The sequence below is a fragment of the Uloborus diversus genome, chromosome 8, assembly GCF_026930045.1.
Source record: "Uloborus diversus isolate 005 chromosome 8, Udiv.v.3.1, whole genome shotgun sequence".
NCBI classification, from domain to species: Eukaryota; Metazoa; Arthropoda; class Arachnida; order Araneae; family Uloboridae; genus Uloborus; species Uloborus diversus.
In genome coordinates, this window is record NC_072738.1 from 453 (window position 1) to 72,541 (window position 72,089).

Sequence of the window (72,089 nt, forward strand, 5' to 3'; positions counted from 1 at the left end):
TTTGAAACTTGAAGGTATATGCTATATGTCTAAAATAGCATATACCTGTATAGACTCAAATAGCACTGCCGTATATTTGAGAATATACGGCATACATGGAATATACCCTATGGGAACACCACTGTTCTCAGTGCAAAAGTTTTTCTTTCTGTTAGCCGCTCGGAAAACAACAGTTGATAATTTTTGCTGTGTTATTGCTATTACATTTTCAGAATTTGATGAGGAGCATTTTTTCATTTAGTGATACAGTGAAACCTGTGTATGTTGACCCCTTTATTTTCTTAAAACATCATTAAAAAATGTTGAATTATATAATTCATAGTACAGCTCGAGTTCAATAATGAAAACTCTTAAGTATGGCCACCCCTTCTGTGTCCACGTTTTCACTGAACGAAGGGGTGGCTTCTGGGAGAGGTTTCACTGTATAATAAAATGCTTGTAGTGATGTATCAAAATGTATATTTTTTTAGAACTGCTTTGCATGTCATTGTGGAATAATACTAACTGGTGTTGAAATATTTTTTTCGGGGGGGGGGGGGGAGGCTACATTTAACCCATGTGCAAATCTACATGTATGCAGGCCCGCACCAAGCCTGATCGGCGCCATCATGCAAATGTCTTTTGAGCGCCTTTATGCATTAACGTTCGAGAAAATTCTAGTTAACTCCTAGGGTGAGGTTTTATAGACAAATGCAGTATTGAAAAAATGCGTTTGGCATTTATTTGATGTATCAAAAGGAAAGCAATGTATATATATTTCATTTTGGAACACGGTGTACGTTTTTACCTTTGAGCAGGAGTTATCTCTTCATCTCGAAGTTGTTTCGAGTAAGGGTGATGTAAGGGAGGGGTGATCGGAATTGACTTTTGAATTATGGCTTTTTCTCTTGGAAACCTTGCATTGAGCTGTTGATAAAAAAAAGATGGCCATTTTCAGTTAATCAAAGCATTTCCCCCCAACAATTAAAAAAGAAAAAACATCTTGGAATTTGTTTGAAATAATTATTGCTTACTTTAGTCTGATAAGTACTTTTCTGAAAAATGGGAAATGGCTAATATGCAGCCGTTACAAGAATACGGAACCGTTACAAGAGGCAATGAATTTAATATCTAAAACAAATAACAAATATGTAGTCCTTCCAAAGTTTTTTTTTTTAATACACAACTAGCAAAAGAAATAAAGGGAGGGGGAGGGGAATTGAATAATTATGGTCAAGTCATTACTTTTCGGAACTAAAAAGTTAACCTAAATTATTTTCCGAAGTACATACTGTCCAACCATGGATTGCATGGAATTTTTATACTTCCAGATAAGACGAATCTATGTGAATAAGGGGGAAAAGTAAAAATTTGATGCCCGTATTCCACTCATTTGAATGAGAATCTGCTTCTGCAAAAGCTGGCATCGATAAAAAAATAATAGATTCGTCCATTTCTGGCTGTAAAAAAGATGTTTGTCTTTCACAGTAAATGTTACGCACATCTAAATAATATACAAATGAGCAAACTATTTTTTATGTATGATAACATGAAGCAGAGGAATTACCACAAATTAAAAATCGCAAAAAGACGCCAAATTTTGCAAAGATCTGTTGTAAATTATGGAGCTGTATAAGGAAAACTCCTTATGGGGCTTTCTCCCCATAGGTAGACGAATACCCTCCTATGTGTATTCCTAAGCATTGCACGAGCTATGCACAGTGGCGTAACTAAGGTGGGGCGGAGGGGTTGGTCCGCCCCGGGCAGCATTTTGTTGGGGGGGGGGTGTCAATTTCATGCTCTTGATGTGAAAAAAGTTCAACATTTGCCAATTAGGGAAATCATGCTTCTGATCAATTGCTGGAGGTTAAAAAAAAAAAAAAAATTCGTTATAATATGAAACTAGTACTTGATTTTAAGAAAGTTACTCGAAAACTACCTTATTAAAAAAAAAAAAAACTATTTTTTGAGGAAAGTTACAACAAGAGTAAGAAAAGAGAGGTCTGAAATGGTGGGCAATTAATTGCACATGTTTGGGGTAGCATTATCTGTTTCAGAAATTGCTTTAATTGGTCACTTATTACAAAACTTTTATTCAGACCAGAATTAGTTTTATGTTTATCTTATAAAAGTACTTACTCACAACTCAAATAATAACTGCGACTAATCTTACTGCTTTATATCAGTAAAATTCCTATAAACAGCGAATTTCAAACTGAGACATTCATTAAAGCAGAAGGTTTTTAATTAGTGAATTGATTTCTAAGTAAACCTTTCACATTCAAATGGAAAGTAATGATTTTCGATGCACAACTTTTCCTTCTCATGAATCAGTATGGTTAATCGAACTTATAGGGCTCATTAATCTTATCACCCTGTATCAGTGAAAAAGAAAACCACTCAAATTCTGTAATATAGCAGTATTGGATTTAAGAAAGCGGCAATTTCCGAGTTTTTCAACATTAAGGCAGCACCCCAGCACGGATCCAAAAGGATGTCATTATCCCCTTTGACAAGACCAAAGAAACCATAAAATTGCATACCTAGATCTTTAAATTAGGAAAAATTCCTGTGCAGAGCGTCGGCCTCTAAGCTCCTGCCTGGTGTCACCAAAAGGTTAAAATGCATTCTTAGGGCTAATTTAGAAAATTTTTCTGAATAGAGCATATTTTTATTTTTCTTTGTAATTAAGTTCTTATTTTTCCTTTAAATACTTTTGACTGTTTCTCAACCAAAGGGCGGCAAATTGAGGAATTGCCCCGGGCGGCAGAAAATGTAGCTACGCCACTGCCTCTGCACAAGATTTGATAAACTGTATTTGTGTAAGGAACCCCCCTCCCATAGTTGTCCACCGTGGGGTGAAACCCCTCATGTAAATTCTCAGGACCTTTGTGACAAATTTGGCAAAAATCTGGAACTAATTGTGGATTTGTATAAGGACATAGTACACACAATCACTAACATACATCATATTTTGTTTAGATATATAGATTTTACTTTTATTGTTTATTTAACTTTTTCCATGATTTAATTGAAAAATAATCAGTTTGAATTTTGAAAGAAACCAAAATTTAAAAGTTACCTGAAAAAATCCAGGTGCTCCTTTAAAAATCCAGTTGGGGGTTTTTACAAATGCTAGTTTTACCGACCGCCTTGTCTGGTGGTCAAAGAAGCGACTATGGATAGGAAGTTACTGGGGGGTCATGACGCAGTCTGCACCATAGAAATGTTCAGAAGTGTATCTTTACGGTTTTTTTGAGCAATCATGATTGCTTATAGCTTTCATTTGACTGTTTTGATGTCCTATGATTTTATTTTCCCACCAGCACCCTCTGCAGCATCACCGTCGACCGGCTCTTCACGATGCTGCTCCCCTAGCGAAAACCGTCTCCCAGGTTGCATCCATGTCATACATACACAACTACACGCACACATAAATACCCACACACTCATGCCTGCACACAGACACCACGCACACACAGACAGACTATACACACACCCATACACTCATGCCTGTACACAGACATATACACACTTGCACACATTCACACACATACATACACTCATGCCTAGACACAAACACACACCCCTACATACACACTCGTGATTGCGCAAAACATAATTTGAATTCAAAATGTCAAAATTCAAATCATTATTATTATTTTTTTTCGACTCTCGCTACTTGCAAGACCAAAGGAATTGAATATAGAAACAACAAACACGAAGATAAATATTTTACCCTCAGCTAAAGTTGATTAGCAAAACCAGAGGTTTAATTGTGAAGGATGTGAGAGGAAAGTATTTTAAACATTGAAATTTTAGTCAGATGAAAGATGTTTATGCTTAGTTTTTATTCAATGATGGCAAGGGAAAAAAACCCTTGAAGATACCCCCTCCCGTATATAAACAGAAAAATATCAGATAAATATAGCTTAAAATGAACAAGCGTAACATGCATTGAGATTGTTTTCCTTTCTTCCACCCACCTTTCACTCTAGTTTGGCACTCGCAAGTAATGCCTATCCTTTTCCAATGTTGATGTAACTTTGGAAAGAAAGATATCGAACAAAATTTTTGCATTTAATATTCTTATTATGTAGCCAACTAATGAATAATAACTTTCTTTTCAACTCCTGTTGAATGCTCATGAAAAACATTTATCAGGAAATTAAATAAAAAAGTTGTAATTAACTTTTACACATTGTATTTAGTTTTATCATTATCATTAAATGTAAAATTTATACCTGTCTTTTTTTTCCGTAAACTCTGATTTTTAATAGAAGACCGCATAAACCGAAAACTATGGATGCACTGAATACCGAACATTCAGTTAAAATTCTATTCTCATCTTCAGCTGAATACTGAATATTTTGCCAAAATTTGTTGTTGTTTCAACATTAAGTACAATTGAGCAATGATTAAAAATAGGAGTGGAACAGAGCTTCAGCCCAGCCAAATCATGAACTGTTTCAGTCAGCACATAACAATTTGTTGTGAATATTTTTTTTTACAATAACTAGCACATAATATTATGTCCCATAATAAGTTACGCACAATTATGCCCAAGAATAAAACACAGTAAATATATAAGAATCCGTTGAACTATAAGCAGTCTCATAATTGAGAATACGTACTATACTTGGAAGTTGCTAAGAAACAAACTTCACAACATTTTTTGTTCATTATTATTTAAAGATTTCATTTGTTATGAAATGAAGTTATTAAAATATTGCATAAAACATTGTTTAAACACTTTTAGCTACTAATGAAAACAATAATGTCTTAATTTTTATTACATACTAGGTGTAAGTAATATCACAAAGTATTTGTATGATAAACAATCACAATGATACTTACTTGAAAAGGTTTTAGGTGTAACATTGAAAATCCAGTAAATCTTCTCATTGCCTCCATAAGCAAGAATAAAATTATAATATCTTCTTTTTGCCAGCAAGATAATTTTTATGACAGAATATACAGAAATGATCCTGCCGATAAGAATTACCCAGCTAATTCGTATAGATGCTCTCTGCAGTTCCTAGCATGTGTAAAATCGCTTTTTTTTTTCCAGTGCATGATGGTCCTTCATAAAAAAAGAGGCTCATTTGTTTCTAGCGATTATCAACGATTTACGTAGTTGTTCAATTTCGAAGTTGCACTTTGAAATTTACTTCATCGAAATCAGTGCCGTAGACAAGACACAAAGATGGCTACCTTTCCCCTGATTTTGGAAGGTTTATTGTTACCATAGAAACGAAAGCATGTGACATCAATAGCCAATCACTGCACGTCGGACTTCGCTTTTCTGACTTGGAGTTGTGGACGATCCACAACCCATTCCCGACGAAGTCAGGCAGGTTTTGGAGGCGCGAAAACTGGTTTTCGAGCTCAAAATGACGTCACATGTCCGAAAGCGGGAACCGTGTAAATCGGCACCTAAGGTCTTCCTATGTCTGCTGTGATGAAATAGTGATTTCTTAGTAACTCCTTGTTAATAAATATTCCTAGATTCTTCGAGATAACAAAAATTTAAATGTACATTAACTTTTTTAAAACTTTTACTTGATAAGGAAACTAATTTTTATATCAAAGCATTTTAATGTGCAAAGATGTTTTACAAAAATTCTCGATCCTTTTGCGAAATATTTTTTTAGTCTCGTTCCCGAAAGCATGGAAATAGGATATTTGTGTTGAAAGAATAGATATTATGATTGTATGAGTTATCAGAATAGCACAAATAATTTATCATCCATTGATTAATCGCAGCAGATATACCTTAATAACCAAAAAGTAGATTTTTTTTTATCGCACAAACACAAAATTAAGCTTTATGTTACAAGGGTTTAAACTACTGATTCTTTGAATTTTAAAGTAACATAACCAATACATAAATATGATACTTGCAGTTCCAGTTTGTATAGAATATTAGTTTTTATTATTAAACTGAAATGAAATTTCCAATTGAAAACAATGTAGTATTTAAAAATAAAGCGGCGTTCTTTTCATCCATAAAACTCATGGATTAAAACAAACTTTCGCTATTTATTTCAAGGATTGAATTCTTCTTTGAAAACTTATAATTATATTTAACCATTTATTTAAAATATAATCATTCGTCTTCAGCATTAAAGTTTCACTACACAAAGTAGATTTAAATAGAACTTCGAATGAGTAACGCAATGAAATGCAAAGTAAGATTTTCTGCCTTTTAATAAAATCAAATAAATGTTGTCAAAGTAGCATGTTCATTAAAAATAACACAGCAAAATACGGTGCGTGTTTCAAGTTTTATATTGCAAAATTGTTAAAATGTAAGATATTGGATTAGTATAAATGTTTTTATACAACATCAACTCTCTCAACAACATAATGTCCGTGAATAATTGATTGTTTTCTTTTTTAAATGTCAATAAATAAAAGGAGACATTTGTCATATTAACTCACAAAATCATAGAATAAAAGTAAATTAGCTTAAGATTTTTTAAACAAAAGTTTTAAAATACATATGATGAATTCATTACTTGTGTTATTTGATTTAGTACTGCGCATTAATGCATGCTTACAATTCCGTTAAACATAAAAGTAATAGTTGCTTGTTTCAAAATGTTGCTTTCGTTTCACTGGCATTTTTCCCGAATTCACTAAACAAGCATTCCGATTACAGATCTGAGGTAAATAGAAGCATTGACGATAAAGTTTTAAATATTAACTGCGCTGAAATAATTTGAATTTTAAATTTTGGCCAAATATATCGATATTGTTGAAGAAAAGTAAATAAATAAATAAGGAACTGGCCATTTAATAAATGCCTGTTTACACGGAAAGGTTACAGTAAATACTTTATGAAACACCAAAAATAGCAAAAAAATATCCTGTTAAAATAATCCTAAAAGAAGAAATGAACAAGAACTCACAGTAAAAAAGAAAAACTCAAGGAATGCAATATTTTAAACTACGATACGTTTGGGAACGTGAGTTTGAATACAAACAAATATTAAAAATATATACAAAAAACATTGAGTTATATAGGGATGCACACTGGGGGGGGGGGAGCTAAAAGAAGTTAAGTCATCTCTGCCGATTCAATGCACCCAGATTTTTTTTACGTTTTTCTTTATTTCGTTTCCCTTTAGGTAAACGATATAATTTGGTGCCCGATTCTGCCCTATTCACGCACTTAACGGCACAGTAAGTAGATGCTAAAATGAACGAAGAAATAAATATACAAATAAATAAATATGAGCAAGAATAGAGAGCACGCAATGTTAAAAGACCGGTAAGCACTCGGATTTTGGCCCCAAGATGTCAAATGATTACCCACGTGATCGGCAGTGGCGCCGACTCCATGGGGCCTGAGGGGGTCCAAGCCCCCTCAAAAATATTTTTGAGGCGGCAGAGCCCCCCCCCCCCTCCCAATAAATCAAGAAAATTATTAGTTATATTATGCTTTCTAAACTCATAAATTTAACTTTTATTTTCTTTCTTTGAAGATAGCTTTTCTTGTAAAATACATTCAGTAACAAGTTAAAACAAATAATTATTGCGGTAGTAAGCAGGTTAACTGAAAACGAGTGGTGTGAATAATGATAGTGTTACGGTGCTGCAAGCACACTTAGAATTTGTCCCAGTGCGCGAACTTACGGGTCAAGTCAGTTGCTGGTGGGCAGCGATGCGACGCGCTCATCTAAGTGTTGTTGATCTGGAAAAAATATACGAGGGTTTGATTTGTATAATTAAATGAGAGGCGTGATAGTTTTGAATACTTTTGGGTATTGTGTTTAAAAGAAAAACCTTCACAAAATGAACAAATTCAACATCCTTCGTTTCCTCAGAATCGACGTATACCAAAGAAGTATGAAAACAACGAAGCCAGCTCACCGCACACTTTCAAAATCCCAAAGGGGCCGTGGTAGCCCGATCGGTAAAGTGTCGGATTCGGGGCCGGAGGTTCCTGAGTTCGAACCTCGATGGTCGAAGATCCACCGTCGTCATTAAAGGGGACTGGGCGACGTTAAATATGCTCGTGGTCTCAATGTCCTCCAAGTGAAACGATACCTCTGGGGGGTGCTAGCACCAGGTAGCTATTAGCTCCTGGACTAGTTCCAAATTCTCATTAACTGTTCGATCCGGTGATGGTGCTGCCATCTATCGGTATATAAAATAATGGAGGCAAGGCACTTAGTATGCAGTCCTCGACATAAATACAGTTGTAGTCAGTTGTGACTCTGAATAGGAATAGGAATAGGAAATCCCAAAGCACTACAAGGCAATACATTGATGAGGTTTGCGAAATGGCGCAATCTTGCATTATTGGGCGGTTTACATCAACTGAACTCCCACAGGTTATTGCAGTTGAACAAGAGTGCTTGCTTTTGTTAAACAGAGGTGAAACAAATTTTGAAAAATCAACTGCTTTTCAAAAATGACCTAGACATTGAGAGATTTGCGTTATATATGAGTATGTTAGCCGATATCACTAATGAAAAAAAAAAAAAACTGGTCTTAAAAAACATGTGTAAATTAAATTACCTTTTTACAAAAAATACTGTGCATGTTTGTATTTATTTTTTCCTTTTTTCAAAGCCAAAAAATGTTTCAGGCTTGTCGAGTTTTCGGGGTTCTAATGTTCATTATATAACTTTGAAATGCTTTAAAACTCACTATTTTTCATCTTAATTTTAGAATATTTCCCGCTGCAAGACCCTCCGGTATGCCCCCCCCCCCCACACACACACACAATATATTTTTTTTAGTCCGCGTCTCTGGGAGTGCCCTTTTATGCAAGTCAAGTGCCCTACCTTTTTCAATGCCTAGCTACGGCACTGCACGACTCCCCGTAAAAATGAACAAAAAAATGTCTCTTATTAAAACAAGTGACATGATCTAGTTGAAACAGAAAATTTGTATACCAATTTTTAGATTGTTTTACTTTGAAAACGCCATATCACATTTGTTTGTTTAAATTATACACACCAGAAAATATGTAAATCGGCATTTTCAAGGAACAAAAATCTGACCTTTATTTGGGGGGGGGGGAAACTCCGTGGAAGTACATAACCCCCTAAGCCCCCGGTGATGTCTAGCCCCCTCAATAATTTTTGCAAGTCGGCGCCCCTGGTGATCGGTCACATCCAATAAGAATCGGAAGCGGCACCAGACAATAGGGGGAAAACGATGTCGCTACTTCTTCTCCGTTCGAGGGCTTTAGTTGGCCGTTCCCAAGCGGTAATTCTGTAAGCCACGAATTCCGTGACGTAGGTCATGACGTGCTAATTCTTTCGTGAACATTAGATGGCACCACTATTTTATTGTTTATTTCATGAAACAAAACTTATATTTTTGTTGAGAAATTCAGTTTAGCTTTGTTTTTAGTGTGTGAGAAGAAGATATTAAAAGTAATCAGTCAGTGCACCTATTGACGTGTAATTAACCAATTAATTAAGAAATAAAATAGCTTAAAACTTCATAGCTAAGAAATTACTATCTTTTTTATAAATTAAAAATAAAAATCTTAATGTTGAAATTCAAGAGAAAATGATCCATGATACCTTATCATGTGTCGATAGGTTTTATGACTTGTATAACATATATTTAATACTCAAAAGTTTACTTTCCACGTTAAAAATTAAATTGCCTCTCCCCCCCCCCTCAGTTCTTATATTATCAAAATTAAAAACCAAATTATGGTTCAATGTTTCTGATTATGAGCTCAAAAATAATTTCAAGAAAAGATCATCATTATCCTTATCAACTCAATATAATTAAATAAAAAGGCAAATTGAGAACCAGAAACTGGTATTGGATTGTAAACTACTAACCAGGCTGGTCTTATTTATGCAATTTGCATGCATATCTGCCAGACAGCCTGGTTATCCCACCCAGAGGTTGCTGTTTTGTCCTTGTTATGAACTCAGCAGTTTGGAACAGTCAATAACCATGCTGGAGGCAAATAGTCTATTATTGATGCTCAGAGTACCAAAGACGGGCAGTTAAATTAAATTTAGAAAACCAGCGAGAAACCCCAGCAATGGTGTTCTTGGGTATTAAGTTACTGCCTTAAGCCAGAGCTAAGGCAGAACTACAGTTAAACCTCTTGTTAAACCGTTCCTCAAAAACAACCACAGTCGTTATTTGCCAAGAAAGATTATTTAACAAAAGTTGTGTATAGAAATGTAATACAAATTCTCTCATCAAATTGCCACCCCGCTGTCCAGTACTGGACAACACCGCAGTCTCTGGATGAGATAACTGGGCTGTTGATATATTGCATGTAGCACTCTTTCGAGATTTTTTTTAATGAAAGCTGCTGAAGGATTTCATAAACATATATTAATAAGCATATTATATATACATTTAATTGAAAGTAACTTGCCTTTGTATTGTAATTGTCAATTTAGCAGTGCATCCTGAATGCTTTGAAGGACCATCCCCAGAAACCCTTCTGTCTATCTTATGCACACAGCGATAGATGATTTTGTATTTATTAAATCTCCCTGATTTCGAATGTGTTGTTGCAACACGCCAAGTACTTTTTGTATCTAGTCAATTAGCCAGCCCCCAATGAAGATCAACAGCTATGTATTTGTAATTTGAAACTTATAAAAATAAACAATTACAAAAGATTAAAGCAGTAATAGTGAGCTCAGAACCAGAACGGAGTTCCGTATATCTGAGTGGTCTCATTCTACGCTAGATGTCACTCCAGATAGTTATCTCACTCCGTAAGAGAGAGTTTTCCGCTGAACTGATAAACCTAGTCGAAACAGAGCCAGCAATAACCATTTAATTTTAAACTTCACTAGAATAAAAAATATGTATAAAAATTTTATAGTGCAAAACAAACGAAAACATTCATTATGAAAAAAAATTTTTTTGTAATTTTTCGTTGCCCCCCCCCTTTCCCCCCAAGGTCCTAAAGCCCTTGCTTCACGAGCGTACTCTTAAATCGGACCCTATTTATTGGTCGACAGGGCTTATATTAGAGATCCTGAAAACGAAAAAAAGACAATTCCAAAACTGGACATAATCCGTTTTGAAACTAAACTCCTCAATTGGAGTTGATGGATATTGCTTCGTGTAGTAAGACTTTAAGTTTGAGATATAAGAGAAATGAAATTATTAAGTTTTAGAAAACATTTAATCAATTTCACACAACAAATTTCACTTTTATTTTTGTGCAGAAAAAATAAGCAATCACTTTTTTCAAAAAAGTGTATTTTTTTTTTAAAATTAATAATCAGAGTTTTGACTCTCCTTATGAAGAAAAGTTAAACAGTTTCTCTGCAATCCTCAATTCTTACTGGGTAGATAATTCAGATGATGGAAATCTGATGCATATGAAGGGTACAGGGTAAAAACCCCGTCAGTCAGCTTTTACAAAAAAAAAAAAAAAGAAAGAAAGAATGATGCAGTGTAGTGGTTACTAAAGTATCCTTTTCGAACACTCTATCATCTTTTGACTGAACTCCATAAGTCAGCTGAAATATTTGTTCAAAAATATATGGTACTGGGGGGGAGCCCATTCGTCGAGCATTTAAATGCGTTTTTCTCAAAATTAGCTTTTCTTGACTGACGAGGTATTTTCCCTGTACCCTTCATATTGTTAATCACTTCACGAAAAAGATAACCCAAAATAGAATAGATACCTTACACCCATCACGGAATAGGTACTTTATACACCCATATAAGTAATCTGGGTTTTCACCAGAATGTATTTCTAAGAGCATTTGTAGGGCGATAAAATTTCATAGAATAAACTTCACAGAACTAGAAGTTTTTGTTAGCATGGATCTTCGAGTGTATTTCCAGGTTTTTAAAAAGGGCAAATTTCTTGGCACAATTTTTGACAAGGATATGGTCCTTTCTCGGCATGCGTCCCCTTATGAATTTGCAGGTCATGTAAACAATGAAAAGGTTGAGCAGGACAACAAACTGAGCAAGAATATGTTTCGACCCCAAAATGGGTTTTCAAGTGTCTTTGTAAGTTTCCTGGCTCAGAAAATATTTCAGAACAAACTTAACAAGAATATGGCTTTTGGCCAGGATGGCTTCTTTTATGTGCTTTGAAACTTGATCGGTCAGCAAATGATTTTGAACAAACTGAGCAGGAATATGTTTCTACCCCAGAATGGGTTTTCAAGTGTCTTTGTAGGTTTCCTGGCTCTGACAATGCTTCCGAACAAACTTCACGAGAATATGACTTTTGGCCAGGATGGATTTTCAAGTATTCATTTAGAGTTGTTAGATGAGAAAATATCTTTGAACAAAATTCGCAAGGGTATGGTTTTCCCTCAGTATGAATTCGGATGTGATCCTTCAGGTTTGCTACGTTAAAAAATGCCTTTGGACAAACTTTAGGTGAACATGGATTTTTTCCTGTACTGATTCCTGAATGCTCTAAAAGGTTTCTAAAAGGTTTTCTGCACCAGAAGATTCCTTAGAGTCGGAATCACATGAGTATGATTGTTCTCTACCATGGGTTCCCAAATGCTCTTTTAGATGTCCTTGTTGACAAAATTTGTCATGGCAAACTTCACAGATATAGGGTTTTCTTTCAGCATGGCTTCTCCAGTGCTTCCACAGTTTGCCTCTACGAGAAAATTGCTTGGGACAAAATTTACAGAAATATGTTTTCTCATCAGAATGGATTCTCAAATGCTTTTTAAGCTTTCGTACTCGGGAGAATTTCTTAGAACAAACACTGCAAGAAAATAGTTTTTCTCCATTATGGACTCTTAAATGTTTTATAAGTTTTGCTACATTTGAAAATTTCTTGGGGCAAACTACACAGGCAAATGAAAATTTTCCAGAATGAATTTTTGAATGCTCAATGAGGTTCTCTGCCCGAGAAGATTCCTTAGAACCAAGTTCACAGGAAGGTGGATTTTTTCCCGAATCGATTCTTGAATGCTCAATGAGGTTTTCTGCCCGAGAAGATTCCTTAGAGCAAAGTGCATAGAAAGATGGATTTTTCCCCGAATCAGTTCTTGAACCCTCAATGAGGTTTTGTGCTTGAGAAGATTTCTTAGAGCCAAGTTCACAGAAAGATGGATTTTTTCCCGCATCCATTCTTGAATGCTCAGTGAGGTTCTCTACCCGAGAAGATTCCTTAGAGCCAAGTTCACAGGAAGGTGGGTTTTTTCCCGAATCGATTCTTGAATGCTCAATGAGGTTCTGTGCCCGAGAAGATTCCTTAGAGCCAAGTTCAGAGGACGGTGGATTTTTTCCTGAATCAATTCTTGAATGCTCTAACAGGTTTTCTGCATAAGAAGATTCCTTAAATCCAAGTTCATAGAAATATGGATCTTCTCCAGAATGGATTCTTGAGTGCTCTACTAAGTTTTCTGCACGAGAAGATTCCATAGAACCAAGGTCACAGGAAAATCGATTTAATCCAGGGTGGGAGCAAACTTCACAAGCATATGACTTTTCTACAGAATGTGTTTTCAGGGTAATAAGTTTGTTAAACTAATTAAATTTCTTTGAGCAAACTTCACAGGCAAAAGGTTTTTCTCCAGTACGGATTCTGAAATGCTGTTTCAGCTCTTCTGGTCGAGAAAACGCTTTGGAACAAACTTCACAGGCAAAAGGTTTTTCTCCAGTATGGATTCTTAAATGCTGATTCAGCTCTTCTGGTCGGGAAAACTTTTTGGAACAAACTTCACAGGCAAAAGGTTTTTCTCCAGTACGGATTCTTAAATGCTGATTCAGCTCTTCTGGTCGGGAAAACTTTTTGGAACAAACTTCACAGGCAAAAGGTTTTTCTCCAGTACGGATTCTGAAATGCTGTTTCAGCTCTTCTGGTCGAGAAAACTTTTTGGAACAAACTTCACAAGCATATGACTTTTCTACAGAATGTGTTTTCAGGATAGTAAGGTTGATAAACTAATTAAATTTCTTTGAACAAACTTCACAGGCAAAAGGTTTTTCTCCAGTACAAATTCTGAAATGCTGTTTCAGTTCTTCTGGTCAAGAAAACTTTTTGGAACAAACTTCACAGGCAAAAGGTTTTTCTCCAGTATGAATTCTTAAATGCTGATTCAGCTCTTCTGTTCGAGAAAACTTTTTGGAACAAACTTCACAAGCATATGACTTTTCTACAGAACGTGTTTTCAGGATAGTAAGGTTATTAAACTAATTAAATTTCTTTGAACAAATTTCACAGGCAAAAGGTTTTTTTCCAGTACGAATTCTGAAATGCTGTTTCAGCTCTTCTGGTCGAGAAAACTTTTTGGAACAAACTTCACAGGCAAATGGTTTTTCTCCAGTATGGATTCTTAAATGCTGATTCAGCTCCTCTGGTCGAGAAAACTTTTTGGAACAAACTTCACAAGCATATGACTTTTCGACAGAATGTGTTTTCAAGTGTCTATTTAGGCTCGTTAAATAAGAAAATTTCATGGGACAAACTTCACAGGAATATGATTTTTTCTCCAGTGTGGATTCTCAAATGATCTTTTAAATTTTTTGGTAGAGAATACTTTTTCGAACAAATTTTACAAGAATAAGTTTTTTTCTCCAGAATGGATTTTTAAGTGTCTAGTAAGGTTGCTAAACTTATTAAATTTCTTTGAGCAAACTTCACAGGCAAAAGGTTTTTCTCCAGTGTATGGATTCTTAAATGCTGTTTCAGCTCTTCTGGTCGAGAAAACTTTTCGAACAAACTTCACAGGAATTGGACTTGTCGCCAGAATGGATTCTTAGGTGTCTACTTAGGTTCGATGAATAAGAAAATTTCTGAGAACAAACTTCACAGGAATATGGTTTTTCTCCAGTGTGGACTCTCAAATGAGATTTCAAGTTTACTAGCAGCGAAAACCTTTTCAAACAAATTTCACAACAATGCGTCTTTTCTCCAGAATGGATTTTTAAGTGTCTAGTAAAGTTGCTAAACTGGTTACATTTCTCTGAGCAAACTTCACAGGCAAAAGGTTTGTCTCCAGTATGGATTCTCAAATGTTGTTTTAGCTTCTCCGATTCAGAAAACTTCTTGGAACAAAGTTCTCAAGCATATGGCTTTTCGCCAGAATGGGTTCTTAAGTGTCTTTTTAGGCTTGTTGAATAAGAAAATTTCATGGGACAAACTCCACAGGAATATGGTTTTTCTCCAGTGTGAATTCTCAAATGTTGTTTTAGCTTCTCCGATTCAGAAAACTTCTTGGAACAAACTTCACAAGCATATGGCTTTTCGCCAGAATGGGTTCTTAAGTGTTTTTAGGCTTGTTAAGTAAGAAAATTTCATGGGACAAACTTCACAGGAGAAAGGTTTTTCTCCAGTGTATGGATTCGTAAATGCTGTTTCAGCTCTTCTGGTCGAGAAAACTTTTTGGAACAAACTTCACAAGAATTGGACTTGTCGCCAGAATGGATTCTTAGGTGTCTACTGAGGTTCGATGAATAAGAAAATTTCTGGGAACAAACTTCACAGGAATATGGTTTTTCTCCTGTGTGGACTCTCAAATGAGATTTTAAGTTAACTTGCAGCGAAAACCTTTTCAAACAAATTTCACAACAATGTGTCTTTTCTCCAGAATGGATTTTTAAGTGTCTTGTAAAGTTGCTAAACTGGTTAAATTTCCTTGAGCAAACTTCACAGGAGAAAGGTTTTTCACCAGTATGGATTCTCAGATGTTGTTTTAGCTTCTCCGATTCAGAAAACTTCTTGGAACAAACTTCACAAGCATATGGCTTTTCGCCAGAATGGGTTCTTAAGTGTCTAGTTAGGCTTGTTAAATAAGAAAATTTCATGGGACAAACTTCACAGGAGAAAGGTTTTTCTCCAGTGTGGATTCTCAAATGTGTTTTCAAATGTACTGGGAGATAAAACTTCTTCAAACAAATTTGACAGCAATGTGTCTTTTCGCCAGAATGGATTCTCAAGTGGCTAGTCAGGTTTCCCAACTGATAAAATTTCTTTGAACAAACTGCACAGGAATGCGGTTTTTCTCCAGTGTGCATTCTTAAATGTTCTTTTTTCTTAGCAAGTCGAGAAAATTTTTTAGAGCAAACTTCACACGAATATGCTTTTTCTCTAGTATGGATTCTCGAATGCTTAGTTAGATCTCCTGGTCTAGAAAATTCCATCGTACAAACTTCACAGGAGTATGGTTTTTCAGAAGAATGATCTTTCAAGTGCATTTTTAGCATTGATTGGCGAGAAAACTTCCTAGAACAAACTTCACAAGCATATGGTTTTTCTCCAGTATGAATTCTTAAATGTTCTTTCATGCGCGATATGCAAGAAAATTTCTTACTACAAACTTCACAGGAATGAGGTTTTTCACCAGAATGTACTCTGAAGTGTTTAGTTAAGTTTGCTCGCTCAGAAAATTTCTTAGAACAAACTTCACAGGAATGCGGCTTTTCTCCAGTATGGATTCTTAAGTGTTTATTTTTAGTCGAAAGGCGAGAAAATTTCCTAGAACAAACGTCACAAGAATATGGTTTTTCTCCAGTATGAATTCTGAAGTGCTTTTTTAGACAAATTTCACGAGAAAATTTCCTAGAACAAACTTCACAAGCGTATGGTTTTTCTCCGGTATGGATTTTCAAATGCTCTTTCAGCTGTCCTAGTCGAGAAAATTTCTTACCACACTCCCCACAGGAGTGTGGCTTTTCGCCAGAATGGATCCTAAAGTGCCTTTTTAGACCACCTAATCGAGAAAATTCCATAGTACAAACTTCACAGGAGTATTTCTTTTCGCCAGAATGGATTACCGAGTGCGCTTTTAGATATCCTGCACGAGAAAATTTCTTAAGACAAACTTCACAAGAGTATAGTTTTTCTCCAGTATGGGTACTCAAGTGTGTTTTTAGATTTCCTGCTTGAGAAAATTTCTTAGAACAAACTTCACAAGAGTACGGTTTTTCTCCAGTATGAGCTCTGGAATGCAGTTTCAATTTGTATAGGCAAGAAAATTCCTTAGAACATATTTTACAGGAATTTGGTTTTTCACCTGAATGTACTTTCACGTGCTCTTTTAGAGTTGATAAATCGGAAAATTCTTCCAAACAAAATGTACAAGAATGTGATTTTTCGTCAGTAGGGTTTATTGAGAGCGGCTTTACAGTTGCTGAGTGATTGAGTTCCTCGGGAAATTGCATTTTCAAGTTTTATTATTATTTAGATGTTTTAGAAAAATGCTTAGAATAAATGGTTTCTTTTAAGTATGAATTTGGATTTTTTTTTTTTTTTTTTTTTTTTTGTGTGTGTGTGTGTGTGTGTTTCAGATAATTTTTCGAACAAATATTACAATAATAAAGTTTTCGTTTGGCTCTCAAGTGCTGTGTTAGGATTGTGGACGGAAAAATTCCAAAGAACTAGTTTCATTGGAGGACGATTTTCATTGGTGACTATACTCAACTGCTTTTTCAGGGTTTCGGGATCGAAAAATTTCTTACAGCAAACGTGACGGTAGCATTATTTTAAGCCAATATAAATTTTCGAGTGTTTTTTAAGTGAAATTGCAGTAGTAAATTTCCTTGAAAAACCTTCAGAAGAACATATTCTTTCCACAATACGGAATTTCTCCTGTTCATGCATTCAGTCGTAAGACACTGGAGAACACGTTCGCAAACAAGCTAACAAGAAAATAATTTTTCGCAAAATTGTAAGTTTACAGGAAAATATACCTCACAGCATGTTTCTTTAACTTAATTCATCAATTGCATATCCACAAACAGCTTCCGGGATCGTCGCACTCTGTACTTTCACATATCCCTAGTAGTTTTCTGCTTGAAAAATATACCTTACAGCATGTTCCTACAACGTAATTATCAATTTTATGTCTGGGATCGTCGCACCCTGCACTTTCACATATCCCTAGTAGTTCTCTGCTTGGAAAATATACCTCACAGCATGTTCCTTCAACGTAATTATCAATTTTATGTCCGGGATCGTCGTACTCTGCACTTTCACATATCCCTAGTAGTTTTCTGCTTGGAAAATATACCTCACAGCATGTTCCTTCAATGCAATTTATCAATTTACCAACTGCATGTCCAGAAGCAGCTTCCGGGATCGTCGCAGTCTGCCCTTTCAGATTTCTCCAGCAGTTTTCTGCTTAGTTTGGTACATCAGCTCTATTTAGTAGTTTATTTAATTGACAAAATTGAAACTGCAGTGAATCTTTAAAAAAAACTTTCTTTGACGAACATGCATGCGGCGGATCCAATTAAAGTGGAGGTCGATTACAGAAATTTGTTATGATAATATCTGATTGCTTTCCCTCCAGGAGGCCCTGAAAAGAAAGGAAAACGGTTTATGAGATTTACAAACAAACATTATACAATTTTCAAGTTATAAGGAATCGCCGATGCAACAAGAAAAATAATTTTTAAAAGAAAGTTAATTTCAAGATGCATCATATAAATTAGTCAATACACAGCTTTATAATTGCTAAGAAATCGAGCTGTTTTTAACCATCTTCAAAAAAGAGGCGGTTATCAGTGCATACAGAATGCCTTTTCCTTTTTTTTTTTTTTTTTGCTTCTTGGCTCAGTAACTTCCCAATTAAATGTTAAAATATGAAACTCATTGCTGAAAAAATTGATTGTTTGTAGACACTAATATCCCTAGTAACTTCAAGGAAAGCTTTGAACGAAGGACACCTCTGTAGCAAACACGAAATTTATTAACTCTCTACTAGTATTATTATCTTCATCCTTGCCGACAACAGATAACAACGGAATAAATATGGAATCGCTTAAAATTTTAGCCGCGTTGATAGCCTTATTTACCTATTTTTAATATGGTGTATTTATATACACTATGAGGTTAAGCTAAAATGCATGAATTCATTAGTAAAACCATTGTTTTCATTGAAGTCTTGAGGAAATCAAACCACAAGCAGTATTTTTAGATATAATATGAATGCTAGAGCAGAATTTCTTATTGTCTTTTGGCAACGGGTTAAATAATTACTTCAGTTCTCGCTGAACAATGGGAAAAATACATACAAATCACTAATCAGACACGTAAATGTTTTTAAATAATCCTTGTGAAATGTTTAGAATTTCGAGGACACAAAGTTTTTATGGTTATACTCTTCAGCACAAAAGGAACGTTGCTTAGAGGGCTTGTACGGGGGCAGGGGAGGCGGACTGCTCCCTCATTTTCAAAACCAAAGCGTCCTTCAAAACTTCAAGCCCCTTACTTTACTAAGCTCAAAATTATCGACCAATCAAAAACTTAGTATTGAAAAATCCAAGTGTTTAAACAAAGAATTTGACTCAAATTCGTGTTTTATATTTTTCTCGCGTTATTATTTTCATTAAAATTAAAAGAGAACTTTGAATTGGAAGGAAATAATCTACTGTGCTCACCTGCCCCAATTGTTGAGAAGAACATTTAATCAATAATATCGTTAAAATAAAATATGGCCCAATTTTTGAAAAAATAATAATAATAATAATAAAATCACCTTTAGGGGCACCGCCAACCTAAATTTTGCCACGCCCCCCACCCCGCGTGTCACCTCCTACTCTTTTGGTGCTCCAGCCACTTATGGAAGTTGCGTAAACATTTTAAGTGTCATTGTTCTAGTTGCTTATTTCCGACGTCTGACAGAACCAGACAATATCCATTAATCTGTTAACACGTAAAAAGTCGAGTACAAGAAGAGGATTGACTTAAATCCCCCTCTACAGAGGTCCAAACAATCCGGTAAGTGTTTAGCAGACTGGCGGATTTACTACGGGGGCGGTGGGTGCGACCGGCTCCTCCGTGACCGTCATTTTCTAAAACCAATAATATAGAATTACTAACAATTGCTACTAATTTCTATCAAGTCTATTCCACAAATTTACTTCAAATGAAATTTAGACAGTTAGTAGTCGAGGATAGACACCGTTACCCACTTTTTAAGTTGAATCTAAGATCGCCCCTTCCCAGTTTTTGAACTTTGATAATTTCTATATTTCTGTATGTGTCTTCAACCCTTTTTCTTCCATAGACTGCATTATACTGGTATGATAATACATTGCTATGACTTAGAACAATGGTTTCCAACCCTAGGGGGGGGGGATAGCCCCCAAAGGGCAGATTTGACATTTCAAGGAGGCAATAAGTTCGTGAGGGGCAATAGGGGGCGATTCGTATTTACAGGATAAAGGGAGGGATTGACTCCCTTCCAACCTACATGACGGGTTTAGGGGGAAGAATAGCTTTTACGATTTTCAACCGTCACCCCCTTGAATAGACTATAAATCCGCTCCTGTCAGCAGAGGCTTGATGGAAAAGACACTTTGTGCAATCTGGAAAGACCTTAATGCCCTCAAAAAAAAAAAAAAAAAAAAAAAAAAAAAAAAAAAAAAAAAAAAAAAAACAGATAGGCACCCAGTGTGTAGGCTGGCAAGTCTAGATAAGGCTGTCAGTGAGGCTCTATATCACATTCCATGTCAAAAGTACTGTCTGACCACGGATTGTATGGAAAGACAAACATCCGTTTTACAGCCAGAATTGGACGAATCTATTATTTTTTACCGATGCCAGCTTTTGCAGAAGCAGAATCTCATTCAAATGAGCAGAATAAAGGCATCAAATTTTACTTTTCCTCCTCATTCAATTGATTCGTCTTATCTGGACGTTTGAAAATTACATACAATCAGTGGTTGCACTATAAAGCCCGGTACTCTTCTCATGTACAAACTATGAACGGGTGGAACACGCCACTTTCAGCATGATTTGAGACTGTTTCCTGGAGTAGAGTTCTGATTAAATTAGAGAAGGAGTATTGTCCGTTTCTCACAAGAAGGCACTTGACACCTCCCTCGTCAGGTGGTATCCGATGATTCTATTTCGTTGTTTTCGGCGGAAGGTATACTCGGATAATAGCATTTTGTTGTAAAAGCAGCAGTTTTTAAATGTAAGAATAACTAAAATGACAACAGACAAGTGAAGAAAGTGATGAAAAGGACACTAAGACTTTTTTGCACATTAAAATGCGCGCCCAAGTAAGGGCTGTCTGGTTGTCTCCTTTAGAAGCGCGTGGATTGCGTAACGATCACCCCCGCGGGAAATGGAACTCTGCGTTCAAGGGGGCGTGGCGAAATGCCTTCTCGTGAAAAACGGACAATAGAAGGAACTGCACAGCTGTAGTGGTTGGTTATGTGAATTGTCCGCTTCTGACATGTTTTGAAAAAAAAAAAATGGATATCACCCCCCAGGAAAAGGACTAGAATTGCTACCCTTAGTCAGCATACTTCTATGACTGTGAGGAGTATTGCTACGGCAGTTGGTGCTGGAAAATGCAGTGTTTCTAGGATTATTATTCAACAAAAGAATTTCGAGACAGTGTCTCCAAAACAGAAGTTTAAATGTCAACGCGAACGCAAGACCACACCTTGAACAGATAAATATCTAGTACGAAACAGAAAAATGCAATGCTTCTTCGCAAAACAAGGGTTCAGATTTTCAGAGAGAATTAATTGTTGCTGGTGTGAGCGTGGATCCATCGCTAATTCAACAAAGGCTTATTGAATCATATAAATCCCCAATGTTAATTTAGTTAATCAAAACTATAAATAGCTTACGATGAAATAACAAAGACTGCTTTCTTATGGTAGACCGTGAACCACAAGTTACGTGCGACCTAAGTCAATGAGTTTAAAAAAAAGTAAGCTCCTCCTCTATGCAGCAGTAAGTTACCACCCGTAAGCCAGGCCTAAGGCAGAACTATATGCAATATACAACACAGGCCGGTTATCACATCCAGAAAATAGTTTCGTTCTTGTTAGAACTCATCAGTCAGGAATCTTTACTAATAATAAAGCTGAAAGTCTATCTGGATCTCTGTGACGCGCGTAGCGCCTAGCTCGTTCTGCCGATTTTCATGAAATTTGGCACAGTTTATAGCATGGGGGTGAGCACCTCGCAGCGATTTTTCAAAAGTTCGATTTTGTTCTTTTTCTATTCGAATTTTAAGAATTTTTCACCGAGCAAATTATCACAACGTGGGCGAGTAAATTACCAAATTATCATAACGTGGAACCGCAACATGGGCAAGCATAGCAAACTGGCGAGAAATTCATTATCCATTATTTGTAAATATACAGGCGAACCAAATGACCTTTTAATTTTCTACTACGTACAAAGCGGTGCGGGTACCACTCAAGTGAATAACCGAGCTGGAGGCAGATGTTATCCCATTGAAACTGAGATGACATGATTCAGCTTCAATGCGATGACATCTGCCATCAGCTAGGTTGTTCACTATTCCGGACCGATGAGTTCTGACAAGAACGAAACTGGAGTCTCTGGATGGGGATAACCGGACTATGCGGTACATTGAATATTAAACCTTAACTGTCTTTTCACGGCATGAATTTTAAATGTACTTTCAAACTCCTCTGTCGAAACAATGAATTCAAACAAAATGTATGCCAACACGGTTCTGTACCAGAATGGGTTCTCAAAAACCCTCCTGGCTTTGCTACTAAAAATAGTTACAGAGAAATAACTTCTGGGAAATACTTCGCCAGAATGTACTCGGATCTTTTAGATCAGCGTTTTTTAAATTGTGTTCCACGGAACCTGAGGGTTCCATAGAGTTAACTCAAGGGTTCCACAAAATTTGCATTTTTCTTTTTTTTTTTTTTTTCAAAACGTTGAAATTAGTTGCTTCAAATATAAGGTTTGAGTGTTCAACCTTCGAAGGAAAAAAAACAGGAGATTTTACTAGAGGTATATAGGTGATTCACCAGACATATCCTCGCTACAGAATTATTAAATTATGCTTTTAAATAACATGAATACTAAATTTAAAGTGAAATGGGGATTTTTTGTAGATGTAAGCAAATTGGTAGTAGCAAGAAAAATATACTGCAAAGGAAAAACTAAATAATAAGGAGTGAATTTGCTTAAAGTTTCGTACATTCTCCAGTCTCTACCAGAAAAGTAGCTAACAAAAATTTAATTTCTAAAATCCGAGAAAAAAAAACGAAATCAATATATAATGAAAATACAATATAAAATAAGTAGGTATAGGGTAGCACATGTTAAAATAACTTCAAGCATTAAAAATAATTGAAATAATTTCAAGATGCAAAAAGATTGAAATCTGCTGCAATTTTCGGCGAGCACGTGCTTCGTTGAACACGCAATGTGGAAAGTTTCTAAAAAATAAATTTTTACTAAACATGAGTTATTAATTGGAAAAATTCTTATTCCCTGACATTGGAAGATTAGAAAAGGGCGCCATCTATTGAGAAGAAAGTGAAATGTTTTAACGATTGACTGAAAAAACTGCAAAAACGGGAGAATATCGTAAAAAACGGGAAATCGGGAGATGGAAGCAAAAAACGGGAGTCTCCCGTTAAAATCAGTAGAGTTGGCAAGTATATCAAGAGTTCCACGAAATTTGCATTTTTCTTTTTTTCAAAACGTCTACTAATATTGAAATTAGTTACTTTACATATAAGGTTTGAGTGAAGAGTTTAATGAATATTTTCCAAATGAATGGCTGAGAAAATATCAATAGGGAATTAAAAAGATATTTATTGTTAATGTATGGATTTCAATTATGTCCGCTCTAGAATACAAATTCATTTACTGAACCAGCACTTGATCCTTGCACCAGAAACTTAAAACCGTTCAGTAAAATTCTGGTGCGATTTAAAAGATGAATGTTCTCAATTGTCACCAAATTCCTTGGGGGCACGTTTACTACTGTTTGGCTACGGATTGTATGTAATTCGGCAATCTGCCAAGTAAAGACGATTTCATCTGACTGAATTTAGCAGGGGAGAGGGGAAAATAACGATGGGATTTTTATGTACGCGTTTTATAATGTCACTAGTGCCTTATTTATTTATTGCATTCTCAAAACTAAAATAAGGGGAAACAAAAGTAGTTACTATGGAAACAACAAAAAGAAAATACAATATTTTCATTTCGTTCAGGAACGTAAAAGCAAAATGGTAAGCTCAAAACTTTGCTGTGAATAAATAAATCAATTAATTTTTGCCGTGAGAATATAGATCGAATATGCTTTAGATTTAAAAATTGTTGCCGTGAGCAAATTTTCATTGTTACAAAACTAAGGCTAAATAATAGAGAGACAAAAGTGCATCTAAAAGAAACCAACTAACATCCCTATAAACTAATAGGTACGTCCATTTCCGCCTATAAACCGGATATTAGCCTTTCCATGTAATCGATGGTGAGACAGTACTTGAAACTGAACCTATGTTCTCCACTTATCTCTCGCCGACAAAAACTAAATATCTCCACCGACTTTGTGCTGAACCTGATCAGAAAATGCGACTTTCATTTATAAAGCCTGATATTAATGGTGTTTTTATCACAGGAAAAACTTACAACATTAAAATTAAAACTCTATAATTCTGTCTGAAACGAGTTCTAGATGTTTCGAGAAATTTGTGTTAAGTTTGAAATTACTTTTTTTTTTTAATCGAAAAATATTTTCTTTCAATAAAAAATGTCTTTCATTGAAACGAAACAATTTTCGGATGCTGCATGCAAACAATACTGTAGAGGAAAACGCAGATGTTCCACGAAAAAAGTCAACATTCAAAAGGGTTCCAGTTATCAAACAAATTAAGAAACGCTGTTTTAGATCATTAGATCAGCTTATTGAGGGGCTGACATTAGACGCAAATTTCAAGTTTTCCGTTTTTTTACGGGGGAGAAAAAAAAAACAGTAATAGATCATGAATGGCTTGGAATAAACAGCTAGCCAATCGGCAAAACGATTTAGTTTCTATGCGCAACGGAAGATGGCGCTTGCATACCACTATTGCACTATGGAAGAGTTGTATACTTATAACAATATATTAAATTTTTTTTAGGCACTTAAAATACTTTCTCTCATATTTTTTGAACCACCCTGTATGCATACCTTTCTAAAATGTTTTAAATCAATTTGTCAAAGAACTATTCACATGTATGAATATTAGGGTGGTCCTTATTTTTGAAGTTGTAGATATTTTACGCGACGCCCCCTCAATTTGTTCCATTATACAAATAAATGATCCTTGCAAAATTTTAAGTCAATCCATGAATATTATCACGTGCCCCTAGGGCCCCCTTCTTTGAGTTTCGAAGAAAAAATTGCGGATTTTCCCATTTTTATGTAAAAATATTCGAACGTTTTATATTTAAAGTAATCTTGAACCTTAATAGGTGCTGCTACTTCCAGACCGACCAATTTTTCACTTTCATTCTGTAAAATTTAACATGTTACAGAGGGTACATGTACACCAATGGCCTTTTGGTCAAGCGTACTGCTCTTCTGCGCTTGTTCCAACCAAGCGGCAGGGGAACGTTTCTTCCCACCAAGATGGACACAGGGGATTCTCTAGGCCATTAATGAATGATCTTTGACAACAACAAATTGCCTCTTCCAGGCTTTGGGGGTGTTGATTTACGAAATTCGCTATGTATGTAATAGGTGTGGCAAATAGAGTCGCAAGGTTTCAATGCTATAAATATAAGTAACTGCAATTATATTTTAATTCGCTGTTCTTTAGTTATAAACATACCTAAATGCTTATGCAATTTTTAATTTTTAAAATATAATGTTCGAAAAATCCTCCATTACTCCTAACATAAAAATATACTGTATTTTCCATAGCTCAAATATGAATTTTAAAAAAAATGTCCAGATCGAAACAATGTAGAAATCTATGATTAATTAATTTTTTTCTATTTCAGTACATAGTCCTTTATTATCATCAAATTCTTGCGATTCACAAGATTTAGAAACAGAAATGGGTATCTATCCTATCCTGTTGAACTTTTGTTTTCTACAGCTGTTCTACCACAATGCAAAAAACTTGACAACTATTGATATCTGCTCGCCTTTCATCACTGTTAGACAAATGCCATATTAGGGATAAAGATGCTGTTCATTTATTTACAGCCTATGTAGATGCAGTAAATTTAAATTCAAATGACCTAGTGGTCAATCGTACATTCCTTAAGAGAGCAAAAGAAAATCGCCAAAAGGTAAAATTAAATTTCATGAATTTAAATTTAGATTTTGTAGTTATTCACTGGGATACAAAGCTACATCCAGATGTAACTGGAAAAAAAACGCCGACAGGATTACCGTGATAGCTTTCAGGTCCTAATATTGAACAGCTACTCGGAATTCCTTAGATATTTCTTCAGTTAGATGATAGATCTTTATTGCTAACTGTTCTAGCTGTAGTGTTTGATACAACGACTTGCTATACCAACCGTATAAATTGTGCATTCAATTTTTTAGAGCAAAAACTGAACGGTGATATATTACATTTGGATTGCTATCATCATGCACTTGAAATCGTACTGCAGAGTGTCCTTAAAGAGGTTCTTGCCTTTCTTAGTTCTAGATCAGATATTTAATTATTTAAGCGCTTCAAAATTTTGTGGAAAGATCTCCATCATTCAGAACTTATAACATTTAAATCAAGTACATATACCACTTAAATTCTAAAAGACGAAGTTGATAACATATTATTGTTCGTAAAAAGCGGAAATGAGAAAGATTACAGAGAATTCTCATAACTTGTAATAATATTTCCTGGTGAATTTCCTCCTACAGGGATATGTTTTCGGCAACCTGGAGCTTATCCCTGAGCCACATGGGTGGCAAAAGGAATTTTTGTTTGAAAATTTTTATATTTAGGAAGCAATTTCAATTGACCTTACATGAAAAGAAAGCCCTTCAATGCTGATTTACAAAGTTGTTTCGCAATTAAATGCTGTATGAATATAAGGTTTTCGCAGCAACCCAATCGACACTCCTTTGAAATATAATATGTCTGAAAGACTAGCATTGTACAAAATGACGAAAAACATGCAGCAGAAGCAGTGATTGGAAAATTCATAAATCACTTATGGTATTTAGGGGATAAACTAGTAGCTTTGTCCGTACTGGATGAAGGAATTAACTTTGAAGATAGGAAAAGACTAGTCCAAAAAATGCTTGTGATAAGGAAGACGTGTCTGATGACTGTTTAAAAAAATTCAGATAACAGTAGATGATTTGGAATACTTTCTTAGTAAAGATCTTCCTCTTTATAGAATCAGTTACGAGCCAATAAAACTGTTTGATAAGTTGCAAATACTAAAAGATTTTCTCCTATTTGATCCTGATTCTAGGCAAAATGAAGAATGCAATTTAAAGGGAAGAGAGATTGTTAAAATACTGAAAATTGTGAATGATACAACTGAAAGAGGAGCACAATATTAATCGAAGAATTTTACAAGTAATTTACCACATATGAGTCACAAACAATTTATTTTACAGACCATCAAAGATTTTAAAAAAGATACATACTATCGAGATACATTGAGAAAAGCGTACGATTAAGGAAAGTTTCTAAGGCATTATTTCATTCTTATTTAACGTAAAATCTTTAGATGACATAAAGTAACTAAAATGATTAATTTTAGTGCTACCTCACTGTAAAAATATTTTGCAAACCTAGGAGAAACGATGTACTGGGTTTGAAGTAAAAACTCGGAAGATTTGTGGGAAAATTATCAAAATTGTTAAAGTTCAATGGCCTAGGGGCACGTGTTATTATTGACCGATCGAGTTCAAATTTTGCACACGTTACTTTTTATTATAGTATCACAAAACTAGGGGGCGTCACTTGTTGAATTCCAAAAAAAAAAATTTCCCATATAAATAAGGACCACCCTAATGAATATAGACTTTTTTCTTCGTCTCATCATGCTTTTTTTTTTTTTTTTGAGCACGTCACGATTGCTTATTGCTTTCATTTGACTGTTTTGAAGTCTTACGATTTTATTTTCCCGCCAGCACCCTCTGTAGCATCACCGTGGACCGGCTCCTCACGATGCTGCTCCTCTAGCGAAAGCCGTCTCCAGGTTGCGTCCATATCCTACACACACGCGCATACACCCACGCACCTACCCACACACACACATATACACCTAAACACAAACACATATATACACCTCAACACAAACACATACACACAACTATTCAAACGCTCATGCCTGCGTACAAACATATACATACCCCCCACACGCAAACACACAAGCGTGATTGCGAAAAACATAATTTGAATTCAAAACCACAAAATTCAAATTAATTTTTCTTTTCCTTTTTTTTTTTTTTTTGAAGTGAAAAAAAAATATATATTAAGGCTTCAAATATTCACGTAAAAAAATTTAAAAAACAAGATAATCACATATCAATGAAAAATCTGTTTAATGTCACAAAGATACATAGATACTAATTTCGTTGAAGGGTTTGTTTTGTAGCATTCGCTATGAGAATTTAAATTGTACAGTATGTTGTCAATATAAGAAATATTTGCTCTCAAATAACCCAGCTGACAGTCATATTTTAAGGTTTGGAAGCATATTCTGATCTGCAGTTATTTGAAAGACTAGAAAGTCGCCCGTCAAGGTATGACGGGTGAAAATTGCTTCTACATTTGAACGAAGCCATTGCCTGTTTGATGATAGTTTGAGAGTTGAAATTGTAACCCTAGCTCCAGTGGATGAACCCTAAACTCCAGTAGGTAGCTTTCACTGTTGACCATTTTTTCGTTTCTTCATTCCCCTGAAATGAGTCTTACCAGTAAAACAGTTAAGTAACCGGATCGAGTTCAGCCTTGTAGCAATAAAGCCTTTCCCTGCAGTTCAAACATTACCAAAACATTTATCAAACTATCATGCCGTGGAGCGAGTTTCATTGTTGAAACGCGCGGGTTACTCGATCATCAGCTATTATTTATACGAGAATAATTTAACAAAAAAATTAAGGTGCCTAATCAGGGTTGGCAAAAACCCGGGTTTTTTTTAAAAAGCCCATGGACCCAGGGTGTTTTGGGTTTTTTTAAATACCCCCTCCCCCCCCCAAAAAAAAAACCAACTAAAGTTGGTTTTTTTATCTTTTTTTAGGGAAATGTGGGGTACTTGTACATATTGTAGCGTAAGTATATGGACAAAGTGTAAAAATTGTCTTTGGGTAAAAAAAAAACTGGAAAATTAGTTAAAATTTAGCGTTTTCTGAAGAAAAGTATAAAAGACGAAAAAACCCCAAGAATGGTGAAGTTTCAGATTTTTTAATTTTCATTATTACCAACAGTTAAGGCAAAGTTACTTCTCGAGTGATAAAATCTATTGTTCGTTTTTAATTACTACATTTTTTTTTTGCATTTTACTTCATTGTATTTCATTTTGTTATGCAAAACTACTGTAGAACCTCAAGTAGTTTAAATCCCTTTCTCCTGAATTCCAGCTTAATCAAGACATTTCTTTGAATTTTATGTTGCCTGTTTTTCTATTTCTGTGTACAGAGTAAGAAATATTAAACTTTTTCGTAAGATAATGAAAATACTGTACCTGTTCTGTTTTCTGTCGACCGTTTGAAAAATCTGTTTATTTCTAAAAAATACACCTTGTGTTTATTCGAGATTTGTGACGTGTTGGTTAGCAGAAAATAGTTCACATGAAAGCCTTTTAGCTAGAGTAGTTTCCTCTGTACAATCTAGAAATATTGAGAAAATCAGACATGACAGGACTTGGTCAATATAATTTGAGTTATTTATTGACCAGTTAAAGAAAAAAGATAAATTTATTTATTTAAAATCTTTGAAGTATTTTTTTAATGCCGTTAAGAGTTAAGAAATACAATTGAAGTTCAAAATTCATTTTTTATGTTCATTGTCTGTGATGAAGAACAAATAAAAAAGAAGTTTAGTTGTAAAAATATTGAAATTAATTAATTTTTTTAAAAACTTCTCAGAAAATTTTAAAAAACCCAAAATTGGGTTAAATAGTGGGTTTTTTCAAAAAAAAAAACCCATTGGGTCCAACCCAATTGGGTCCAATTCGGCCAACCCTGTGCCTGATGTACCACTTCACTCGATATACAAAACAGAAGAAATTAAAAGATTGAATAAGGAATAGTTTATTATCTGGACTAATTATTAGTGACTGATTTTAGTTTTATATGGACTATGACAATTTATTTTTTTAAGTAGTCTAAAGCATGACTTTATAATTAAGTTTCTAATGAATTCAATTAATCAATTTAACTAAATTTTATAGGTAATACATTCGAAAATTCCAAGAACAAACTATAGAAGAATGTGTTTTTTCCTTTTTTTTTATCAGAATGGACTCTCACGTGTTCCTTTAGAGTTTATACATAAGAGAATTTTAAACTATACAAGTCTATGATGATTCACCAGATTAGATTTTCAAGTTTACTTTCATAATGGTGTTGGTCGATTCCAGAGTTAATTACAATGAATTTTCTTGTGATGTCTGTATGAAACTATGTATGTATGTGCGTAGGTATGTCGCATAATTCAAGAACAGTAAGTCCTAGAAAGATGAAATTTGGTACGTGGACTCATAGTGGGGTCTAGTTGTGCACCTCCCCTTTTGGTGCATTCAGGTGTTTCTAAAGGGGTCTTTTGTCCCTTTTTGGGGTGGAAATCATTGTTAATTTCGATGTAAACTCAAGTGGTGTTATAGTTTGGCGGACACTTGGCGATATATTGCCAGTCTTTTGGTCGCCAAGTTCTGTCGCCAGCTTGGCGATTTTTTTTTTTTTTTTTAATTTGTTACAATTTGGCCACTGTTGGTGATATTTAGAGAGTAAACCATTGAATCACATTAAAACTGCCAGTAATGGGGAAATGACATTAAACTGGAGTAAAAGGAGGTCATGTGATGCACATGACTTCCTTTGCATCACATGAAGTCATGTGTATCACATGACTTCCTTTCCACACATCAGCTCGTTTATTGTGTTCTTAAATGGTAAATCCACCGTTCATCATATGAGACACAAAGTTTTTCTTGCTCTTCTTGCAGGTATAAGAGGAAAGTTCTTCGAACTTCAGATGATGCTTATGAAAAGTCGTTTTATGAGTGGCAAAAATTGAAAAACGTTTACATGGAAAAAAATTGCGGGATTTAGCTCTCAATCCCGCTAAATATCATGCAGGATCCCACATGGTTTGGGATCGGGATTGGAAACCCTAATATGGACGTCACGAGAAAACTCGTTGTAATTAACTCAGGAATTGTCAAAATGGATATTGCGAGCGTCTATACGTAAGTGCACACATGCAGTTCACTGTGGCATGGTAAAATAATTACCCAAACCTCAATTTATTTACCGTTTTTTAAAGAATCCTAATTTCATATAGAAAAAATCTTACTGTGTAAGCGCAAATAACTATGAACTAAAAATGCTACTTGGGGGTTGTCCATAAATTATGTCCCACTTGTTTTAAACATTTTCAGCATCCCTCTCTACCCTTTGTCTAAAGACATCCCCCTTTACCTACTCCTCCTCACGCTATTTTTCGAAGGGTTGTAAGAGTTTCGGTCAGTGGTGGTTTTAACGATGGATAAAACCGATTAAAACCGGCTAAGATAAAATCAATTTTGTCCAGTTTTGGCCATCGGACGTGCATATGGGAAGTAATAAAATTATTTAAAATCAAAATAAATGAGTACATAGGATTTAAAAGAAATATGAACCAACAACCTTGGTGTTTTAGCACAATGCTCTCAAGCAACTGAGTTATAATGTTTCACTCCTGGGATGTTATACATTAAAGCAATGCATACTAAAAATCAGAATTAATACAGTAAATCAAAGAACTTTGAATGTAGGAGTTTCTTGGTTCCTTTCACCGAAAGCGCGGCAAAGAAAATCTTCAAAGTGGTGCCTTAATTATGAAATAAGATGATATATTCATGCAGTTTTTGCGTTGTCACAAAAAAAAAGTCCATGAGAAATATTATACAGTTGGCTCTCTGCTTAACAACGCTCTATTTAACGACTTTCTCTATTTAAAGACGGCTTTTCACAGTCCCGGATGCTTTACTGTAGTGATAAGAGCATTCTATTTAAGGACAATTTCTACTTAAGGATGATTTTTTGTGGTCCCTCCCTTGAAAGTCGTTAAACTGAGAGCCAATTGTATAACGTTTACGGAAAATCTGTGAATTTTCATTTCATCCAGTTTCTTCCAACGCCCCAGATTTTTTATAAAAAAGTAAAAACATTTCATCTCCAATAGTGGAAATGAAAAGTTTACAAGTTAAACTTGGGAGGAGAAAGGGTTATAGCTTATACATATATAATTTCTTCATAATCTCGGCTCCACTACTCTTTTCGTTAGAAGTCAGAATTTTTACATCTCATGACAAGTGATGGTCCCATAATTTTTTGGAGGGTAGGGGAGACCGGGGCTAGTATGCGAAGGGGTAAGTGTGCAAATGTTAAATACGTTTTTCGTTTTTGGTTTGACAGCTTTGAGTGAGCTGTCAAACCAAAAACGAGAGACAGCTCTGAGTGAGCTGTCACGCAACAACGTAGATGCTTCACTACTGTCAGTGTATTTTCAGTGAAATATGCCAAACCAAACGTGTTGCACAAGAGAAAGTTGTTTTTCGCAGTGTTAAGTAATTTTTTTTCATCCTTAGTTATTTTCTTATAAAGCATATAAAAATAGAGTAATTTACCAAAACGTATTAATATTGAATAGCCCATGCTTCTACGCAACAAATGACATCTTAAAGTAAGAGAAACAACGTTAGAAAAAGCACAAATTTGCCAATTACAGCAGACACATGTTTCGGTGTTACAGGGAACGCCTTTTTCAATGCAAAAAATATTGAGCTTATGGATGAAAAGACATCCGAATAAAGCTAACATGACATCTCGTTCGGATTATTTTATGAAACCATTTTTAAACCAGTGTTCAAAAACAAAACACTAACAGGCGTTACAGGGAACGCCTTTTTCAATGCAAAAAATAATGAACTTATGGATGAAAAGACATCCGAAAAAAGCTAACATGACATCTCGTTCGGATTATTTTATGAAACCATTTTTAAACCAGTGTAGCTTGATTTCAATACAGCGAGTTGGGGCTAGTAGGCGAACTTTTTCCGGGATAAGTGTGGAAATTCGCATACTTGCCCCAAGTTAAGTTTTTAAAGTCAAAACATTAAACAATTGAAATTTAAATTCTGTAAACTGTCAATTTAATGAAATAATTGCATTAGTTACACTATTTTTGAGCTTATCATTTCTTATAGACATGCTTATACAATTTCCAACGTAAGTGCTCTCCTTTCCAGAAATGAGAAAATATAAGAGAAAAAACAACGGGAAAACCGCAACCAGATGTAATGCTGCATTTCCTAGTGGGTAGATGATGGCTGAAATGTTTCCACGTTCCTTAAAGGATTTTGCTAAAAACACTATAAAATCAAAGAAAAACCTCTGATTCTCTTAATAGACATTTAAGACTCCCATGTCAATTTGATAAGCTTGATTTTTGTAAAGAAACTACTACACTATTAAAAATAATAATAACACTACTTTCTTTCCCACCACATTGTAACTATAACTTGCTGCCTCTTGATACGAGTCTACATGGCCCATTGAAAATTATGTTAATTCTGCCTGATTCTTAGATGGTGAATAATCCAGGAAAGCCAATGACGATTTACGACGTGTCAACTGATGTAACAGTTGCTTTTCTACAAGAAGCGAGCTCCATAAATATTATGAATGGTTCCAAAAGAACTGTGTGTTTCCCTGCAATTCAAACATTTTTCAGGACATTGACTTTATGCCAAGTTATATCACTTCACTCATCAGCCAGACTCCCAATCTCCTGAACCTATGAGTGAATCTGTTTGTGCCAGCAGCAACCATGTTGGAAGAGAATAATAAAACTGGATGTACCACCTGTCCAACAGCCAGGGCCGGATTTGGAAGTGTGGGGGCCCCGGGGCAACAAAGGAGTGGAGGCCCCTAATCAGGGTTCGAAAAGATCATCATATTTTCGAAAATATCCAATACTTTGATATATATCCGAGTATTTTTCTATATATGTATATATCTGATATTTTGGATCAGCACTTTAATAGTAAATACATCCTGAAGTTACTGCTATTAATTTTTTATATTATTATTATAATTTACAGACTTAAAATTACTGTTTCTTATTTATATCTAAACATACATTTCATTTTAAAAGTTATGTACTTTTAAGGTTATTTTCATATGATATTTACAATACATCATCTCCTTAACTCATAGGTAAAAATTACAAATTAAATGAATAAAAAAAATATATATTACCACTGAAATGCTTGATCAAATAAAAAATTGATAGTAAATGGATACTTGCAATCAGGGCTTTCTGATATATCGATAATAATATTACTTTTGTGCAAGCATTCTTTGTAGAAATACAAAAACAAAAAAAATGTCTGGGAGATAAAACGTAAAATTTGCTGACCTGTGAAATTAGGATATTTCGTAAAAGTTGTATTGTGGGGGCCCCTTTGTTGTGGAGGCCCCCGGGCAGTAGCCCCGCCTGCCCTCCCCTAAATCCGGCCCTGCCAACAGCAGATCCAGTTGCTATTCATTCAATAATTCAGATTTAGAGTTTCTTACTGAAGATAGCGCTACGTCTCAGCTAAACCCACATACGTCTCTGAGCATTACTCCAGATCATATACGACCTTATTCAACAGCTGGAGAGGGTCAGATCAGAAAAGGATGGAAACGAAAGAGGTCTACAGCAATACTCTTTAACACTCCAGTCAAAAAGGCTGTTCAGGAAGAAAGATCTTAGCAGGAAAACGAAAATCACCACAAAAAGTCCCCGAAACATACCATAAATCTCTGAATCATAGAAAAAAGGAATGTAAACGCGAAAGAAACATAAAAAAGAAAAACAAAAGCAAATAAGATAGTTCATTTCAAATAATGTTTGCATTTTTAAGCATTTACTTCTAAAATCAGTTAAACCTTTTATGTGGTCTAACATAACAAAGCAATTACAATAAAAAGCTTTGAAGCAATTACAATACTAATTTCGCTTCATTTCATTCAATAGTAAGTTTTACTTCCATATTTATAAAGCATCAGTGTGACTTTATGTGAAATTTTCTGTGTCTATTACGAGTTTTTCTCAATTCCCTCACTTACCCCATACAGATCGCCAACTTACCCCGTGACGGGCAAGTGTGCGAACTCTGCGAAGGTTCACAAAAAGTTATGTAAAAAATAAACAAAGCATAGTACTGTCAAAACAAAAATATGAATTTGTTGCTGATACCATACAGATTATCCAAGCAATAAAAGAAAAATTTTCTATTTTATTAACAACCTTTAAAAAAATTAAGTTTAAAAAGTTCGCCAACTATCCCCGGTCTTCCCTATACTCCCAGTAATCCATTGTGCACAATATGTGTATGCGATGATATACTTAATATGAAAATGTTTGAAGCTTCACAGTATACGCTATATGCCAAAAACATGTTTGAGAGTGTACGGCATATATGGAGTATACACTATGGGAACACCCCTGCTCACGACATATTTTGTCCAATATAGGGCTCCCAATTCTTGTCAGAAATCATGCCCACAGGTATCATGAGACTAATTTAGCATATTGTAGAAGAGTCACAAAAATCCTCAGAGACCAGAAGATTCTCAATTTGTCAAATAATCATTTGTGAGAATCACACTGCTTTGTAAAATGAATAGGAAAAATATCATCACGAAACGTTTTCCTGAACCACTTGTGGCCTTACAGTTGTCATATTAAAAAAGTTTTTAATATTTAAACAAATATATTAAATTAATTTACTATATTTTAAACTATTTTCCTATTATTCAGGACGAGGTTTCAAGCGCACCCTCTGCTGGTGGCCATGAAGCTACTTATTTTAATAGCTTGAACCTACTAATTTCAGAAAATAAAAACTTAAGCCCTGCAGATTGAAAATTTTTATTTTTAGATTTAGTAAGTTCAAATACTTTTGTTTATTAAGAAACTTGAGGCTAAACCAACTTCGTGAATATGTAACGTATTATTAATTTTTTTTAGACTAAAAAGTATTGTATAAAATAATTTTATAAGACTTACGTGCTTTTGATGAGTACTGCAAACGTGTAAACAAGGTGGATTTTTGTTGTCAGTGAAGTTCTCAGTCCTTTTAAGTGTACAATATAATAGGAACTTGATACTAAAATCTCATTCAATTATTTTCTTAAATCACACCTTATTACTTTTAAATTATCATCTGATTTTCATTTCTGCATTAAAAAAGTATCAAAGGAAATTCTTCATTACACATTTGTTTTATGGAATTCTTTCGTGAATTAATAACCATGTTCCAAGATAGAATACCTGTTTAAGAACACGTCGACTATTTCAAAACATGAAAACTCATTCCACCTTAATACCCAGTTCATTCAAACCTTAACTAATAAGACTAGCATATAACACAAGTACAAAAGTAAACAGCTTTCAAAATTAACGAAGGAACGTACAGCGCACAAATCTTCTCCAAAAAAAAGGAATAGAGAGCGCAAATCTTCTATAGACGAGTTAAACTACGTCAACGAAATGTCTCGATACGATTCGCTACTGCAAATTAAAGTGTATACCGTATTCACCTGACGTCACAGCGGGTATAAAATGTCTTTGTATTGCATTGCGGGTACTGTAGCAGACGAAAATAGAAATAACACTTGCTTTCATGCGGTTTATAAACTCTTCTTTCCATTTAAAAAAGAGATCGTTTGGAAGTTTTGAACTAAGAAACGTTGTAAAAGAATGATGAACGATTCATTTATACGAAATACTCTGTTTATAATCGTATTTTCATTATTTTTTTAACAACTAGTATCATAGATACGAACGTCCCGTGTAAAGTCAACAATGAAGCTGCGGACAAGGTGCCTTGCCTTCTAAAAGCCTCGATGGTTCCTCATTAGAAACATGGTGAAAACTCAAATTCTCTTTTTAATTTTCCCTTTTCTCCGCATTTTTTCATGAAGTCATAAATCTATGTAGGCGTTTCTCGAAAAAAAAAAATGGCCCGTGCGTAATCCTTAGTTTTTTATTTTATTCAATTAACTATTAATAAATACGGGATTAACTGTTATGCTTTGATAGTATATTAAAGCGTGTATCATTAACCAACAGCTTTATTTTTTAAAGGCTTTGGTTAGCTGGAAAAAAATTAAAAACTTAATGTTACACACAGGACATTTTTTTCGAGAATCCCATAGAAGCCTTAAGCATGTTCATGATGCGTCTGAAGTCCATTAATTATAAAATAAAAAGTTTTTTTAGCACTACTAAGTTTGCGTTCGGCGACCTTGACCGGTCGGTTGATTACATGATAGCTGTGACGCCAGACGAAAACCAATTACTTATTATTATTGGTCAAAAATATCACGTGCATCAATCAACCAATCAACAGCTAAATTGCGGTCGACCGGTAGATCAAAAAACCAGGGGCGAAAAAATGTTGCTCACTATTTTTGATTTTTAAAATTTTTTGTCTGTTAATTAACTGTTATTACATTGGGAATCTGAAACAGTAGTTTAAAAATTCTTTAACCTTCAAAAAAAAAATGTTTGGCAACCACTTTTCAGTAGCTGCGCAGTTGACTTTTCATGAAAATATAGTACTTTACGAAAACGCTTATGAACTTTTTTTATTTATGAATGTATCAAAATAATGTAAAAACCATTACATTGAGCAGAAAATGACCTACATTTCTATGATAGTTATTTTTCTGATAATTATTAATAAATTTGTGTAACATTTGTTTTGTGGTTCGATCGCCCAGTTGCAGCTCCGGATAGTTAAATGGGGCTTTGAGCTTAACTCAATAATTGATAGTTTTAAACCACTACTTAATTCTGAAACTTTTCCCACATGAAGCAATGCACTGAATATTTTGCAATTCTGAAATCATAGTCAGGATTTTTTATCCACATAATTAATGTGTTTAAAAATGATTCTCTACTACATACTATATCTCTTCAAATTAACTTTCAGTGTTTTATTATTTTTAGTAAAAATCAAAAAGTGCTTTGTATACAGTGGAGCAACGTGTTGAGAAGAAGGGAGGCAATATAGCTCGAAGTTAAGTTTGAGATATACTGGAAGTTCAGTTTGAGACATGAATCAAGTCAAAATACGAAAGTTCACACAATATTTAACATTTTTATTAAATACATTCAATCATCTCGTTGACATTTTTAAAGTAAGTATTTAAAAAACTAAATGAAAAGTTTATTTTTCCTCGTGAAGCGTAGTTTTGAAGATGTTTCTGGAACTTCGGAATGTAACTTGTAATGATTCTGTAAAATGTTTAAAAGACTCATGCGCTTTGTAAATGATACATCAACCAGCAATTTCGAGAAAAAATCAAATATTTCGTAATTTTTCTCCGCATAAAGTTTGAAAAGTACTTTTAGATTTCCTGGTGAAAAACATTACTTCGAACAAAGTTTGCAGGTGTTGGTTAGAATTAACTATAAATTGTTCTCTCAGTTCCAATAATTGAGAAAAATTCAAAAGGAACAAAACTTCTGTGACAATCCATAGTTCGTCAGAAATAGTTGAGTCCAGTTGAAAATACAAAGTTATTTCACCAAAATGCAATTCCAAGTGCTTGTTAGTTTTTTAAAAAAATATCTTCATCCGAAACTGATTTTTTCACTAGAATGGATTTCAAAGCATCTTTTATATTTGCTGGTACTCGAGAAAATTAATTAGAACAAGCTTCAGGGGAACATGATTCTTTGCTGGAATGGATACTGATGCGTTTTCTCAGACCTTTTAGTTCAGAAAATTTCTTAGAACAAACATCACAAGAATATGGTTTCTCTCCAGTATGGATTCTCAAGTGTTTTCTTAGATTTGATGGATCGGCAAATTTCTTAGGACAAACTTTACATGCATATGGCCTTTCACCAGAGTGGGTTCTTGAGTGCACCTCCAGATATTTTAACTGAGAAAAAGCTTTAGAACAAACTTCGCAAAAAAACGGTTTCTCTCCAGAATGGATTCTTGAGTGTACTTTCAGATATTGTAATTGAGAAAAACTCTTAGAACAAACTTCACAAGAAAACGGTTTTTCACCAGAATGGATTCTTAAGTGCTGCTTTAGAGTTCCCGATTGAGAAAATTTCATTGAACAAACTTGACAGGAATATGATTTTTCCCCATGATGGGTTCTTAAGTGCATTTTTAAATATTTCAGCTGAGAAAATTCCTTGGAACAAACTTCGCAAGAAAACGGTTTTTTGTCAGAATGGATTTTCGAGTGTGTTTTCAGATACACGAGTAGGGAGAATTTCTTGGAACAAACTTCACAAGAGTACGGTTTTTCCCCAGAATGGAGTTTCGAGTGCACTTTTAAATGTTTCAGCTGGGAAAATTCCTTTGAACAAACTCCACAAGACAACGGGGTTTTGCCAGAATGAATTTTCAAGTGTTGTTGCAACTTTGCTAGCACAGGAAATGTCTCAGAACAAACTTCGCAAGAGAATGGTTTGTCCCTAGAATGGATTCTAGAGTGCACTTTCAGATGTATTAGTTGAGAAAATGTATTAGAACAAACTTTTCACAACACTTTTTCACAACAATATGGTTTTTCGCCTGCATGAACTCTCGAGTAAACTTTCAGGTTTGATACATGAGAAAATTCCTTGTTACAAACTCCACAGAAATTCGTTTTCTGATCAGAATGCATTCTCAAATATTTTTTCCAAATGATTTACTTGTTAAATTTGTCTTAGAGTATATATTTATTGGAAAATGTTCGTTCACAAAAATTGGACTTCAAGAGATTCTTAAAGGTAAAGATGTAAGACTGAGAAAACTCCTTAGAAATAAATTAACATTAATGTGGTTTCCAAGGCGAATAGGGTTTATTCTTCCAGTGTGGATACTCGAGTGATATTTTAGGTGCACGAGCCGGCACAAATCGACGGAACAAACTTCAGAGGAACATGCATTTGCTTCAGGTAAGCGTTGGTTTATGCTTTCAGAGAGATAATTAAAAAAAATATTACCCAATAAGCATGAATATAGTTCTTCTGCAGATATTCTTGCTTAGATCGCAATGGAACTTGTGATTCATACACAAGTTACAATGTAACGATTTACAGTAATTCTGCGTCTTCTATGGTTTGACTATACGGAAATTTCAGTAGACCAAAATTTTCGAGAATACTGCTTTTTGTTGATCTAGATTTTCACTTATATTAAGTCAGGTATTCGAGACAAGAAAATCCCCACAAAGCATTCACCGAGGCAACAGATTGTAGCACCTATTACATCATAAGCAAATTAACATCGCAGAAATGAAAAAGACATGAAATTGCACATTTTTCAAACGTGAAAATTCAAATGTTTTACTAGCTGCTAAAAGCAGCAAAAACTCGATCATCAAAATTTGTACAGATTACAACTTTCTGAAACAAATAAAAAATGTAAGAGAGAATTTTTTTCAAAATAATGCTACAAATCCAGGCTAGTTTGTTATATTTTTGGCTGGGCAACTTTCGTTAAGGACTTTAAGAAATCGAATTCACCAAATGAACATCTTAGACCAATTTCTGCGATCGTTGCACGCTACACTTTTACATAGGCATGACAGTCTAATTTTCAGTTCATTGGACGAAATAAGGAACGCACATCTGAATTACTGCAATGGCATTCCATATAGCTATGAATTGAAATATTGTTCTATTACTGTCGAGATATTTTTTCTTTGACGAACATCCGTATGCTTTGATAACCATCAGTACGCTATGGGTTACTATGGAGCTCAATGTCTAAAATTAAATACGATGGAATCCCGTATCTTTTGACGTTGGGGGGGGGGGGCGCTGCTGAAAAGAAATGAAAAGAAGTTTGTGCATTTTAAAACGAAATACTTTATAATTTTCAAACATATATTGAATTTATGGTGCAACAAGAAAAAAAAAATAAAGTTTTAATACATTTCAGAGAAGGAATCAATTGAAAATCCTCCTACCCCAAAAAAAGAATTTAATTAAAATATTTAAATCAATTTAAACAAAATGAAAATCTGTGCTTTCCCTGAAGAAAAAAAGAATTAATTTAAGCATGTGTTATAGTTGCAACAAATAAAAACACACATTCCACAAAAATGACATTTTTACGAAAATGTCTTCTTTTCCGCTAATTTTAATAGGTTGATTTTGTAAACTATTACACTCATTAGACTTTATTCAACGTTATGAGCCAAGTGCAATATATTTTTTTATTCCGTTAAAAATATGGTCACTTTTATTGCAATAAATAGACAACAAAAATGCTGGTTCATAAACTTTAATTATAGTCTAATGCATAAAACATTTGACAATTAAGAGTTTCTTATTGTTACTTCTACATCTTATAAGTACTCATCAGTTAAAAATTTAAGTAATATGAAGTTCCAAGGAATTTCGTTTTGCACTAAAGAGTTTGTAAAAACCAAACTTAGTTTACAAAAACATCATTGTGTCGCGAAGCAAAAAATAGCATACGCATTGAGGGAAAAAACAATAAAAATTAATCTTTCTGTTTCATTGTTCATACTTCTATTGTTAATGATCAAATGCAGAGAAAAAAATATATCAGTTCCATAAAAGATAATTTCACTGTAATCGTTTAAACTCGGTTTTTTTTTTCCTCTCAAAAATATCATTTCGCCAATTAACAAAAGTGCTGTTGATCGCTATAAATTAAAATACTTTTAAGAAATTATAAAAATAAATATGAAACAAACAAAGGATTTAAAAGACGTAACCATGACAACAAAATAAAACGATAAAAAATTGAACGGAAAAGAGATTTTCTAACTCGGCACTTCTGTTAAACAATACATCGAATTAATAGCATATACGTATGTGTATAGTCACATTAAAGGACACTTGATCCCAGATCAAGTCTAAGTGGTTCGAAAAGACCGAGTATCCCTAAGTATACTTTTCAAACATGCTTCCAAACAACAGCAAAATAAACCAAAAATTGGTAATTCTCACACTTGTAACATTGTTTCGAATCTTTTACTAAAAATAATATGTGTATTGCTTAACTTCTTCAAAAACGTTAGCGACCTCTTTGACCCACAATTTAAAAAAAAAATCTCAACTTTTAGGTTATTGCCAACTGAGACTGGCATGACTGACCTAAATAGCATATGCGAAACGCATTATCTGACCCCTAGGGGATGTAAACCTACCATGGCTGCTTGGTAATGTTATTATTAAAGTTTTGTACTGTTGCAGTTTTGAGATTTGAGTGGGTGAACAAGTCTCTAGAGGGATCAAGTATCCAGTCTCCACTATTGGTACTGAATAAATGTTGAGAGCTTTAAACTGAAGCTGAAAACATTTGTCTCTTTGAGTGACGGAACGGAACATAGAAAAACAGCTCATTAGACCTCTAGTATGAAGTATAAAATAAAATTACAGGAACCAGCAAAATATACTCAAGGTTATATTAAAAAAGTATACACATAAAAATTATGTAAAATTTCAAAATTAGTTTGAATTTATCTTTGAGAAAGCTTTTTAAAATGTAAGAGTTCAAGCAATTCTTCCAACAACCATTTTCACCCTTCTGTAAAATCTTACTAACCTACAAAAACGAAGCTTTCGCCAGTTTTTAATAAAATTATCGTCACAAAGCACATTTTTCTTCAAGATCTATAAGTGCTTGACGATAAGTATCTGATGATTTTTTTTTTTTCTTTCATTGTGGTTTCAGTTTCTGTGGAACGGCTCTGGAATGGATTTTCAAGTGTTTTTTCCACAATCCTCTTTTGGCAAATTCCTTGGAACAAACTTCACAAGAATACGGTTTTTCACCAGAATGAACTCTGAAATGTTCTTTCAGGACAGCTAGCTGAGTATATTGTTTGGAACAAACTTCGCAGGAATACGGTTTCTCACCAGTATGCGTCCTCAAGTGTTTTTTCAGGTTTGATGAATGAGAAAATTTGTCAGAGCAAACTTCACAGGAATACGGTTTTTCCCCGGTGTGGATTTTTAAATGATTTCTCAGGTTATCGATCCGAGAATATTTCTTAAGACAAACTTCGCAGGAAAACGGTTTTACGTCAGAATGCGTACTGCGGTGATTCTTTAAGTATTTTAGTTGAGAAAATTCCTTGGAACAAACTTCACATCTATAAGGTTTTTCTCCAGTATGGACTCGCATGTGGTATCTTAGGTGTGTTACGAGAGAAAATTTCTTGAAACACGTTTTACAGGAATGGGGTTCCTCGCCGGTATGGATTCTCATGTGAATTTTAAGGCTTCCACATCTAGAAAATTTCTCGGAACAAATTTTACAGGAATATGGCCGTTCACCAGTGTGGATCCTGAAATGCTCTTTCAAGTGATATGGCCGAGAAAATTTATTACCACAAACTTCACAAGAATACGGTTTTTCAGCAGTGTGGACTTTTATGTGGTTTTTCGGGTTTGCTACTTCGGAAGGTTCCTCACAACAAACTTCACCAGAATATGGTTTTTCAGCAGTGTGGACTTTTAAGTGGTTTTTTGGGTTTGCTACTTCGGAAGGTTCCTCAAAACAAACTTCACCAGAATATGGTTTTTCACCAGAATGCATTTTCACACAATTTCTTTTTAGGATCTTGCTAGAGAAAATCACTAAACAGAAAATCGTAACAGGAAGGAAGTTTTCGGATAGAGTGGTGATCTTTCAGGCTTGCTACTCCTTTGAAAACTTTCCAAGGAACGCAATTTTTCGACAGTATGGTCACTATTCAAGTGTTTTTTAAGGTGAAATGAGAGAAAATTCCTCAAAATATAACATTCTAGAAACAACGATTTGTGTCGCTTCAGCTCATTGCATCAGAAATATTCAGAAATGAAATTACACATTCTTAAATATTTTTTTTTTGGCTGAAATTGCATTCATACGAGTATCTGTATGCCAGTGTCTAATAACGTAGATTTCAGTGCCTGTAACTACACATGACAGAATCTGATGCTTGACTCCATGTAATAGCTGAAAAGAAATGAAAATAATTTGTGGGATTTAAAATGTAATACTCAACAATTTTCAAGCACATAAAGGGTGGATCACAAAATGTATGCAAAATTTGAACAAAAGAGAAAAGTTTTCTTTTCAATTTTTCAATTTTTTCAATTTTAATTCAATTTTTTTTCAATTTTAATGTTTTGAAATGTTAAAACATAAGGTAGGGCTATGTATGAAATAGCACAATGGGTCAATGACTGTCACGGCTTTTGCTGGCACATATACATACTTAAGCCAAAAACTGTGATCATTTTGCATATATGTTGCGGAATTCCGTGGATGCAGTCAGGGATGGACTGGCCCACCGGTCCATCAGCAAACGGGCTGGTATGCTCTCGGGTCCATGCGCCTTTACACCTTCGAGAACAGGCACCAACGAATTCTTCTTCTCCTTGCGCTCATGAAAACATTTTTGCAACATTAAAAGCGACATTTACTATTGTTTGTTGAGGGAGGATCACACTGAATAGTGTACTATTATATTAACTATGACAGAGGCGTAGCTAAGGGGGGGGGGGGTTGGGGACAACCCCCCCCCCCCGAAACGTTAGTCTCAAAAAAAAGAGAAAAAGAAGAGAGATGAGAAAGAAAAAAAAAGAAGAAAAGGAAAAAATTCCAAGCGATTATATATATATGTATATATATATATAAATAAAAGAAGTAACCCCCCCCCCGAAAGTCGGGTCTAGCTACGCCACTGAACTATGGTCTGGTAGTACCAAGGCAAGTGATCGGCAAGTCAAAAGAAAAAAAGGCATCAAGTGAGAGCGAGAGTAAAAGATATGTCTCCTGAACGTCAGATCTTGACGGCCCCCCTCCTTTCCCAACTGAAGGGTTTGAACATAAAAGCCAACAACATTTAGGCCATTCAATAGGTTCCCTAATCGCCTCTCTCCTATCTGTTGTCACCAATGATAACTTGAAACTGCATTTTAAGACTTAAATTTTGAAAAAGTTCGGAGGACCAGCCCCATCTCTTATGACATAACTAAACGTAGTCTAAAGCAGTGTTTTAAGAACTTCAGTGTAAAATAATCTTTGGTGGGCCTCTCCTTTATTGCCTACCTTCCCCAGAAAATGCTTCAAAGTGTATTTTTTTATGAGAAAGCTCCAGTATCTTCCAACACTTTCCCTCTTACAAGGAGAGGTTACGGTCTCGGAAATTCAGATCGGGATGAGATTTGGCATATTAGTAGTAACCCTTTAGGGTACTCTCAGGGTAAAGTAATAAAGCGCACTAGCCATAAAATTCCGAGAAAACAGCCTTTAAAGATTTACGCGCAACTTATTAACTAGTAGAGATTGTTCGTAAACAAGCGCCCGGTGGTCATGTGGGCAGCGCGCTGGGGTTCCATGCGGTCAATCCGGGTTCAAATCCACTGCGAGGTTTTCATTTTTGTTCATTTATAAAGTGACTATTACCGCTTTTTGCAGTTTGCAAAACTCTATTTACTATTCTCACAAACAAGTGATTACACATTTTTAGATATTATAAACTTTGACGAAGTAAATGATTTTTGCAATAAAAACATAATCAGTTTCTTTGTGGATGAGTAAGAATGTTGTTTTATTGCATATAAGCAGGTAGTCAAATTTTAAAAAAACCTAACCGTACTTATCGAGCAATGGTTTTGCTCCTTCTTTCTGTTATTTGTAAATTTATCGTCTGCTGTATTTTTCATTGAATATTCAACTCTTTATTTTCCATCTATTATTGTTTGCAATGTTCATATTTGTTTTCATCATTAAATTTATTTATCGTCTGTACTGTATATTAGACTGGAACATTCTATACCGTGAAAAAGGATTTCAGTTTTTAAAATATTGTGAATCGAAATGGTCGGTTATTGAAGTAATCCTGAAACAAATAAAATCTGTTGGCAAAATGGATCAAAATTCATTGCACAAGGAATTGTTGAAGCAGAGATTAAAAGATGCGGTCGTTTATTACGAGAGCTTGCTTACTGAAAACCATTTGATTGCAGCAGAATCATCAAGTTCAATTTCTCATGAAGCAGTGTTAATGGGCAAAGAAATTTATGAACGTACTATGGATATGCTGGTTGAAAAAATATTTGTAACTGATGACGAACTTGCTCATGAAAATGAAAACTGTGAGGAGGAACCTTTTGAGCAAGTCGAAATTCAAAGCTCATCAGCTGAATACGAACCAAAAGAGAAAAAAAGAAGAGAGGTAGAGCATCTTCCTTTGGATTACAAAATTAAAGTTGTGAACATAGCAACGGCTCACCCCTCATGGAATCTACAAACCTTACAAAAAAAAGGTAAAAAAAAAAAAAAATGAATATTTATCGCAATGGGAGAAAGAAATAAAAAATGGAGGAAATCTATTAGATCAATACGATGTAATCAATTCTTGGACATATGATCGTTTTCTAGAAGCTCGAGAGAATTATCAACAAGTTACTACTCGGAACTTGCAACAGTGGGCTTTAGCAGCAGCACGACAGTTTACAGATTTTGAATTTAAAACATCTGACAGTTGGGTAAAAAAATTTCAAAAGGAAGCATGCCATTCGTCAGCGAAAAGTCACAAAATTTGTTTCAAAAAGAGAAACTGCGACGATCGAAGAAACTTTGGCTTCTGCAGACACTTTTGTAATCCAGACGTTAAAGTTGATACCGAATTTCAAAAACGATTATGTTATCAATGCTGACCAAACTGGTAAGTAATTAAAAACTTATTTTACAATCTTCAGACCAAGGGCGGATCCAGCTTCTGGTTTAGGAGGAGGTCATTTTCGGAAAGGGAGGGGTAAAAGGGTAATTTTTGTGCGAAATGGGAAATTTTTTTTCAAAATATATCCCAAAAATGCAATTTTATTCTATATTTGGTCATTTAAAAGATGGGTCATGACCCCCCCCCCCCCACAACCCTCTCTCTGGATCCGCGCCTGATTTTGACAAAATATTTTAATTCCCATTTCCTTTTTCCAGGATGTCAGTATCAGTCGGCGTACAACAGGACTTTGGCTCGAAAGGGAAGTAAAACTATTTTCGTCAAAAGGCACGACATGAATAGAGTAATGCATTCATATACAGCTCAATATTCTTTTACCCTGTCTGGAAAAGTTCTGCCCTTTGTATTTGTTTTTTTACAAAAAGCAACTGGTATTTTTGGCCCCCGAATTCAAAAAACAATTGATAAATACTAACAAAAATATAAAAATGTCATAATAACATCTTCGAAATCAGGAAAGGTAACGACAAGACTATACATCGAATTTTTAAACCGTTTGCTTGAAGTTTTATGTGGGAAAGGAAGAATTTCTATTGATTATCGACTCTTCGGGAGGACAAACAAAACCTGAACTATACGACCAAATTTTCCAGGATGATGAAAAATCTCCAACTTTTCAGTTAAAGGGATTCCACCAAAATGTACTCCACTTGTTCAACCTTGCGACGTCTACTTTTATAGACAGGTAAAGAATTTAATAAAAAATATACATAATTGCGCGTTTCTCGTTGAAAATAATAGAGAAATAAATGCCCGTGAAGACTGCATAAAAATACAATCAATTGTCCATCAACTGTCATCGCCAATTTTTGATTAAATGATTCGATATACCTGGTATACTTCTAAACATTCTGACAAAAGAGAAATTTTTCTGAATGTAAATGAAGTATGTTTTCCAACGACTCTTTCACAAAAAAGTTGATCCTGTAAGCAATCTTCCTTTGTGCGAGATATCAAAACAGTTTTTGTTTTCCATGTTTTTATGATAAATATCATTCTGGTGTATGTATATAAATAACAACTATATTGTTAAAAATCATCTATAAATTAAGCTCCACAGTAATTTTGTAGCCGTTGTAATTCAAATTTTAACTTGTATCGATTTAATTTATCTCCATTTTCTCTATTCAAGTGCTTTACGTGTTTAAAAATTTCGCATTATCTTCAATTCAAATTGTACAAAGCTGTAACAGTTACTTTATAAATGAACAAAAATAAAAACACTCGCAGTGGATTTGAACCCGGATTGACCGCATGGAAGCCCAGCGCGCTGCCCACATGACCACCGGGCGCTTGTTTACGGACAATCTCTACTAGTTAATAAGTTGCGCGTAAATCTTTAAAGGCTGTTTTCTCGGAATTTTATGGCTAGTGCGCTTTATTACTTTACCCTGAGAGTACCCTCAAGGGATACTACTAATCTGCCAAATCTCATCCCGATCTGAATTTCCGAGACTGTAACCTCTCCTTGTTAATGTTTGATTCTACAAGGTGAGCGGCACATATAGCAGTATATGTGCCAATGTCCCATTTTCAGTTTTCGCAATGGCATGTAACGGTAAGCATTGTCAGCAGGGTTGGGTTTTGGATTGTCCAAAACTGGTTTAGGACTGGAAAAGTGGTTTTTACCGTCCAAAACTGTCCAAAAGGGTCTGAAACTGTCTTAAACTGTCCTAAACTACACTAAAGCTAAACGGATGTAATCTAATCCATTTATTACAATTTTTTAATGCATAAATATAGATATTAATGGGTTTTGATTATATATATAATGAGTATTTGATAATATTTTTCTCCAAAATGATCATTTAAAAAACATTTTACTTAAAAAAAATTGTCAATAACTCTATTGCATAAAAACTTCCTTATGTAACCGTTGGTAGTGTTATGAAAGGAAACTTACAACAGTACCAAGACAACTAATTTCAGTTCCATTTAAAACTCAAAGGAATGTCATTAAATGTGTAATATTTAAGTGCAGAAAAAAAAGCTTATTTTTTCAAAATGGTTTTTGCAAATAAGTTTTACATAAAATTTTAACAAAAATTATTTTTTAAATCATAGGTTAAAGAACAAGGAATTGATAATTAAACACTTATATTTTAAAACTTGTGCTATTCTTTTTTAGTTCATATTTTTAATACATTACATTCTGTAACTATAAAAAATTGTAATTTATTGCATTTAAGTCAATTATTGCACTACATTTTCGACCTTAGTTCAACCTAAGGCCCCTATATGTACGAGCCGACGCATCAGCTTAAGATTAGCCATTTTAGATCGGAGCACGTGTTTGAGTGGTTGGCTTTTCTGGTGAGTTATCACGTTTGGTGATTGTTCACTGAGAGCAATTGTTAGCGGCACGTGAATTGTTTATTAAATAAAATATTATTTCCGGCAAATTTGGCGAAATGCAAAACTTTGCTGTGGTAACCCTAGCAACGAAACAATGAAAAATCCGATCCAAAATGGCTAAACTTAAGCTGATGCATCGGTCTATCTGTATAGCGGCTCTAGTGTGACTGAGATTTATGAAATTTGGCACAGAATTAGTTTGTCGCATGGAGGTGAGCATCTCGAAGCGATTTTTCGAAAAAATTCAATTTAGTTCTTTTTCTATTCCAATTTTGAGAACATTTTACCGAGCAAATTTACTGAGCAACGTGGACGAGTAAATTACCAAATTATCATCACGTGGAACCGTAACATGGGCAAGCAAATGAATACAGCAAATTGGTGAGAAATTCATCATTCAGTATTTCTAAATATACAGGCGAAGGAAATGACCTTTTAATTTTCTACTACGGGCAAAGCCGTGCATGTACCGCTAGTATAGTAATACATAAGTGAAACACTTTGATATCAAATTTTGAAGTACTTTAATTCCTGAAGTATAAATATTACATGCAATACAATGACAGCGCAGTTATCACAGTCAGGGACTGCAGTTTTGTTCCTATTATGGAGTCCTCAGTCTGGAATAGTCAATAACCGAGAGGCGGATGTCATCTCTTTGAACCTGAGAGTGCCAACAAACTGGTAGCTAAAACAATTTTCGCATACCAGCAAGAGTCTGCAACAAATGGCGAGATTTAAATCGTCAATTGAGCTCAAAGCATGGGTCATAAGCCAGTAAGTTACTATCCTTAAGCCAGGGCTAAGGCAGAACTGAAGGCAATATACTGACAGCCTGCTTATGAGATCCAGAGAAGGCATGTTTTGTCCTCGTTATAGGCTCATCAGTCTGGAATGGTCAATAATCGAGCTAGAAGTTTCAATTAGATGACATTTGCCTGAACTAATTAAATTAACTAATTATTGTAATTAACGCCTCAAAACGGTAAACCTAGGTGCAGGAACGTTAGGCATTCTGCACTTTCAGGTTGTAGCCTATATTATGTTTTGGTTCTTAGATTGTCCCTGCTTCTGAAAATAAACATTCGCTAGTTGTTAAATACATTAATTTGATTTTGCTGTTGGAATGACTTATTTTAGGGGGGTTTATATATATATATATATATATATATATATATATATATATATATATATATATATATATATATATATATATATATATATATATATATATATATTTAAAAGTTAGTCACTAATGTGGACAAATGGAAATGCATTTATATTTCACAAAAGTCACAAAATTTACAAATATTTTCTCTCATAAATTGGTAAAAAAAAAAATTATAATTTTAGTTATTGGGCAAAATATGGGATTCGGTGAATCCATACCTAGTCGCTACTAATAGTATAATTGCTTTGATTGTGTTTTTATGTAAGAAGCATTCTAAGTATTTATAGGCAAAAAAGCATTAATGTTTATCAAACATATAATTCACAAAAATAAATATAAAAAAATTATTTAATTTTTTTTTCAACTTTAGTAAAATGGTAATAAAAACTTCATCATAAAATTATGCATCCATCTGTTTCATGGTTGAAATAAGCAGGGTTGTTTGGTTTAAACCACGTTGGTTTAAATCATGGTTTAAACCAATTGGTTTTTTTAAAAAAAACCATGCGGTTTAAAAAAAAAAAGCCAAAAAAAATCTATTTTACAGGTTTATATTGATTTTCCCACACATATTGAAAAATGTAAAATTCCATTTATGCTAAGTTCCTAGCTAAGTTGCAGAGAAAAATACTAAAATTGCAAAATGTATTACAAGCTTCAATCAAAAAAATATTAATATATTTTTTATTTCATATATGTGTCATAAAGCAGATTTCAGTCAACTTCGATCATTATGCTTAATTTGCATGATGATTAGTTAAGATTTACTAAGGATTGAATCTTTTATTGTAGATGCAATCCATTATATTGCTCACTCCTGTTGCAGGGGTGTGACATTTTTGCCCATTTATTTGCACTTTCCTGGAATTTTAACTTTGACTTGTAAGGTAATCAACAGTCTAACTTAATTGTTTGCACCTAAAAATTAAGATTTGTTCTGCAGGTGAACACAAATAAAATTTTTTGAATCAAATTTAAAAAAAAAAGTTTATACTTCATATTATGATATATAATAGTTCCTTATATTATAATGTAGGAAGATAAAAAGACAAATTTTTAAATTCCCAGAACAAAATGCAAATATATGTGTAAAAATTGATTGAGAAATATATAAATCTTCACATATAAACTACACTCTCCATTGGTGTTTTTTTTTTTTTTTTTTTGGGTTTTTTTTAGATTCGGTGTGCTCAAAAGATTTTGATTGGCTATACACCTATGCTGCTTTATGATTATTGGGTGCAGATAATTCTTAGTTTTTTTCCCTCCTTTTGTTCATTGGAAGCAGAAAGCTATTTTAATTATTTAATTTAGTTACAAGATTTTGTTCTTATCTCCTTAATTAATCAAGAAATTAGGTATAATGTGACTATTGAATAACTGTTAATTACATGGAACCTTAATTACCTGCCGAAAACTGTTTTTCTCGCAAATAGTATTGAAACTAAAAAAAACCTGGTTTAAACCAAAAAAAAGGTTTTTTGGGGTTTTTTTTTTGAAAAAAACTGGTTTTTTTACCAACCCTGAAAATAAGTTTATTTTTTAAATAGGTTTATAATTTTTAAAAATGAAATTAATTGATGAGGCTTTGGGAAAGGTTAAATTGTAGTATGAATCTAAAACTTGCAAAAACTAACACATCAGTGAATGATTCATAGATTTAAGTTTTGTGAGTTAACAACAAGCAAGTTTTTCTAGTCAAACAATTATGATGTTTAAAGTAACCAAAATAATAAACACAAATTAAATTTTGAAGTTTCTAATTAAGATAGCTTAAATGTAGTACTGGAGGAGAGTTTCTAATTTCATGGTTGTCTCTCGCACACACTTTGGAAAATTATTTAACAACTAGAAAATCGCTCGTCATATTTTGACGGGTGAAAATTGTTTCTTAATTTGAACGAAGCCATTGCCTGTTTGGTGATATTTTGATAGTTGAAATTTTAACCCTAACACCAGTGGGTTAACCCTAAACTCCAGTAGATAGCGTTAATTGTTTTGGTCTCTTCGTTTTCCTTAAATGAAAGTCTTACCAGTAAAACAGTTAAGTTAGCGGATCGAGTTCAGCCTTGTCACAATAAAGCCTTTCCTTCAGGGGCGTAGCTAAGGGGGGGGGAGTTTTGGGGACAAAAAACCCCCCGAAAAGTTAGTCTCAAAAAAAAAAAAAAAAGAGAAAAAGAAGAGAGAAGAGAAAGAAAAAAAAAGAAGAAAAGGAAAAAAATTCCAAGCGATTATACATATATATATATATATATATATATATATATATATATATATATATATATATATGTATATATATGTATATATATATATGTATATATATATATACATATATACATATATATATATATATATACATATATATATATATACATATATACATATATATATACATATATATATATACATATATATACATATATATATATACATATATATACATATATATATATATATATATATATATATATATATATATATATATATATATATATATATACATATATATATATACATATATATATATATATATATATATATATATATATATATATATACATATATATATAAATATATATATACATATATATACATATATATATATATACATATATAAAAGAAGTAACCCCCCCCCCCCGAAAGTCGGGTCTAGCTACGCCACTGCTTTCCTTGCATGTTGAACCTTACCAAAACTTATTATCAAATTATCACACTGTGGAGCAAGTTTCATGTTTGAAACTCACGTGTTACTCAATAATCGGCTATTTACATGAGGATTCACACCTTTACTGAATGTAGGGAAAACTTACCCTATCATCCCTAGCATCTGTGTTGCAGTTTACTCTAGTATTAAAAAAAAAAAAACATATCCAGCATCTAACCTTCATTTGAATTTTGACCTCTTGAAATGATGCTTTTCGCAATCACGAATAGGGATAGGACATTTTGTGCTACGTTCCTAGTTTTTATAAATGGAATGGAATAGAAATGGTTAAGACATCTCATTGCTATCCTTTCTCCCCTGCTAGATTCATTCAGATGGAATCGTCGTTTACCAGATCCCATGTTTTTGTGCTTGAATGCAAATTGAATGCTTAAGTTCAGCCTTGAATGAACGCAAAAGATATGTAACCATGACAACGGAAATTCATCCTCTTAACAAATATTAAAACAATGAACTAGACTTATTCTCGTTGTCATGGTGATCTGAAAAATCAGAACTTGGGTCAAGTGAGAATAATATAAGCGATTTGTGATCGCCTGCAAAAAAAAAAAAAAAAAAACTGTCGAATTTTAACATCTTAAATGCAAATTATGTTTTCTGAATCACGAAATGAGGTAGGGACACTACTTGCTGGGTTTCTTGCTTCTACAAATGGAATGGAAATGGCCCAGAAATTTGCACCCGCATATTATGATTAGTGATTTTCTAGATTAGGTAATTTGAGGCATATCCACAAGAAAAGAAATGGTGATTCGGATGCGGTAATAGATAAAGATTTCATGGCCAATATCCACCAGTATAATTATCATAAAGATTATTTACAGCATATCACGTTATGTATTTTTAATTATTATCGATCTTAAATGATGGGAATTAGTTATCTGGAAATTTTGTATTTAGATGATGGGGCCTTTCACAGTATTTAGCAGTTGTGGACTCGACACTTCATAAGGATGTTTTAGCCTCCTACTCATGATTAGTGCAAATAATAAAGTTAAACTTCTTGTAAATGGTTAGTCCTATGTGTACTTATGCCATAGCATTGAAATTGTTTAAATTTGTGTTGAATTTCTAAAGATATAGGAAGATATATAGCATGTTACGGACTCTACATTCAAAAGACATGAAAATATTTGCTTAAACTATCTTCATATTTTCTGTGAAAGAAATAACTATTCTTATCTAATGAAGGTTTTTTTAGAGATAAAGGTCTTAGTTCGTCTATAATACCTTTACACACCAAAATAATTATTAAAATGGCAAAAAATATTTTTTAAGGAATTATTCACGTAAGAACTGCACATTTAGAAACATGTTACGTACACATTTGTCACGATTGAGTATTGCTTGAATTATTGTTTACAGAGCCTAAACAACAACATTACCTCATTGTTCAATAGTTTCAAAGATAGAATCAACTGTTATGGCTATTTCTTCATCATATATGCAAAAAAAAAAAAAAAAAAAACAGCTTGAATGCGATTCCCTTGTTCAAATTCCACTAGCAATTTACTTTTACAGTAGAATCCTGATTATCTGAATTGATGAATACCGGACCACCTTCTGTAAATCGAATTTTCTAGATAACCCTTGGAGGGAACATGTTGGGGAGGAGATGTTCTTCAGCCAAAACTTTTAATATTGCACTTTTTAAGGTAACTTAATTTTCCTGTAAATTCAATTTAAAAAGGCCAAATTTTTTGCTTAAGAAATCACATCTGCTCTTAAGCAAAGAAAACTTTATTCATTTCCTGTTTAAATAATTATATCTAATCAATAATATTTATGATTGGTCATGTAAAGCACAAAAGGTCTGTTATTTCATTTAACGTCTTTATAATAATGTATTAAACGAGATGCCTTACTTTGTTCTTTTATTTTGTCATGTGAAAGTGATTTTTTTTCCCGCGATTTAATAATGATAATTTTTCAAATGTCACATTGGAAATATACTGAAATTCACGATCCCCAGATCAGTGGATACTCCATAAAATCATAGGGGCAGTCTGAGCTTGTTAGACTGGCATAGATAATTATAATGCCTATTAGTTTTTAATTTTTTCTAAATTCATGACCAACAAAAAGCAGGGCCTACAGGACAATAATTACTGATGAAATCACATTGTACAGTTATATTGAACAAATTTCAGAAACTTATTTTGGCAGTGTTATTTTTTGTTGAGTAACTTTCATAACAAAGCAGCTTTTTTTTTTCTTTTTAATGGTTTTTATGAAAAAGGAAGCAATCAATTGAATTCTTCTCTAAAATAAGCTCTTTTAGTTCATAATACCCCCCCCCCCCCGCCCCCCTACACCAAAAAAAATTAACAATTAAAAAAACAATACTCTAGTATTATCACGAATAAAGATGATGAAGACTTAAGTTGTGCTGATTCATGAAAAAATTTAATGATTTTGGCATAACTAGTGTAAAAGTAGATGTAGGTCAATATGTTATATTGATTTTTCAACTTTGCTTTTTAATTCTAGTCACAAAACAACATTTGTTTGTTGAAGATGTTGGATAATATTCATCATTGAGATTGCAACAGAGTTCGTCGTTTTTGTAATGTGAATCAAAGGATCCAGGGCCTGGGGCAGTCTGGTTCACTTAATGGTAAAAAAGTTAGTCAACTGAACATTTTCTGGGAAGAGAGAAATACTTAATGAAACTCATGGTAGAAAATAAAACTAATTGTTTAATTTTATGACGAGATTAAAAAAAAATAGAGAAGCAGACCAATGTGCCTTGACTTGCCCTATACACATGTGCAGTCAAAATTCTTCTAAAAGTCAGTTTTTTTAAAGTATACTAAGTTGTAATTTCATTTGAAGGGCTTACTTTTAGTTCATTTTTTTCTGTGCAGGATGTTCAAGTAAGAGCTGTGTTAAAACAGCTGCGAAGTGTAGAGTCCATAATGTTTTGTTGAGTCTGTAACCAAATTTATAATATTAATAAAAAATACCAGATAACAATAATCATGAAACTTATTTTAAAATACGGCAACACTATAGGTGAGATTAGAAAATATTCAATTTAGTGACATAAAATACATAAATAAAAATGTTGACAAATCTTTTCTTCTAATCATTGTTTTGGAGTCTACAATCATCATTTTCACAATTTATAATTTTTCAACAAATGCACTTTTTAATTAAAATTATAATTTGTAGTAGAGATGATATTTTACTTTGTCTCAAGGACCATTTCTGACTTGAAATTCAGTTCAAGTCACTGTTGAAGAAAATTCATAGTATACGATAAAAGTAGTTCAGTTGAACCGGGTTAATACGACCATGGTCAAGACGAAATCACGTCTAAAATGAACGCTTTGTTGATTAAGTTGTTTTCTATTTAACTACATAAAAAATATCACGGATATTACGCAGATCAAAATGAAAGTCTTGGTTAAGATAAACAAAACTTCTGACCTCTTCCTGGAAAAAAACACTGATTAAGTTCTTGAATTTCCTTTCTCAGCAATTTTGTGGCATTTTAGAAAGCTCTCCATGTATTCCCGAATCCTGTGAGTAACTTCCAACCCTTTTCTTTTAGGCATCAAGTAGTGACAGCTATTCTACCTTTTCCAGGTGGCACTGACAATTTTAAGTGAAAGTGAAACTGTCAATGCAGGCATTATCCCCCAATTATCCTTTATATCATCTGTTTCTTCTTAATCTTGAACATTCACTCCAAGTTCCTACTTGTTAGCACTCTCTTGGGGGGAGGGGGAATATTCTTGGCTGCATTGAGCTATTGTGGGTAGCCAAGGCCTCTGCTATTCTGAAAGAGTTAAAGCTCATTATCACCTTTCTTCGAATTGACTCTTCAGTCATCGCAAAAAGAATTTTACACAATAAAAATTACTGTCTCACTATTTCCAAGCCTTCTATTTAGTCTTTCCGAGAATATCGATAAAGCACGTTGTTTCATGCTGCAAATAAGTTAGCTTTTTTCTGGTTCGTGCAAGGAAAATTTCCGTTGCATCTATCCTGCATGGCAATCGGACGTTTTTTAAGGGCTTATCACACGACAGAAATTTAACCGCAATCGTATCTTCCATACTGCTCTATCTTCAACTGTAAGCGCAAGCAACGGACGGGAAGTTGCCTACAGGGTTGCTTCTGGTTGCGCGGAAGGTTGTTCGCGTTGCTCACAACAGGGGCTACCATTTTCTAGTGTGTATCCATGTGTATGCGCTTGTTCTTCGTCAAATCGGGCATTCAATTTCTACACCGGCTATTTAATTTCCGCTCATGGACGAGATCAATAAACGGAGACTTAATGCGGCTCTTGCAGCCTTAATTGTACGGGGGATTATTAAAAGAAGGCAGAAAAAAAGGAAGTGGTCCAGGCAATGGCTTCTAAGAAGAGTACAGCTTGGATGCTATGACAATTTGATGCAAGAATTAGTCAAACACTAGAGGTAAGTTTAGCACTAGAGGTAAGCCTTTTTTTGTATTAGTGAACTTTTTAAATTAATTCTTTTACCAAAATAGTGCTTGCAATTTAAAACAGAAATAATATATCTTTATGAACTCAGTTGAATCATATTTTATAAATCACAAAGATCGAAAAACCTTTATCTTATATTTATTATATTTTTACTATGAAACTGTTTGCATAAGAAAGTAGACCTTACAAAAAATTATTACAGCCAGGGCTTAATTTGCATGGGAACTCAGCTCCTGTTCTTTTCAATTTTTTACGAATCATATCATCATATCAAGCTCATAAGGTTCTTTACTTTTATATCACATCAGCAATAGTTTATTTAAAATATAATAAAACTAGTGTGAATAGTAATTTCAGTCGATGAAGTTCAATGAATAATTCATGCTCACCAAACTAATGTATTTGACATAATATGAGTAATATAGTTTTAATATTTTTATCATAGGATCATGAAGGCTATCGCAGATTTCTACGAATGGACACAGAGACTTTCCAGCTTTTGTTAGAGAAGGTGGAACCTCTGATAGCAAAACAGGATACGGTAATGAGAAGAGCTATCCCTGCAGGAGAGCGCTTAGCCATTACCCTGCGATATTTAGCCACAGGTAAGATAAAATTGTTACATTGAGTTTAATTATAAGAAAATTTTATTTCCTGTCGGTTTAAGCCGACTGTATCAACGAAGCATTTTTTGAGGTTATATGTAGTCAAACCTTAAAATCTCAAAACTCTTGATATATTTGAAATGAATCTTCTGCATTTCCTATTAAAATTCCTATGTATTTTCATTAGTTATCTAGAAATTTGTTTTTTTAAACCCTCGATATGTTGAAATTTTTGGACTGAAGCATGTTTCAATTGCTGGTACTTTTTCATCCCTTGTCAAAATTTTGAAAATAGGGGATTAATGGAATTAAGTACCCAGTAAAACTGAATTCCTGGCATTCATTACTGCACCTGGCATTTAAATTAAAATATTTTGACAAAAATAACAATTACTGCAGAAATATTATTGTAACTCATATTGGAAGGTAGCTAGAGTATTTTCTCAGAACATGATGGGTTTTTATGAAATACAGTAGATATTATACATAAATGTTGGATGTGCAAGATTACAAAGAAAAAAAATTAATTCCTACTTTTAAGTTAAAAATTTTCTCTTCTGTGTAAAAGATGTTTTTTGCCATCAATTCAATTTTACAAATACAAATGTGACGACCAGCAACAGGCTCTGGGCCCAGCTAGGCTGGTCCTAGTCAATTAATTAGTCCCCAATGAAGATCAATGGCCCTCTTAAAGCTATCCACTCCCTTGCTCATTACTGCCTCTTCCGGTAAGCTATTCCAAGTGCCCACGACCCTGCTAAAGTAGTAGTTTTTCCTGATTTCCAAGTTAGCCTGAGATTTAAATAGCTTAAAACAATGACCCCTTGTCCTGCTTTCCCCGCAAAAATTTAATCCATTTACATCTTTCATTTTGATAAATTTAAATAACTGAATCATGTCCCCTCTGACTCTCCTTTGCTCCAGGCTATACATGTTAAGCCTATTAAGCCTGGTATCATAATCTAAATCTGAGAGTCCCCTTACTAATTTAGTTACCCTTCTTTGAACCCTTTCCAATACAAAAAATATCTTTCTTCAGATAAGGCGACCAAAACTGAACAGCATACTCCAAATGAGGTCTTACTAAACTCCTGTATAAAGGCAGAAGAACTTTCTTAGATTTGTTTGAAATAGATCTATTGATGAACCCAAGCATTTTGTTGGCTTTGTTACTAGCAATACTGCACTGTTGACTAAACTTGAAGTCCTGATTTATAAAGACACCCAGATCCATAACATTTTCTGCCTGATTTATGACTGAACCCTGTAAACGATATCTCATACGCTTATTTCCATGACCTAAGTGTAGCACTTGACATTTCCCTACATTAACTGCCATACCCCATTTATCTGCCCACTTAGTAATATGATCTAAATCCTCTTGCAGCTGTTTTACTTGTTCTTCATTTTCGACAATCCCCATAACTTTTACATCGTCAGCAAAACAATTCATGCTTCCAGAAATATTTTCATTCATGTCATTCATAAATATAATAAACAAAAGAGGCCCTAAAACTGATCCCTGAGGAACCCCACTTAAAACATCACTCCAATTACAATGATTTCCTCTCGCAACTACTCTTTGCTTCCTACCAGTAAGCCAATTTCTAACCCAAAGTAAAGTTTTTCCTCCTATTCCAATGTCAGCTAACTTGCTGAGAAGAGCAACATGCGGTACCTTGTCAAAAGCTTTTTGAAAATCAATATAAACAACATCCACACATTTTTTGTTATCTAAAGCTGAGGTAACCTTGTCGTAGAAATGCAATAAATTAGTAGTACAGGATTTACCATTCCTGAAACCATACTGCAAACTAGTCAACAGACTATTAGTCTCTAAGAACATCATGATCTTAATTTTGATCAAAGTTTCGAAAATCTTACAAATCACCGAAGTCAAATGCATATTTTATGCATATGCATGCCTGTGTAAAATTTAAATCAACATGTGACTGCTTCGATTCACATTTTCAAGTAGTCAAGCTTCACTTCTTGCATTAAGAGAGGAGAAAAAAATAGAAAATTTAGTTCTTTCAACTTTTTAATTCTTTAATTAAGGCAAATATTTGCATAAATTTAAAAAAAAAAAGTTTAGAATGACAAATTGGCTCAAAAAGAAAAAAAAAAGACATTTCATATTAACGTTCCATCTTCAAATGAGACAATTGTTGAATCTAAACCACTTTTCAAATGTTTTCTTTCAATCCTCAAACAGTGTGTATAAATTTTTATTTACAGTAGAGTCTCGAAAATCCGATGTAATTGGGACTCTCCCCACTTTGGATTACTGAAAACTTAGATTATCCGAAAAATTCTATGTACTACATTAAGACATGCGCTGTTTACTTCCTTACACTATGAAATAGAAATATTGTCTCCTCTAAAAATTTATCACTCAAATATCAACATAAATTTATATTTTAATCAATCCTAAATGAGTTTTGATTAGTTTTTTTTTTTTTTTTTATGTCTGCACGTACTTGTATGTAAACTTTCAGGCAACCAAAAACTGCCCTTTGATCGTCCTCGAATAAGTTTTGTCGTGACTATTGTTTCTATGTGTGAGCGTACATATGTACCTCCCATAATGCAAAAATGTTAGTCATAGAAGGGTAAAATTTTGTATATACTCTTCGTACAGCGTCAAGTTTTGCACTTCCCTTTTAAATTGCAATCGGATGTTCCAAAAGGGCGGTTTGCTCATCCTTTGGAGCAAAACAATGTTTTAATTTCAAGCTATTTTTTGTATCAATCTACTTCCTACTTTCTCGAAGGCATTTCTTAATCCATCTCTAACAGTCGAAGATTATTTTATGTCACTTGGCAAAAGTTATTGATATAAAGTTTTCAATTTCTTTCTGTATATCGTTAGGAAAGTTCTACATAGCAAAATATTTCTATTTTCAAACTAACATTTTTTGTCTGTAAAAAGTATACATTAAAGATATTAAAAAAGCACCTTGGATGAAGCGGAACCTCGAATTTTCGAGACTCTACTGTATTTTTTAAAAAGCAGCGAATTCAAAAGTAGTTTGTACTTGCTAAATTTTTGAAAAAACGTCAGTTGTAGTTGTAGTTAACAACATTTGTAATAAAGTAGTTATAGTTTGCAACAAAAAAAAATGAACACTGGACCTGGCAGTATATGCATATGGTCCTGTAATTTATATCTGAGTCCCTGTACATATCGATTTGCAAAGTAAAGGAAGGAATACGATGGAAAATTCTGAATTCCAAAAATGCTTCTCAACTCAAGAAATATAGGGTACCACTGGCTTATTTTACTGCCTCGTTTAAATAACACATGTATTTTTTTTCCAGGAGAGACTCAGTCGTCCATAGGTTTCAACTTCCGAGTAGCGCCTAACACCATTTCTGGCATTATTCCAGCTGTGTGCACAGCTATTTATGATGTCCTACGAGATGAATATCTTCGAGTACCACAATGCCCTGAAGACTGGCAGGAAATTGAAGCAGGATTTCGGGAGTTATGGAATTTCCCCAACTGTATCGGGGCTTTAGACGGGAAGCACATCAGCATTGAACCGCCGCCGAACTCTGGTTCTGCATACTACAATTACAAGCATTTTTTCAGTATTGTTTTGATGGCATTGGTGGATGCTAATTTAATGTTCATATCTGTCGATGTGGGGACGAACAGCAGAGTCAGTGATGGTGGTGTGTGGGACAAGTGCAAATTGAAAAAGGTTTTGGAATCTGGTGGGCTTTCAATTCCAAAAGCCAAGACATTGCCTGGTTCAAATGTGCTTGCTCCACATGTCATCGTTGCAGATGATGCCTTCCCACTCGGCATTCACATTATGAAGCCGTACCCTGGTGATTCTCTGTCAGAAGAGCAGAGAATTTTTAATTACAGACTGTCAAGAGCCCGTCGAGTTTCCGAAAACGCTTTCGGAATTATGGCTTCCCGCTTTCGCATTTTCCAGGTGAAAATTCTGACTAAACCTGCGAAAGCAATTAGAATAGTGATGGCAGCCTGTGTTCTGTATAATTTTTTGAGAGCAAGGTGTAAAAATCTATACTCTCCAGCATCAATTGTTGACCATGAAGACGTTGAAAATCTGGAAGTCCATCCAGGTAGTTGGAGGCACACACAAAACACTTTCACTTTTAGTAATGTACGTAGGAACTCTGCACATGGAACAGTTCTGGCGAAACAAGTCAGAAATCGCTTCAAGACCTATTTTAATGGTTCTGGAGCTGTTCCATGGCAGAGAGCAATGTGCAACTTTCATTAGGCTGCTTTGTTTTTGTTTTTTTTCACCAATTTTTGTCACGCAAAAATGTATGAACGGTGTTGAAAGATTTTTTTAAAAAATGAAGCACATAATTTTTGTTAATGTATATATGTGTGTAAAATAATTAGTCATATTCACAAATTTCTAACTTATTTTTAATTAAATACCATATACAGTATGCCCTCGATATCTCGAAAATCTTGATATGTTGCAAAATTAATTTCTCCCTTCCTTTTGTGTATTTATCTAATGTCATTTTTCATCCTCATGTCGAAGATTTTTTAATCAAAACCTTGTTATGTCGAATATTTTTCGAAGTGAAATATAATTGTTTTGGAAAAACTAGTTTATTGTCTCGAAGCAATTCAAAGAATGTTTCAAAACATTTTTCATACCTTTCATTATTTCTCTCATGGGTTAATAATGATTCGGAGAAGCTTATGTACTGTCACTTTCATCCCAAAGCCCGGTGGAGTCACAAAATTTAAGTCTTAAAAAGCCAAAAAACCCACCTAAAACATTTCCCCCATTCTCACGCCATTTTGTTGAACGTTTTGACCCTATTTCCATCTTCGTAAAAAGAGATGAACGGGAAAACCCCTTTCAAAACACAGAAATGGTGCATTCCTTTGTCTAACTTCTTTTGTTTCTGGGCTCAGTTTAAAAATTAAAATTTTTGTTATTGTATTAAGACTTTTTTTCAACTTTCATTACATGTTTCCACTTATTTTTAACTATCAAGACTAGTTATTAGAATGTAATTTTATTATGATTATTACCTTGTTCTCTCGAAAACTCGATACTGTCCCTTGAAAATCAAGAGTCTGTAATTCATTAAACTCCAAACATGCAGTGCATTGACAATCTCCTTGATAATGCACAATAACATAAATTTCTTTATCGAAGCTTCTCGCCTTTTTAGGCTGACTTCCAGTTTTCCTCTTAGGAATGATTTTCTCATACATTTTACAGTTTAACTTAAAAAAATAATTGCTACAAACAGTCTAAAATTCACCATGAAAAAAAAAGAGAAGAATCAGTGAACTTCTGTTGCAACTAATACCGATACAATGAACAAAGCATTCGGTACCGTTTTAAAACCATTAAGGTAATGTATAAAAAATTTTGTTTTAACAAAACAATTTTCTTAATATCAGTTTGAATATTTTTAACTTATCGCTGTTTTTGAAAATTAAAAAAAGACCTTCACCAGTTGTAATATGAAATTTCGGCTAGCACTTTCAAAACAAAGCCATTCAAGGTAGAAATCTTTTCATGCTGAAACGAAAACTGTAAATAAAATTTCGTGAAAGCCCCAAAACTGCAGTTATGCAACTAGTTCAAGAAAATTTTTTAAAAAACATTTTTTGCTTTATACACACACACACACACACACACATATATATATATATATATATATATATATATATATATATATATATATATATATATATATATATATATATATATATATATGTAGACAGGCTTACTAAAGCTCCTCTTATTAATTCATGATTGTTAAATTTCTATTGCTTTTTATGAACTTCTATGTTAATTCAGAAAAACATAAAAAATTTTATTACTCATAACTGAAGGTTTCATTTCATGTGTGGTTCCTCTTGTGACATTTAAAGAAGACATACAGATTGTATGAGTTCTCTAACATTATATATTTTCCCCCCATAACTACTGCATAAAACCTTAGATTTTACATAGGAAGTATTATTTATAGGCATGTAGAAGTTTGAATTTTAAGAAATTATACATAAATTCATCTCTTAAGAGACAAATGTGAAAATTTTTAAATAAAATTCAAATGCTGCTGAACTCATCAGTAAATCTATCATAATAATTATTATTTTTAAACTATGACTTTATAAATATACTGGAAATGTACTAACACTTTAAACTATACTCACAAAACTTTTTTAAGGAATGCATTTATTGAAACATTTGTGCTCAATGTAGAGAAAGAATAAAAGATGTTAACTGAGACACAAGTAGCACTTAAGATACAAAAGTCGAACGTCACTCATGTATTTGTTACAGTGCAACTGAAAAGCTTTGTGACACAAAATAAATAGAACAATAAAAACTTAAAAATACAGACATTTTATTCTCTAAATGATAAAAAAAGACTTTAGTAGCTTCTAGTTAACAAAAAAAAAAAAAAAAAAACAATATATTTAAAGAATAATAATGAATAGAAAAAAATAATAAAAGATTATTACAACATTTATGACGCTACTACATCACAATGTAGCATCATCCTCTTCCAGATGCATCATCAAGACGTTGACAATTTCCTTCTCGCACCGATTCCCCAACCTGGGATGAGAAAATTGCCCCAATTTTGAGACAATATATCTGCCAAAAGCTTCATCCCCAGGTTGTAAAAAATTGGTGTTTGATGAGGAGGAATTTATTCCTGACAATGTCTTGCAGGCCTCCTTCAGCAGCTCATCCTCCCCATTATTGGGAGGTTTAGGGGCTTTAGATTGCTTTTTATTAGGCTTGCCTGAATATAATGGGGTGTTGGCAAGCCTTTTTATACCAGCAGTAGGTGTTTTCGGCTGGGTTGGGGCACCAGTTGAGGAGCTGGGCTGGGTGTTAATTTGTGTGGCAGTTGTGCAGCTTGGATGCAAGCTGTGCTGGACTGCAGAAGAACAGCTTGGTCTTGTCCATTCGCTTCGTGGAGGCATGTTAGTGTGGGCGAGAGGTGAATCTGGAAGAACTACCTCCACTGGTTCTGGGGAATTGGCCAAGTTGTATTCACTCTCCCCCACTTCTTCAAGCAGCTCGGCTATGGCTGGATCCTGGGAAAAGCATAATGACAGTTCATCCTCCTCCGTTGCTTTTGTGGGCGCCTAAAAATTTTTTTTTACTTTAGAATCACCAGATGGAACATGTGCACTAAACATATCTAAGATATTACAGCAAAATCTTATCACAAAGAATTTCAATAGAAAGAAATATTGAGTTCAATGAAATAAATTTTGAGTCCTGATTTAATTTCCATTATATTGCTTGAATTCCATTGCACAAAAATTTGTTATAACAAAAAACATTTGCACTCTCTCAAAATCCATTGCAACGAGATTTCACTGTACAACTAAAAATGTAATAGAGTGTAGCATATTATCATTAACATAATATACAGTAAAAATTTTTAACAAACAATATTGAAATTACAAATTAGCAGACTCTTGCTTCGGGATTTGAAGGAAATACTTATGAATGCAAGATTATGGAGATTATATAATTTGACCAAAATAGTGAGGATATTTTCTTCCTTCGACAAATTTTTGCAATTTAAAGGCAACTTCTAATTTTTAACAAACAAGTTTTTTTGTTGCTTATAATGTACAGTAAAGTACATTCTGTAAAAATGTGAATTAATACACTAATAGCCCTTCAAAAGAAAACATCCATCCTTCTTAAGGAATGAAAATTCGAATTGGGTGTTTCTCACTTAATGGTAATTAAAAATAATGAATTACAGTGAGAAGTCGTTTCATAGAATGAGTTGCAGAAACTATGACCAAAAGACTGTAGAGGAGGAGGGGGGGTTGTGCTTAAGCTCATCCCATTGTCTCCACCGATTACATACACTATTAAGTTTTGTGGAGGTCTTACAACCACACTAATATAAATGGTAGATGCAGGCAGGCGCATGCACAAGGGGAAGAAGGGACACCCAGGGCCCCGATCACCCAAAAGGCTCAGGAAACTTGAGCTTCCCTTCAGAATTAACAGGCGGCCCAAAACTCACTTAAAAGCTTTACAATACACTTTTACCACACTTGATGAATTTTATGAAGTGATGAATCTGAAACAACAACTAAACACCCTTATCTGCTGCGAATCAGAGTACAAAAATATGTAATGTACAAAAGTTCAATATGTTTGGGAGAGGGGGGGGGGGGAATAAAGTTTAATTGGAAGTCTGCTTTGCCATTTTTTGGAAATATAACGAATAGCATTAGTGAGTTTTGTTTCAATGTATATAGAATTTTAGAAAATATGTACTGAAAACAAAAGGTGGTGGGCTCAGAAATGAGACTTAGCTTCCCCTAACTTCTGAGGTTAAACAAGCCCTGGGGACACATGTTGGCCTGGGACCAAGCGTGAAGGGGGCGCAATATTTTTAAAACTAGGGGTAAAATAAAGGGGTAAACAATATGGTGGGGGACCATTCTGTGCACACCCCTGGGTGCATCTACACACTGATTATATACATTATTCAGTTTTGTGGAGGTCTCACACCCACTTGCCAAAGGACCGTTTCGCAGTATTTTGTCTAAATGTGGAATCCATAACATGACACTTTTTTAGCTATAACTATTTAATTTATTGTTTTATTGGCACAAAATTTTATTTTGAGTTAGTCCTACCAACACAAACCCTTAAAATAAAACAATAATCAAACAGTAAATTGTATAGTTATGCCAAAAAATGTTGTGGACTCAACGTTTCGACAAAATACTGTGAAATGGTCCCAAAGCCTTTTAAGCAACACTAATTAAATTGGTAGATTCAACTGTAGCGAGGGCACTAAGTGCCAAGCCTGTTACAAAATGCACTTGTGGAAAATAGTTTCCAACAATGGATTGTTTAAAAAACTAAATTTTAATGCAATGCACCTGAAATGCATTTGAGTATAATAAAGACAGTAATTAAAAAATAGTTATTTACCACTATAGAATCAAGGTTGGAGAAGCTTTCAGTTGCTTCTTCCGTTTCTTGAAGAAACTGCAGACTTGAAAAATATGCCCAGGGCACAGTAAAACCATCACAGCCTGCTCCGCTTTTTAATTGCTTCAACTTCTTTAAATTCGCCTTGAATATCTTCCGCAGCGATTTAAATTTGGCAGCTACGGTCTCTAAAAATAAATCAAGTAATCAATATAAAGTTTTGAACACTATTAAGTAATGAAAATTAACATTCCGAAATATTTACTAGCCTGTTGTGCTCATTACAAAACTTACTGCCTTCCATAGTACATGGGCTTTAATAGTCTTGACAGTATGCATACATTTTCATTTAATTCCTCATTGTTTTCACACACAGTCATAATTACGAATATTTGATAATTCAACAACCAAAATGACATTCTATGACTACTGGGATGGCACAATCATTCTAGGTGGCAGTTCAAAAAGAAGGCAGGAAATTGAATCACACAAAATACAATAGCCAGCTGAACAAGAAAAATGTTTGAATGTGCCACCAAAAATAGACTGCTGCCGAAAAAATGATCTCATCGAGATACACCGACCATTAAATAAAAATGTTCAAGTATAACTTTCATTTAAAAATTTCCTCAATTTAATGATACATTTCACTGATCTGAATTTTACTGCATTGAATGTCTATGCTCCTCGCTTTAATGATATCCTTGACTTAACAATATCTTTTTCCAGTTCCTTGACAATCGTTAAATCGGGGTTAAACTGTAAAAGCATTAAAATAATTGACACTGATCCAACAAGCCCAGACTCCACCTATACGTTTATTTTTGCAAGTTACAATTTCAAACTACAATAAATAATAAAAATAAAATTGTTCTAGAAATTATTTTTGGTTCAACTTAAATTACAAATTAAATTTAAAATAAATAACAAATGGAATGAATAGTAAAAAAAAATTCAGTGAATCTATAATGATTTTTTCTAAAAAAATTAAAAACACATGAAACTTTCTGTTTTGAAATGTCAAATGAAAATCTGCACACCAACGAAACTTGGAGAGTTTCTTGGCGAATATTTTGATATTAAAAACTGGTAAGAATTCGAAGCAATGACACAATTACAGAATAAATGACTGCAAAAGCAAAAGATATATAATCATAACACTAATAGCGTTAAAGTAATAAAACATTTTCAAAACAAAATCAAAAGAGTACATAAAAAGTTCACTTACTTCCAGTAAACTGGGATGCGTGAGCCGGGAATATGATTTTCATCTTCCCAGCAATTTCTTCGTAGGAAACTCGCTTGAGCGTACGAATTTTATACGCACCAGAGTTTATATTCCACAAATGATCTTTTGATTTTACTTCATTAATGAGGAATTCCGTTATTTCGGAATTCCACTCACGAACCTCCATGCTATTATTTGTCGCCATGACTGAAAATGCTCTGACAGCGATGGTGCTTGACATCACGAAATTCCAGCTCCCTGATTGGTTCTTTTGTAACTTGCCTGAAATTAGAGGGAATTTTTTTCTAGCGGAGGAAAAAAATTGCTCCTATAAGAGCAACTGCGAATTTCAATAGCACACGAGTATTTTGGAGCAATCGTTATTGGAAATGGGTAGAAAAACCAGTTCCAGATAGCATTGACGGTTGATATTACGGTTGCGATGTCCTGTAATCTCTATCGTGTGATATGGGCATTATAAAACTGAATGTTGCTTTATTTGGTAGCCCATTAAAAGCTAAAGATGACGAGCATAAAAAGAAAAGCACTAACAATTCATGAAAAGATAGACATTGTAAATAAGTTGCAGAGCAATTCTGTTTTGAATTTACACATGCACTTTAAATTTTTCAACACTTTACTTATTCACGGTTGTTACAAATAACGGTTAATACGAACAAATTCGTGAATTTTTGGCAATTCGTATCAACTGATTTCAACTGTACTTTTGATGTTTTGAGTGCGATTACATGCATAATATGAAGTAAATAAAATATAAAAAAGACATTCATGTCTTTTGAAATGCGCTTTCTCCATATATATAAATATTCTAACCTTTTAGCAAGTTTAGTTACGGACACCCCAATGTCACAAATATCAAGAAATGCCCCTGAAGTTTAAGTGTTTAAGTTCATCTATATACCTAGATGTTTTTTCTTAAAATTTTTAAATTTTACACAAAAAATCCTTTTCTTAAACGTAAAGTCTGTTAGAGTTAAGCCCTGAAAAAAAAATGAATAAAATCACACCCAAATAATTTGTAATTAAGACAATGAAAATTTCAGTCTCAAATAAATATATTAAATGAACTATTGCCATGTTAATCTGAAAAATCAGAGCAACACGGCAATTCCACCATTAGGGACTTAACAATCAGACTCTAAACACAGATCATTTCAGTTAAGTTTCATAAAAACCTACTTTTTTTCTGTGGGTATAATCTGAAGCTATTTATGCTATCTTAACTTTAGGGGCCGATTCCTTGACTACAAAAAATAAAAATTAAAAACTGCCTGTTGCGGACATATAACTCAGGAAATAGCAAACTTCATACATTGTTATACAATTGCCAATATTCTAATGAATTATTCATAGATTAAAAAAAAATTTCTTCAAGTAGTTGTTCTGTAGATTTCAAGCTTTCTAAAACCATAAAGTTTTTATGGATATTGTTTGTAAAACTTATGATAGACGTTGTAGATACAGTAATCTAAATGTTAATTTTTTACTGTTTTAGTTCAACTTTGGTCTAGTAAGGGCAAAAAGGAGTTTGTGATCGCTCAAAAAAAAAAACCTGTTTTATTTGTTTTTCTTTTAAGAATAATACATTTCATAAATAGATTTCAGGTACTGAAAACCTACTGTAAAGCTTACAAATTCATTTATTCAAGCCCTGCAAACAAATTTAATGGATTTTTATATTTGGCATTTTTTACATTAAAAACCTTTTTTATATCACATAACAGAAGCTGAATAAACTGTGTGATTTGTGTGGTAACATATTTTATTGGCACATTAAAAACTTAATAAAATAATTCAACAAGACTCACGTGCACGAATATTTTAAACGTGTAGAACAAATTCTTTTTGTAGTCAATGAAGTTAAAATCTTGCTCACTCAGTGTGACTAACGGGAATTTGGTTTCATAATCTCATTTGATTATCTTTTAAATTTCTACCAATATATATAAAATAAGAACTAGCGACGCGATGCACAGTGCGCATTCCTTTTTTGGATTATTTTGATTGCACTGCGAAGTAGTTAAGATAACCTTTGTGATTTCAGAACATCTCGCCTGTCTAAATTCTCAAAACTAATGCCCATTTCATATGCGGAACATTAGAGCTTGTGAAGTAATATTAAACTTGCCCCAGGCACAGACATAAACAAAGCTATTGACGCGAGGAACGTAAACAGCGCAAATCTTCTGCGGATGACCTAAACCAGCACTTCATTCTTGCAAGAAACTCTCTCACTAGTTCCGTGACGTCACAGCAGGAGGCTGACGGAGAGAAAATTTCGCGGTAAAAAATGGAGAAATCGAACGTTTATTTTCCAGTTCGGTCTAAGAAGATTGGGCGCCTTCGATTAAGCGTCGTCAATTGAGGACCGGGAACATTGGGCGCCGAGCATTTTCAGCGCTGAATACATTGAGCCCAAGCTCCTGGCACCCAATGTGCCGAGCGCCCAAAGTGCTCCGCGCTCAAAGTTCCTGGCGCCCAAAGTGCTCGGCGCCGAATGTTCCCGGCGCCCAATCTTCCCATTTCGTTTCTATTCTATTTCTATTTCTATTCAAGAGTCACAACTGACTTCAACTGTATTTATGTCGAGGTCTGCATACTAGTGCCTTGCCTCCATTATTTTATATACCGATAGATAGCAGCACCATCACCGGATCGAACAGTTAATGAGAATTTAGAACTAGTCCAAGAGCTAATAGCTACCTGGTACTAGCACCCCCAGAGGTATCGTTTCACTTGGAGGACATTGAGACCACGAGCATATTTAACGTCGCCCAGTCCCCTTTAATGACGACGGTGGGTCTTCGACCAGCGGGGATCGAACCCGAGCCCCTCCGGCCCCGAGTCCAATGCCCTACCGATCAGGCTACCACGGCCCTATTTCGTTTCTAGTTAATAGCTGGAGAGGGACTCTAGATAGGCCGACGGATCAGCTTAAGTTTAGCCATTTTGGATCGAATTTTTCATTGTTGCGCTGCAAGGTTTAACACAGCAAAGTTTCGGTTTTCTCCAAATTTGCCGAAAATAATACGTTATTTAACAAACAATCCACGTGCCACTTATAATCACTCGCAGTGAAAAGTCACCGAACGCGATAACTCGGCAGAAAATACAACCACTCAAACGCACGCTCTGATCCTAAATGGCTGATCTTATGCTGATGCTCTAGGCTCGTATATATAGTAGCTTTACATTAAGACTTTTTTCTTTCTTTTCACCGAAAGAAGACATCATTTTTCGGCGAACAGGTACACAAAAGGGAACCCCGCTCTGCTATGCCATCGTGGGCTTCCAGAGTACTGACCTTTCGGCCGGGGCCCCCTAAACCCTTGCTGTCAAATTAAACACGAAAAACGTAAGTTAAATTTCCTCATCCGCCTCTTTATCCACTACAAAAAGTAAACAAATTTATTTTTTCTGGAAAAAATGCAATGTTAAAAATTTTTTAAGTGAAAAACTTTTTTCTTGTTTACTATGTCTTGACGCTATCCGGTTTCGAGTTATCTAATTAATCAAAACAAGGTTTTTTAGCGGTATTCTAAGAAATGTTGGTGAACACGTTAATTCAGATAATTTAGATTCGTTACAAAAAAAAATTTCCCTTTCTTTTTTTTTATTTCGCCGAAGTTCTTGTATCCAGATCTTTTGCGGGAGCTTCCTTCACCCAAAAAATGATGCTAAAAAAATAAAGGTGTTTTCAGATGCTGCCTAATTGGAGTTATATATGAACATTTGAATATGAAACAGAAACCAGGAATAAAAAATTCTGAAATTTTGAATTCAAATTATGTTTTTCGCAATCACGAGTTTCGACAGGACCCAACTTATTGGTTACTACCCTACTCACTTGTTTCAAGAAACGGCTCCAGTCCCTCCAAGCCTGCTCCTCCTCTTGGGCGGTTATGTGTGCATAGTTGTGTATGTGTGGGCTTGTGTGTGCGTAGACAGGTGTGCATGTGTATGA

The 72,089-nt window shown here is 34.1% G+C and overlaps 1 protein-coding gene and 1 pseudogene across 1 annotated transcript; both read right to left on the minus strand.

The window, feature by feature from the left end:
* Positions 1-13,554: 13,554 nt before the first annotated feature.
* On the minus strand, positions 13,555-43,414 carry LOC129227397 (zinc finger protein 678-like; annotated as a pseudogene).
* Positions 43,415-64,433: 21,019 nt separating this feature from the next.
* LOC129227856 (uncharacterized) lies at positions 64,434-67,180 on the minus strand. Its single transcript, XM_054862472.1, has 3 exons — positions 67,171-67,180; positions 66,877-67,064; positions 64,434-65,048 (listed from the first exon to the last, which is right to left on the minus strand). Exons 1-3 carry the CDS (start codon positions 67,178-67,180, stop codon positions 64,434-64,436), a joined length of 813 nt encoding a protein of 270 aa, XP_054718447.1.
* Positions 67,181-72,089: the final 4,909 nt, after the last annotated feature.

What these genes read in the sequence shown, in the direction of transcription:
- LOC129227856 (XM_054862472.1), bottom strand. An exon ending in CCAACCTTGATTCTATAGTG is followed by an intron (nt 65,049 to 66,876) that starts GTAAATAACTAT and finishes AAAAATTTTTAG; the next exon opens with GCGCCCACAAAAGCAACGGA.